The sequence below is a fragment of the Lampris incognitus genome, chromosome 18 (genome assembly GCF_029633865.1).
Source record: "Lampris incognitus isolate fLamInc1 chromosome 18, fLamInc1.hap2, whole genome shotgun sequence".
In the NCBI taxonomy this organism is placed as follows: Eukaryota; Metazoa; Chordata; class Actinopteri; order Lampriformes; family Lampridae; genus Lampris; species Lampris incognitus.
Genome location: NC_079228.1, coordinates 13,746,794 through 13,818,882, shown reverse-complemented (window position 1 = coordinate 13,818,882; position 72,089 = coordinate 13,746,794). Strand labels below are relative to the sequence as shown.

General features: G+C 46.3%; 1 protein-coding gene across 1 annotated transcript; it reads right to left on the bottom strand.

Moving 5' to 3' along the window:
- Positions 1 to 23,355: 23,355 nt before the first annotated feature.
- trim71 (tripartite motif containing 71, E3 ubiquitin protein ligase) lies at positions 23,356 to 68,254 on the bottom strand. The gene is made up of 7 exons (XM_056298328.1): positions 66,790 to 68,254; positions 46,471 to 46,638; positions 41,919 to 42,053; positions 33,972 to 34,214; positions 31,646 to 32,143; positions 30,428 to 30,568; positions 23,356 to 29,505 (listed from the first exon to the last, which is right to left on the bottom strand). Exons 1-7 carry the CDS (start codon positions 67,516 to 67,518, stop codon positions 28,933 to 28,935), a joined length of 2,487 nt encoding a protein of 828 aa, XP_056154303.1. The 5' UTR covers positions 67,519 to 68,254; the 3' UTR covers positions 23,356 to 28,932.
- Between the last annotated feature and the right edge of the window lie 3,835 nt (positions 68,255 to 72,089).

Genomic DNA, 72,089 nt, shown 5'->3' with positions numbered 1-72,089 from the left:
ATGTTTTGCATCAAGGTGACCAACAACCAACCGACAACACACTGATGTGCTCAACACAAAACACCACTATGAACATCTCATCAGTAGGTTTTTGTCTTTCGGTGTTACTCTGTAGCCGGCTGTAACAGACTGTTACAGTAATGTATATCCACTCAAATATATATATAAATAAACACACACAGATGCAATACAGTAACAATTTTTTTCCCAAAATGCAGTATTTGTGCAGTACTCTGTGTTTTGTGTGTAACACTTTACATACCCAACATGAGAAAACATTCAGTAAGATAAAGGGCTGTGGGTGGTCGATGAACCAATTGCCGCCCAGAGCAGCCTGGTGGAAAGTCAGGTTGTCCCTGATGACAACATACCTGGGCTGCTCTGGTCCACCCCTCTGCTCGGCTGGAAGGAGGATGTAGTGTGTCCAGGAATGTGATGAGAAGGGCGGTGTTGTAGGGACCAAGGCTGACATGGTGATGGATGGATGGCTGTGCAACTGGTGATAGTCCCTCCATGCTGTCCAGGGACATACACAATGGCACGGTGGCCAATAATGTGCCATCCCCGTCCCCTTCTTTTGGCTAGGTTAAAGCCAGCCTCTTCAATAAAAATATAAATGTGCTGAACTGCAGCAGCATCCAGCTCCAAGACTATAAAACAGAAGAGAAATAGACCCAGAGCAGTCATATGGTGAAGCACAATACACTGCATTACAGTACTGTAATGTCTCTATACAGTGCTGATGATAGTAAATTGCACATATTCATAGCGCTGTTCTTTAACCCTCTCTGAGATTCGCTCAAATGGCACCCTGTAGACCTGTTTCATCCGGACTCAGTCACGCTGTGATACGCAGTCCAACGTAGACAAGCTCACCTGGTGAACGTTACTGAATATTGTGTTGTCTGTAATTATGTGGTTCAGGATTACTGACGCTGTTTGCCACCACCGTGTTCATAACAGCGGCCTCCTGTTCTGGTGTCTTCCACCATGGCCTGGTCGTCTCTCAGTTCTGCAGAAAATCCAAAAATATGATATGATCGGTTACAGAAATGACATTAGTGTAACACTGGCCAACAGTCACTGAGTAACATGCTGATACTGCAGGATACTGCAGCATACTTACATAAAGAGCAGTAGCACAGTGTAGATAGTAGGTAACTTACCGGGCCTCATTTCTGTGTGTACGGATGATGGATGCAACCGTGTAGCGGCTCGGGTAGGGATGAACTCTCTGCACAGCCTCCCTCATAATCACTCTATGGTTGAGCACATGGTCAACCAATGTGGCCCTGAGCTCATCTGAGACAACTGTCCTTCCTCTTCCTCCTCTTCCTCTCACTCCTTTTACTCTTGCTCTTGCTTCACCATTGACCTCCATTGTACTCCAAAACACGAGCGCTCATCTGTGATCTTTTATAGTGCTAAAGCTCTGATTTCTTACTGCACACATTTTTTTTTTATTGCTCCCCCTTTTCTCCCCAACTGAATTTGGCCAACTACCCCACTCCTCCGAGTCATCCCGGTCGCCGCTCCACCCCCTCTGCTGATCCGGGACTACCACGTGCCTCCTCCGATACATGTGGAGTCGCCAGCTGCTTCTTTTCACTTGACAGTGAGGAGTTTCGCCAGGCGGACGTAGCACGTGGGGGGATCACGCTATTCCCCCCCCAGTTCCCCCTCCTCCACCGAACAGACGCCCCGTCCGACCAGAGGAGGCGCTAGTGCAGCGACCAGGACACATTCCCACATCCGGCTTCCCATCCGCAGACACGGCCAATTGCGTCTGTAGGGATGCCTGACCAAGCTGGAGGTAACACAGGGATTCGAACCATCGATCCCAGTGTTAATAGGCGACGGAATAGAGCACAACACTACCCGGACACCCCCTTAGTACACAATTTAAGCAACTAGTGTTTACAGCTGTGAGGAGTGGGTGTTGCCAGTTGGTAGATAAAGCTTGGCATAGTGATTGGCGTTGCTTTCCAAAGGAACACAAGAGACTGTCATATTGACGGTTGTGTCCAATATAGAGGACTGTGTGTAGTGTTTTGCAAAAAGTGTGGTTTAGAATTGAAAACCCGAGTATAAAGCAGAAACTGTGCACGCAGACTTGGTTTAGGGATTTGGCATGACTTTCAGGTGTCAGCAAATGTGAGTGCATGTCAAGGTCCAACTTCGGTGTGTAAACAACTGTGAAAAACTGTAAGTTGAGTATTTTTCGTGTCTAGTCGCACGTGTTTATAATACTGCCAAAAGAGCATTTCGGATGCCACACGAGCACCGTCGCCCTGCGTACAACACGTAAGGCTTGTTCCAACGCTACAGTCATTTTGGATGAGGGATAGACCTCTCTACAACGCAGGCCGCTGATCAATAGGCCGTTGACAGGCAGTTAGACAAGATGTGCGAAGAAACAATCTATACACACAACTGCTCCTTCAAACATGCCTTTTTTTCCAATTAGGGACCGTAAGAAAGGAATACATTCTTCCAATAAGCTATTCCCCACACATGACCAATGGCACCATAACAAATTACAGCAGCTCTGGTAAGGGTAGGCACCGCATGTGTGTGTGTGTGTGGGGGGGGGGCGGTGAATGAGTAACTGGGTGAAGGAGTGAGTAAAAGAAGAAGCGAGCGAGTACGCAACATGTGTGTTGTAACGACTCAGTCGTGTGTGAATATTTTTACCAGTTAGGCTGATCGGGTTTAATTATTCCTCGCTACATTTCTGAACTCGCCGCAATTAAAAATCGCTTGACGAAGCGGCAGCAGGGGCCACAGGGAACTGAAAGGCTTCTCAGAAGACAGAACAGCTGAGGATCGCCGTTTCAGGAGGTCTTGTGATGAAAATGATGGCGAAAGCTGAAGCCCCGTTACGACTGAAGAGCCACGGCCTTGTGCCTGGGCAGATATGGCTGTGTATCACAACACAACTCCAGAGCAGGTGTGTGTTTGTGTGTCTTCTCCTGGATCGCCACCTTGCCGTGGTGGAGAAGCTCACAAGTACCAATGATCCCAAGAGCTACGCCACCTGGAGCTTGGCTCCTGGGAGCCAAGACGGATTGGTCAAGGGGGAGGTTCCAGACGAAGCGCGACCGGACAAAGATCCAACAAAGACCTCAACGGTGGACCTGGTGGAAGATGTCTCCGGGTCACAACGACAGTGAAGGCGGATGAAGGCTGCAACAGAGGGTGGCCCCCAGCCGTCTTGGTTCTCCGTGCCATTGGACTCTGGCCACCCCCTGCCAAGGGCCGTGTGGTGGCTGCAGGCGCATCAGGCACCCCACGTAAAAAGCTGTCACGTGCAGGCGTCCTCCCATTATGCGGCTCCAGGATCAGCCTCTATGCCCACCGGAAGACCCAGGGGGGAGGACGGTCGGTCATACTCGTCCCCGAGTGACTGCCGCATGTGTGTGTGTCTACATAGTGTAGCACTTGTGAGCGGACATGAGAAAGGCTGGTCTAATGAGGTTAACCCCATCCATCTAGCAGGGCCCTCCAACGGATGGATGGACTGACGGATCCATTAACACCCGGTCCTCCTGACACGGTGGCGGGGCACGTAAGCCTGCGGCTGCAGGCATACGTGCAAGGCATGCCACGGTAGAGAGAGGCATGACAGCTGGTAAATGTCACCCCACCCCGGTGTTATCCGCTGGAAAGCAAGCCGCGTGTTTCTCCGTGGACGGCAGTGTTTTAGTGTTGAATTATATATGACACCACGGTGCGTTTCTGCTGGCAGAGGAGCACGGATACTCACCCTGAGCAAACACAAGCAACGCCTGGGGGAAAAGAGATGCCTTTCAGTTTCAGCTTAGAAACACATTCTCTTGCAGAGGTTGGGTAGTAGTCTGCATGTCTGTTGCCCGTAGTGTCCTCACCCTCACCGGGAAATTAAACGATAAGCTCCGCCCAGCCGGCCTGGCTGCTGTGTTTGAATATAGAAAGCTGGTGGCCGGGCCGGGGGTTGAAGAATCTTTCACCCGGTACAACTTAGCAATGCCTGATGATAGTTACACATCTTGTAATGCTTCAGGGAAACCGGACTCGCCACACACAGCACCTCTTAGTACTTGAATTTCCTTTTTAGGCACAAATGAAACCAACCTTATAAAACCTGGTGGAGGAAACTTTGCAAGGTTTCTTGGTTAGTACTCGAGTTAAATTTGCATTGCATTATAGGGGCCTCCGGGTGGGTTAGCGGTCCATTCCGTTGCCTACCAACACGGGGATCTCCGGTTCGAATCCCTGTGTTACCTCTGGCTTGGTCGGGCGTCCCTAGAGACACAATTGGCCGTGTCTGCGGGTGGGAAGCCGGATGTAGGTGTGTGTCCTGGTCGCTGCACTAGCGCCTCCTCTGGTCGGTCGGTCGGGGCGCCTGTTCGGGGGGGGGTACTGGGGGGATAGCATGATCCTCCCACGCGTCATGTCCCCCTGGTGAAACTCCTCACTGTCAGGTGAAAAGAAGCAGCTGGCGACTCCACATGTATCGGAGGAGGCATGTGGTAGTCTGCAGCCCTCCCCGGATCGGCGGGGGGGGGGTGGAGCAGCAACCGGGGAGGCTCGGAAAAGTGGGGTAATTGACTGGATACAGTTGGGGAGAAAAAAGAGGAGAGGAGAGGAGAGGAGAGGAGAGGAGAGGAGAGGAGAGGAGAGGGGAGGGGAGGGGAGGGGAGGAGAGGGGGGGGCTTGCAAAGACAAATTGGCAAATACATATTTTATAATGTGCAGGAGTTGTGACAAGAGTTTTACCACAGACAAACAAGTGATAAAAATGAATGAAAAGATGAAATAAATAAGTCATGAAGCCAAGAAGAAGAAGAAGAAGAAGAAGAAGAAGAAGAGCCGGAGCTATTTCACTGGTTCACAAAAAACAACGTTTCTGCCCAATTGCCAGAATCAATGGGTGATCGTCACCACGACTACACTACCAGCAGGGTTTCTGGTGCTTGGCGTGGCGGGAGTTTCTGCTTCCCTCCTTCCTCTGATCACGGGATGATTTGTTAAATCCCGCTGACACACGGGCCCGCGCCTCCATAACTCACGCCAGCACAGGTAAGCACGCATTCATCGAACAAAACAAATCATGAAATATTGATGCTCCCACATGAGCTCCTCGTACAGATGGATGGACCCGTCCTCGTGTGTGAACATAAACGTGCGCGAGCGCTGACGTACGCCTGCACCGTGCAAATGCGGACGCCCGCCTAACGGGGAGAAATTGGGGCCCATAACGGAAGATAAGCCGCTATCAATTTCTTCCATCATTAGAAAGCTTTACATGAGTGCGTATTTGGCTCACGGGGATCGCACTGATCCTTCCACATCAAACCTCCGTATACGCCCGATTATTGATCCCCGTGTAAGAAATAATTTTTCAATTCATTCCGAGGGGGTTGGGTCTGTTTATTCGCTAACCGACCGGTCGGCACCAGCCTTGGTGGAGGCCTGTGTGAAGGTTTTCATGTCGTCTGCAAGTGCTCCGCTATATGTGTCTTTGTCGGCATGTCAACTGTTAGTTTGCCAGCTTTCAGTGAGGGACAGATGCTCCTCTGCATATCCCAACATAGTTAAACCTACCTCACACCTGCTACTTCCCATCTTCAGTCAGCGCGAGTGTGTGTGTGTGTGTGTGTGTGTGTGTGTGTGTGTGTATGTGTGTGGGTCTTCTCCTGGATCACCACCCTCTCGTGGTGGAGAAGCTTGCGTGCACCAATGATCCCAAGAGCTGTGCCGTTCAGAGCTTGGCTCCTGGTAGGGTCACCTAAGGCAGACAGGTCAAGGGGAAGGTTCCAGACAAAGCCCGATCCAACCAAGACCTCAAAGGGGGAACTGGTGGAAGATGTCTCCGGGTCACAACGGCAGTGAAGGTGGATGAGGGCTGCAACAGAGGGTGGTCCCCAATCGTCTTGGTTCTCCATGCCACTGGACTCTGGCCACCCCCCTGCCAAGGACCGTGTGGTGGCTGCAGGAGCATCAGCTACTCCATGTAAAAAGCTGTCACACGCAGGCGTCCTCCCATTATGCGGCTCCAGGATCAGCCTCTACACCCACCTGAAGACCCAGAGGGAGGACAATCATACTGGACCCCGAGTGACTGCCGATGATGACGGTGCGTGTATGTGATCACGCCTCTCTCAACCATTCGTATTCTTTTCCACCTTCCCATCTCCATATCGCTCTGCCAGTCAGCATTTTTTAATCACTTGTTGAATGCTGAAGGCAGTATTGCATCTAAAGATGTGATAACTAACACACACACACAAATTCCCTCTTCTGTCTCCCTCTCCCTCTCTTCCTATAGGATGTATAATTCATTAGCTGTTACCGGTGCTTGGCAGCCAGTGGCCCCACAAGAGTTGAGAGCTGTAATGTGACAGGAAATTTGGCAATTATTAGGACAGTCGTTTCCAATCAGACTCCTTGGAGGGACAGTCACTGTCCAACACAACTCTGTTTGGGGGGGGGGGGGACTTAAGGGCTTGAGGCTTAGATCACCTTGTATACTGCGGATGCTGTTGGCTGTGGTTGAGGAACAGTGTGATGAGGAAAGGGAAAAGAACAAAAGTGACATTCATGGATAGAGCATTTCTAATCTCAGCTTGGGTCTTTATGGGAGTGAGACTCTAATATCTGTATTGATTTATGTTAAAGCAGGAGGCACAGATCCTGCAGACGTCACGCCATGTTGTTAAATGATCTCATTGTATTCAACATAAGTAGAAATTTAAAAAAAACATTACTGGAAATCCTCAAAATAGATCTCGGGGCGCCCAGGTGGCGTGGTGGTCTATTCCGTTGCCAGCTTTGGGATCGGCGGTTCGAATCCCTGTGTTACCTCCGGCTTGGTCGGGCGTCCCTACAGACACGATTGGCCGCGTCTGCGGGTGGGAAGCCGGATGTGGGTATGTGTCCTGGTCGCTGCACTAGCATCTCCTCTGGTCGGTCAGGGCACCTGTTTGGGGGGGAAGGGGGAAGTGGGAACTGGGGGGGGATAGTGTGATCCTCCCAGGCACTACGTCCCCCCTGGTGAAACTCCTCACTGTCAGGTGAAAAGAAGCGGCTGGCGACTCCACATGTATTGGAGGAGGCATGTGGTGGTTCTGCAGCCCTCCCCGCATAAAGGGGGTGGAGCAGCGACCGGGATGGCTCGGAAGAGTGGGGTAATTGGCCGCATACAACTGTGGAGAAAAGGGGGGGAACAAATGTACAAATAAATAAATAAATAATACAAAAAACTTCTCTCCCTAACACAAATGCTTGCATGTGCAGTTACCGGTCAGTTCAGTAAAGACAGCGAGACGAAAAAGGGATTATTTAACAACGGTCACATTCTGCACGCATTCATATATGGAGGTCCACATGCTTACTCACACACACACACACACACACACACACACACACACACACACACACACACACACACACACACTTTACATGCTGACAGGTATCTCCAACTACCAACGTATTACATATGGATGTTAAAAGCCTCTAGCGCCACTGAAAGATTGTATGCATGATTTTCATGTGTGCATAGGACATCTATCTGGGCTGTAACTGTTGAGAAAATGTTTGTTTTAAGCATGTGTGTGTGTGTGTGTCTGTGTGTGTGTGTGTGTGTGTGTGTGTGCGTGTGTTTTATCCTGCAAAGAACTATGAATCATAATGAATATTTCATATCTGGCATGCCTCATCTGCTTTAGCAGATGGTACTTCTTGTGCCTCTCTCTTGTGCACCTGTACCCCCGTTCTACAAATTAGCATTTAGGCATGTCTGCTCCTCTTAGCGTGTCTCTCATCCATCGCTCTACTTTGGGTATTTTTGGAAATGAAATGTTCTGTCTATGCTCTACGCCCCATTGAGGATGGATGCACCCAATAAGATGGAGGTCCACCACTGATTATCGTGGATTCTCCTCCAGCTTTATCCGGCGATACAAAATTGAAAGCTGCCATCCTGAAAATGGGAGCGTGCCTATGTTCCCTCAACCCTATTTCATTGAACTTATCTAAACTTAATTAGGGCTGCACGATATTTTTTTTAAAAAGACCCTCACATTGTGGTGTTTTATATATATATATATATATATATATATATATATATATATATATATATATATATATATATATATGCAATTTTCACCAGTTGATGTGAATAGCTCTATTTGGACAGAATTAATCAGTCTAGAATTATTGAGGTAAAATTGTAGGGGGGTGCATCTGCAAGGGAAATGAAAATTATAACAATAAAAAAAAGCTGAATTGTAGAGACTTTGGTTTTTGTTGAAGAGTAGTGTGTAAATATGTGCCAATCCTACCGTGAGAGCTGAAAACAGGCTCTTTCAGACACAACGCAACAACAGCGCCGCTGCGCTCTGACAGCCGTTATGTCCAATGGCTTCCGCCGCGCCACGGCTGTCATGTTCTTACTGCATAAGAAACGAGACTTTGTTCAGATTGTAACTCGCTAGCCGCGCTAGTTCTTTATTTCCGGTCATCTCAGCCCCCCCCCTTCTTCTCTCTCGATTACCCAGGCTCACGAACCACAGCGACACCTACAGGTCATTTATATATAGCCGAGCTATAGACATATCATTTCATCGCCTTTCGTAATGTGCACATCCTTGATAGGGTTGAACGCAGGTTTGAATGGGGAGTCAAAGAGGCCATCTAAGTGACGAGGGAACGACCGTCCCCGAGCTGGGGGGGGGGGGGCTAAGAGTACATCTGTCACCACCTTACAATGCTGTGATTGCAACTGTCCTAACAGTCCTCTGTGAATAGTACACATGGCTGTTGAAACTCTAGTTCATGGGCACGCCCATATTTACATATGAAACTGATCGTTGTTTTCGGTCGTTGTGCCACTGTATTGTTTATAGGGGTGGGGGATACCTGCAGTCAGCTGAGACTGAATATGTCATTTAGATGAGTGATGAAACGTTTCTGTCAATAAACGTTGTGTCCAGATGAACGGATTCAACTTTCTGTGATTTTCTTACCTAGATTATTGAGCATGCATCAAGATGATAACTAACAGGGTTGACCCCCCCCCCCCTGAAAATTGTAGTTTTTGTTTTACTGGCTGACTACTTCTTGTATTGGCACCGTGGTCACTGCATTTTGAGTTTGAGCACTCCAAATCCCGCTGATGCATTCAAAATGAAACACAGTGTTCGCTTTCATGCTACTCAGAGAACCGGGGTTACGTAAGTAACCTAAGGTTTTAGTACCGTAAGTGAAGCCACGCTTTAGCTTCTGATGTTGTAGCATCCGTTTGTAAAGTTTTCCTACACGCTTGTCGCGCCATGTCTGCTAGCTGACCACGACAATATTGCCTCCTCTTCAGATTCACCAGCCATCTTTCCCAGCATTGCGAATTGACCACTGAAACGAGCAACTGCGTTCATGATTTGAGTATTCATATTGTAGCAAACTCGGGGGACAGTCTGGGAGACCGTCGCCACAGCCGGGACGCGAACACGTGTCTCCCACACCGCAAGCGACGACGTTAACCAGTCGACTGAAGGGTCCGACTCGTTAGTCAAGGACCAACGCGTCTGCTTACCCATGCACGTTACAATATATTACATATATGTTGTTTTAAGCACGCCTGGGGCAGACTGAATATCAAAAATGTACATTTGTGTACTAACAATCTTCAGAATTGTAGCTTTGGTTTGATTTTGAAGCTCGGACAGCCTGACACTTTGCCCTTTTCCCAAATGCCCGTTATATCGCAATCATTGATACCCCACAAATGAGTCTTTCTTTTTCACTTCTCATCATTATTTGGCAAACTGGTCTTGTTTGTGGCTAGACAGTTACAAACGCCACATCCCAATTGTACGTCAATTTACGAGCTGTAATAAGATCAGCTTTGACAAACGCGTTAGAGAAATTACCTCAATAAGCTGAGTGACATGGTTATTATTCATCTCAGGAGAGACGTTGTTATTCTGCCTATAAAGCAGAGATGACAATCCTGATCCTCTTACCCCAGGTGTTAAACCAGCAAAAGCATATTCCCTTATTGTGTGGCAGGATGTGAAAGGTAAGCACTAAAACAAATGAGTTTTATTTCATTGCTCTTGAGCTTTGACAACCCGATTGCTCGTTGTCGTTTACTGGAGGGAGGGCTGTGAACCTTCCTGCTGAACCTTTATTTGCATCAGTACGTGCGGCGGAAGCAGAGCGACGAACTGGTTTTCTGCGAACTCACCACAACTCAGCCCATCCCTCAATTACACGAGCTTCTGATAGAACAAAGATGCAATGAAAACAATGCTGGAGTAACACAGTAAGAGTCTGAAAAGCAAATCTCAACCAACATAAATGCCCATTACCCAGATGGACTTCGCTTGGAGCGGTCAGGTTGAAATAATTGGGTTTTAGTTTTCCGTCGCAAACTTGTGGAATTACGGGAAATGCTTTTTTTTATTGCCCTGATTGTCAAAACCATAGAGTGTGCAGTCACACAGGAAGCAACAGCAAACTTCGGCACGTTACACGGCTTGCAACAAACATAACCCCCCCCTCCCCCTTTTCTCCCCAACTGTGCTGCTCCACCCCCTCTGCCGATCTGGGGGGCGGGGCGGGGCTGCAGACTACCACATGCCTCCTCCGATACATGTGGGGTCGCCACCCGCTCCTCAGTTTCACCAGGGGGGCGTAGCTCGTGAGAGGATCACGCTATTGTAGCGAATTCGGGGGGGGGGGGGCAGTCCGGGAGACCGTCACCACAGCCGGGACGCGAACCCGTGTCTCCCACATCGCAAGCGACAACGTTAACCAGTCGACTAAAGGGTCCAACCCGTTAATCAAGGACACGTGCAACGGTTCGTCGACAATAATCCCACTACCGTCTGTGAAGACCTACCACAAACTAGTCAGTTGTGATCGGTGGACGGCAATAACTTTGCGAATTCAAGCACCCAGGACAGTACTGTAGCGAATTCGGGGGGCAGTCTGGGAGACCGTCGCCATGGCCGGGACGCGAACCTGTGTCTCCCGCTCCGCACGTTACAGTATAATGCATAACATGCTTGACTTTTACTCTCATGATTTATAGTTGGAGGCTTTTTTTTTTTAAGGATCACAGAAACTTTCCTTCTCTGGAGCAAAAAAAAAAAACAAACGAACAAACAAAACGGCGCGTTGTCCCCAGATGCCCAGTCACAGATGGAGATATACAGCACAAGCCCGGTGGCTACCAGCATCTCTGCTGGGGGAACTTTGAAAAAACAACAACCAAAAAAAAAAAATAAACCCTCAGCCCAAATGCTTTTTCATTTGTTATCCTGGCAAGATGAATATCTTGGCATCCCCGTGTACAGGCAAACTCGGCGTGTGCCAGCCAGCTCTTGGCTTCACATGGGAGGAAACAAACATCTCAACTGCCCTCGTCTTGCGAGGCGGGGGGCAGCAAAGACCACTCAGACATGGCTATAAATAAGACGCCCTCGCCCTCCCAGATAATAACCCCGGTTCCATCGGTGGGGGGGGGGGGTTCTTTAAACATTTTCTAACGAGGAAATGCTTAAAGTGCCTCGTTGTTTGAGGAACCACGTCTCTATAGGCAGGTGGTCTGGCGTCCGGGGCGCGATGTCATCCGCTGGATTCCAGCAAACGGTAATTATGAGCTGCGAGGAGACGGGGAGATGTAAAGTGACGCAGGGATACTTGAGATCGGATTCAATCTTCAGTGAGGGCCGGTTCGAGGGCCACTAATTAGAAAGTGAGAATGATAGCATCTAGCTCCGGCTTTATCCCTTTGGCTCTCTCTCTCTCCCCCCTCCTCTCTCTCTCTCCCCCCCTCTCCTCTCTCTCTCCCCCCCTCTCCCCTCTCTCCCTCCCTCTCTCTCTCTCTCTCTCTCTCTCTCTCTCTCTCTCTCTCTCTCTCTCTCTCTCTCTCTCTCTCTCTCTCTCTCTCTCTCTCCCCCCTCTCTCTCTCTCTCCCCCTTTTGTTCTGGTTCTTTTTCCATGTCTGCCTAGTGGGTTTGTCAGAGAAACAGGCTCAGACAGAACAGCCGTGTGTGAAGCTCCAGTAAATAAAACGTGGCTCACGGTGAAAGGGAACAGTGTTTAACGCTTGGACGCAAAATTCTCCAGAAATGACTGCCATTGTACTCTGGTGGTAAACAAAATACTGACTCTTTAATTGCAGATAAAACACAATTTCTACCTTTTTTTCTTATTTCTGCACCGTTAACATTGTAGCAAATTCAGAGGGCAGTCCGGAAGACCGTCGCCACAGCCGGGACGCGAACCCGTGTTTCCCACTCCGCAAGCAACAACGTTGTAGTCGAACTGACTCATTAGTCAAGGACCAAAGTGTCTACTTATCCATGCACGTTACAATATGAATGTGTAGGTATTCATCAAAAGCATTGTTAAACTGACAATGAGAGAACTATAAAGAGATATGAAGCTCAGTGTTGGTAGCATACGTTGGTGAGTGGGGGAGCATGTAACCGTCAAGGATAGAGCCTTTAAGTCGACGAGCAGTAATTTCTGTGACTGTCTTCATGGCGGGTACCTACCCCGCCCGACATGATGGATAAGCTAAATCAAGTTTGTGGTGGACAGTCATGTTGCAACAACTCAGCGTGGGTCTTTATACTGCTCGTGCCCAGATAGCAGACACATTTGGGCCTAATCTGGGGGCACTTTTGGTATTTACGGCTCAGTTACGGCACTGGCAAGTGTTGTGTGGGCCAGACGTGGCCCAAATGTAATGAACCAGGCTTGACTTGTGTTATAGCACATACTATGTGGGCCAGATGTGGCCCAAGTGTGGCTGAGTTTAGGCAGCCACACTCACCTTGAGTCAACGCCGTCATTCAAGGCCAAATGTGGGCCGTAAGATAACTGTAGATGTGGGCCATATTTGGGCCAAAGATTCTTTGATATCTGGGTGGGTTGGTGGTGGTGAGGTAACCCTAACCCTGGGTGGTTTGGTAGGGTGGAGGGCGGGTATTCATCATAAATATTACAGATACGGGGCGCCTGGGTGGCATGGCGGTCTAGTCCGTTGCCTACCAACACGGGGATCGCGGTTCAAATCCCTGTGTTACCTCCGGCTTAGTCGGGTGTCCCTAAAGACACAACTGGTCATGTCTGCGGGTGGGAAGCCAGATGTGGGTATGTGTCCTAGTCGCTGCACTAGCGCCTCCTCTGGTTGGTCGGGCACCTATTCTGGGGGGAGGGGGGAATAGCGTGCTCCTCCCATGCGCTACGTCCCCCTGGCGAAACTCCTCACTGTCAGGTGAAAAGAAGCGGCTGGCGACTCCACATGTATCGGAGGAGACATGTGGTAGTCTGCAGCCCTCCCCGGATCGGTAGAGGGGGTGGAGCAGCAACCGGGACGGCTCGGAAGAGTGGGGTAATTGGCCAAATTCATCCATTATCCAAACCACTTACCCTGCTGGAGAAAAAAAGGGGGGGGGTATTACAGATATGTCCTTTTGGAGGTACTATTCAAGATTTTTGGAGGCTACGACATCATGGGGCCTTTTGCCCCGTTGTATTTCAAAATGAAAAGCACTCTTCGCCTTGACAGCTTTGAAGAGTTTATTTCAAGCCTACACAATTTACCCTGGATTAATTTATTCATATTTACAGACCTCCGTGATGACACTTAGAAAATGTCCCTCTGGTCTTCATTAGAGTGTTTTACTCACAACTACTGTACCACCAGAGAGGGAAGGGACGTGATAGAGGGGGGAAAGAGGAAGTCACACACACACACACACACACACACACACACACACACACACACACACACACACACACACACACACACACACATCTTTGGGGAAAAGGGGATGGGAAATGGATGTAAGGAAGAGAGAGGTGAGGATGAGAGAATCACTGGTGACGATGGGGGAGTCATGAGAAATGAGAACAGATTTGCACTTCAGATACTTCTCTCGATCCCCATCAGCCATGAAACACGTACAGTAGAGGGAGCAACTGGTCGTAATTGAGTCTGACTTTAAGTCGACTTGAGTGTTACGGTATACGCCTACAGGCAATAAACCTGAATGAGTGTATTCACAGCTAATCGCAGGTACTGATAACGACCATGGGACCGGCTCAGGCCGTTGAAGCAGACGGGGAAAAACAGAAGTTGCAGACTGTGTTGTGGTTGTAGAGAATGATGCATACAAGGAAGTGAGTGAAATCACCGCCATTACGGCAGAAGAATCTACAACCCTGTTCGGTTTACCTGCAGGCAGTGGCGCCCCAGTTCAGTTCCCGGAGACGCTGAAGTGTTAACAGGGCGAGTGAGAATAAACCCTGTTTGAAAGTCTCACTGTGAAATGACTGTTTCTGCAAGGGTCTTCTCATCTCATCTTTTGAAGATTATCACCACAAGAGGGCTGAGAGAGAGAGAGAGAGAGAGAGAGAGAGAGAGAGAGAGAACCCCAAGAAACACAAGATACACTTATACTCGTACATTTTTAATATCCATCACTTCAATATTTGATGGTGGGGAGCCAGTGGCTTCACACATATTGTGGTATCGACATGACAGATGTCTTAATTTGGAGAGAAAATCTCGTTACTTCAAACCTCACGTCTGAAGTGTCGACATTTTCTGAGCTGTGCATGTTTTTGTGTTCTTTCAGTCACTGATATTGCGTTTTATATTCTTGTAAGTTGACTGCTGAATGACATAGTTTCCTCTGATGAAGTACATTTAATAAATATTTGTCTGTGCAGAGATACAACTACACCGCACAAGTCTCACTGGCCAATAATGCTAGTCAGTTGGTTTTGAATGTCTCACTGGCCAAGAGCCATGTGTGTAGATTGATCAGGGATCTGTAATTTCAGTAGTACCGTTTGCTTTCCCCCTCTTGGTATTGATTAAATCATTATCACGGCTTATGTAATGACTCTAATTCAGTCCTCATCTCACTACCAAATGTCTTTTAAATGTTGTGCACACATTGTTCAGCTCATTGCGGCGTTCGTGTTAGTTCTGTGAGTAAAGGCCTTGGGGGTGGGTCAATGAAACCAACGAGGGATCAGGATCCAAGGCATTTGTATCCCCGGATGAGACAAACTTTGACGTATTTCAACATGGCATCTTCAGCTGAGATCTGTGCATTACAAAGAAAAGGGCCTTTCATGCAATTCAAACAGAAAACTCAAAAGAAGCGGGTGGAGGACAGAGTGTGATGTATGTCAGGGATGCTTAATCTCTGCTAACTCATGGATTTTTGATGTTGGAATACTTTTTTTCTGCTTGTCAGTGAGTGGATCTGCGTGTGTGTGTGTGTGTGCGCGCGTGTGTGCGAGTGTCTTACCAAATTCATATCTATACAATGAGCGGCAGATCGTCCCTGTTATTACAGCTTTTGAGAGTATCTCTCTTGATATTTTGACTAAGCTCATGTCAACTTCTAAACCAACTACTTGCCAACTTGACCCTTTACCAGCAAAACTTTTTAAAGTCCTCTGGCCCTTCTTGGGAACTTCAGTGCTAGACATTGTTTATTTATCACTTAGTACTGGTGCTGTTCCCAGCAGTTTTAAGACAGCTGTGGCTAAACCTCTACTTAAGAAACCGCACCTTGATCCAGGGTCTCTTAATAAATACCAACCAGTCTCTAATCTTCCATTGTTTTCTAAAGTACTAGAGTTGTGTATCAACAACTTTCGATCCATATAGAAGAAAACTGTCAGTTGGCTTTCAATGCCTGTTACTCCACTGAAACTGCTCTAACCAGAGTGGTGAACGATCTTCTATTTGCTATGGACTCTGATTCCATCTCTGTGCTTCTACTACTGGACCTCAGTGCAGCCTTTTACACCACTGATCACTGTATAATAGACAGGATAAATTGTAATTTTGGTGTCTCTGGCTTAACGCTCTCTTGGCTTAAGTCCTACTTATTCGGAAGAACACTGTGTCTGTTAAAATATTACAACGAAATCCTCTGATGTTAAATATGGCATATCTCAGGGCTCGGCTCTTGGCCCTCTACTTTTTTCTTTTTATATTTCACCTCTTGGCCAAATTATACGCAGTTATGGAATAAATTTCCATCGCTACGCTGATGATACTCAGCTGTATGTGCCTATACGGGCTGATGATCATACTCAAATGACTAATTTAGAGGTCTGCTTGGCTGCTTTGAAAAGTTTGATGTCACTAAATTTCCTGCTTTTAAATTTGGATAAAACTGAGATGCTGGTCATTGGCCCTGCTAAACACAGACACAAATTTGATCAAGTAACAATAACAATTGACAACGCTATGATTTCACAGTGTGGCAGCCAAAAATCTTGGCGTTATGTTTGATTCCAGCCTTTCCTTTGATAAGCACTTTAAAGAAATCACCAAGACTGCCTTTTTTCACTTACGTAACATAGCTAAAATTCACTTTCCTCTCCATGGCTGATTTAGAGACCCCAATACATGCATGTTTCATCCAGACTTGATTACAGTAATGTTGTTTTCAGGTCTTTTATATGCAAATACTAACAGTCTTTACATGGTTCAAAAAGCTGCAGCTAGAATCCTAAATAAAACAAAAAAATTTGACCATACACCAATTCTTGCCTCCCTTCATTGGCTTCCTATCCATGTCAGATCAGTCTTCAAGGTGCTTCTGCCGACTTATAAAATCCTAAATGGTCTTGCCCCATCTACCTGTATGATCTCCTTAAACTGTATATTCCATCTCGAGCTCTCTGCTCTCAAAATACAGGGCTCCTGTGTGCACCCAAAGTAAAAAAGCAGTCAGCTGGTGGCAGAGCCTTTTGCCATCGGGCCCCGTTCTTATGGAATAACCTGCCTGCTGCCTTCAGACAATCAAGAGTCAGTCAAGTCCTTTAACTCCAAACCTAAAACTCATCTTATTGCCTTAACCTATGATTAGTTACCTTTAAACTGAGTATTTCACCACCTGTACTGCATAGCGGGCCAGTTTCTGTCCTATGAATTTACCAAGCACTGTTCTGCTGATGAGATTATAGAGTATAGGATATTGCAATCTGTTCTCTTCTCTCACATGTATTTTTCTCTCTGAATGATTTGTCTCCCTGTCTTCTCTGGTATATGTGAATGGTGTGATGTGAGTCTCCCTGTTTGCATGTGCAGTCTGTCCTCCTCCCACATCTCCATGGTGACAGCAGTTGCCACCTGGACACTGCTTGGCATCCTCCCCATCACACTCTTTATATATCTTATAAGTCCATATAATTCTGTTATCCTGTTTCAATGTTATATCCTTTTCTCTCTCTCTCTCTGACGTGTGTAATGTCTTTTTTGTCTCTTTTCCCATGTATGTGAATGGTGTGACGTGAGTCTCCCCTGTGTGCATATGTAGTCTGTCCTCCTGTCAGGTCTACATGGTGATGGTAGTCACGTGGCTCGGGTCCTGGGCTGTTCCAGTGGCGTTTGGACACTGCTTGGCATCCTCCTCATCATACTCTTCATATATCTTATAAGTCCATTATAATTCTGTTGTCCTTTTTCAATGTTGTATTGTGTAAATTGTGTAAACACAACATCCATTGCACATCCATTGAGAGAGAGATCCCTCCTCCGTTGCTCTCTCTGAGGTTTCTTCCTATTTTTTTCTCCCTGTTAAAGGTTGTTTTTTTAGGGAGCTGCTCCTTATCTGATGTGAGGGTCCAGGACAAGATGTTGTGTTGCCATAAAGCCCACTGAGGCAAATTTGTAATTTGTGATAATGGGCTATACAAATAAAATTGACTTGACTTTTGTGTGTGTGTGTGTGTGTGTGTGTGTGTGTGTGTGTGTGTGTGTGTGTGTGTGTGTGTGTGTCCGTGTGTGTCCGTGTGTGTGTGTGAGACTCATTTTACACCACAGTGGTGTGGGAAATCTATTTCTGACATGTTGACATAAGACGGTCATCTCGAGCCCCCAAGTCGTTTGCCGCCGCCACGATCGCTATGCAGAAGGGACAGGAGGGATGAAAGAAAAGACAAAAAGTCAGACAGAGACACCGGGCGAAAAATATAATTACCGCAGAGACATTAGCATACCTGTTGCACCTGGCTTACTTAGAGAAGATTGACATGGCAAAGAAGGGATGTTTAGGAATGGCAATTTAGGTGGGTACACACACACACACACACACACACACACACACCAGGTAAAGTTGAGATGCACTCCAGAGGGACTGGAGGATTTATTTAAAGCAAGATGGACAACAAAAAAACCAATAAATCTGATAAATATTTATACTTAAAATTAACATACCTGGCAACATTCCGGCAGGGATTGTGTGCACACATTTCCTTGCCTTTGTCTCGCAACAGCTCAGCTTACAAAATCAAATATATAGATTGTCTGTCGTCCCCCTTGAGCTGACTTAATTTGATCCAAAACAAAAACAAAAAAAAGAAAGGTTCCCGAGAACAAATAGCAAAGCAATGAAAGATGCTGGAAAGATGTTTTTCCTCCTTGTGCTCTTTATTAGAATTCCAGTCCCCCTCTATATCTCGCTCTAACACACACACACACACACACACACACACACACACACACACACACACACACACACACACACACACACACACACACACACACACACATACGCACGGTTGAGAGAATTCCAATGCTGGAGCGGTATACATCACGTGTGAGGAGACGATGCAGGGATCCAGGGTCGGTCTCATCCTCCGTTGTTGGGAAGGACCGGTAGGACGGATGGCGAATACAACGCCCAGGACAGAGCAGGGGTCAACGAGCTCCACCACTGATCCATCGGTCCATGCGTCTGTCCGCGTGGTTTCCAGGCCCGTCGGCTGTCACGATGGGTTAGCTGGGGTGCTGCGCATGTGTGTCTGTGTACGGGTGCGCGTGCGTCTAATGAACGTCTCTGATGCGTGACGACCGGGATGTATTCCCTGATCGGCGGGACAAGAGGGCTGAGGCCCCGAGGCCACGCGGGGGGTCTATATTTTGATCCATCGCTTAAATTCTCCCTGTGTAATTCACATCCGCAATGATGCTGAAATAGTGCAGGTTGCCATGACTCCCTGGAGGGTGGATGTCAGGGGGATCCAATATGTCTCTGGAGAAAATGAATCAGACAACATCAGACTATTATGCCGGCTGCGGTATAACCAGATGTCCCATACTGGGTAAACAGTATCATTCAAACTTGTCCCCTGCTCTTTTCCCCAGTTTCAGCCAATACTGAGTCAGATGTCTCTATTTTTTTGGGGTGGGGGGGTGTTAGTTGTGAAAAATCATATTTAATCCCTGAATCAAATGAAACATTTATGTTTACAGCACTTCCTTGGCCGGTGAAGGTATTCCCGAAGGCCACGTGGAGAGACCCCCGCTCCAGTTGCTGCCCCCGTTCTATAAAAGGAGTAACGGCTGGCTGTCCAAAAAAGTCACCGGAAGCTGCTTGACGGCATCAAATGGTTTGCATTGGGGAGGCATTGATGATACTGGTATCAGATACTGGTCCGATGCCAAGCCGAAATGGAGCATCGGTATCAGCGATTCTACCCAAGACTGCAACCCGACACGAGAAGCCACTTATAACAGTAGATAAAAGCAAAACGACTTGATTCACTGCATTACTGGCACACGAAGAAGACATGTGTTTCTTTAATAGTGGGGAAAAGCCCATTCTATCTCAGCTATTTTGCCCACTGACTCCGAACTAAGACTGCCCTGTTCTGCAATAGCAACGGGTCGGATCGGTACTCAGTTTGGCCAATACATATCAGATTGGCACTCGGAATTGGTATCAGCAGTGAAAAAGCGATATCGGTACATCCCTAATTTGCATATTAATTAGCTATATTGTCATTGGGCTGCCCATTGGTGATGATGCTCTGGGGCGACACTTCACATCCTTCTGCATACAGTTCTGTCCCAAAGCGTGCCTTTCATTTTTGCTTTGTTTCATGAAGGGTTTTGCCTCGAAATCTGTGTGGCCATTGTCCACCGTAACGTCCACGTCTGTCCACGATGGAAGAGGGATCCTTCCTCTGATGCACTTCCTGATATTTCTACCTTCTTTTTTTTTTATTGAAAACGCTTTGTTTTTCCTTCAGAGTTTTCTTCTCACCCTCATCTAAATTGGGGCTCTGTAGAGGAGCTCAATCAGGAGTCGTGACAACTTTCTCTTCCGTCTACACAACGCGCACCATTTATTCCTTCACCATAACAACGACAACAAAAAAAACCCCGCGCAGCGGAAGTGTGTCACTGTAAACACGAACCGAGAAAACAGCAGCTGTAAACAAACGTTCCTACTAGCTCAATAAGGGGAATTATGTATCCCCATAACCGCTACAGCTCTGAGGATAATGGGTGTCCTCTACTGTCATTTACTGTATCTCTCCATTCTCACTGTGTGAATGTAAAGCCCTCTGAGGCTGGGACTGTGATTTAGGCCATTACAAATAAACCTGACTCGACGTGACACGTAGGCACATGTGAGCGCTCAGGGGCCTAAAGGTCGGGACATGCTCCTGTGGCGGCCCGCAACGTCCCTGCACAGCGGTTTCTGGATGACTGTGGCTCACAAAGGCTCGCCGTGACGCAGACGTAGTGCCAGCCCAATTCTCAACAGCGCTTCGCCCGCGTCCCCTGGCCCTCACACATAACCACCGCTGACTGGTCGACCAGCGCATGCGATCCGTTAGCATGACGTCACACGGAATGAAACATTGGCGGGGGACACGATATGCTGCACACACACACCTACAACACAGAACGAAACAAAGTTCACGCCCTGTTTTGTTATTTTAGCGTCGTTGTGATCCAGAAGGAGTTGAATCGAGTGCAACTGGACTTGGTATATATCCGTGAAGACGTTTCGCCTCTCATCCAAGAGGCTTCCTCAGTTCGTGCCTTTCTGACTAGACCAAGCTAGTGTAGGGTTATTTTCTTGCCCGGTGCGGGCTTCGATACGGGGTGTACTGCACCACAAGGCGACATCGCTAACCGCTCGGCTTAAGGGTCAGACCCGTTAGCTAGGGGCTAACGCGTCTTATTAGTAGTTTACACTAGTCTGACTGGCTGGTGGTGAGACTCAGTTATCCTCTAGGAGTCGTTGTCGGAGCTACTGATATGCGTGGCTCTCCTGTGCTCCGATAGAGAGAGAGAGAGCCACGCATATCATTAGCTCCCAGAACGACGGGCGCGGCCAAACATCGGCACACTGAAGAGCCAAGCATAACTATTCCGGGCGGCTGAGTGTACCGTCACCTCCAGGTTACACAACATCATTAAACAGCAACAATAAAACGGAAGTAGAAAGTTAATTATCAGACGTTCGCACGCCATACCCGTGTTGACGAGCATACAGATCTCAAAGGGTTTACCACCTTACACGCCACTGTCGTTTTCCTCTCGCCAGTCAACGAATCAAGACAGGCTGAAAGTTTGGAGAGTGTGAAAAGTGAGACAAAACTCGACGTTTCCCTCTTTATCGGTGTGATTTTGTCGTCTTTAGGGTTTTTCTTTTTCGCCAACACTTTATCAACTCTGGGAGTCGAGCCTCCTCGGGACCTCAGCTTGACTGGACGTGAAGGTACCTGGACAATCACATCCTGCGGAGTCCCGACCAGGCCACGTCATGCTGTGACGTCAGCTGCCTCTGTATGGAGGGGTCAGCGTGACGACGCCACGTCTTCACGCTTCACGTCATGTCTGAATATATTATGCGTTAAGATGGGGTTTTTCTCTTGGTCTTCCGCAGCTCCAACACATCAGTAACTGGGACGGAAAGTGTAACTGAATAAGCAATTGGAAGATCCACTTCAGTAAAGGTGGCTGATCCTGATGAGAAACTTCAAACGGCGGAGTGCTGGTGTTTCCGCTGTCGTCAAAGTGGAACAAGCTGGAACTCTGCGCACCGTGGCCCCCGCTCAGTCTGATGCAGTTAATTGGCTCCTCTGAGAGCCAACACAGCCTCGCACTGGCACACAGATGCACGTCACACACGTCCGTATATATGCACACACACACACACACACACACACACACACACACACACACACACACACACACACACACACACACACACACACACACACACACACACACACACACACTCAGGCAGAGGAACCTCCTCGCCATCTGCCGGGACTCACTCGTACAGGTGCTCCTGTGGTCCTGTGCTGCACCTGCGTGCCGTGAGAGGGTTTAGGTTCCACCAGCCTGCTGTTATTTGATCAGCAACACATTGTTGTACTTGTCCCTGTGGCAATTTTCCAAAAACATTAACTTCATTTTCCAACCCACTCCATCACACACACACACACGCGGACGCACATACGCACGCACGCACGCACAGAACCTCATTCACAATGTGGTGTTTGAAACCCAGTAAGTGCCTGTCTGCTGTGCATTTCACTGCCCGTGTTCTCGCTTGTGAACACAGAATTTGTGGTACTCGTATTGGTTTGATGAATAACAGGAACAAACAAACCCAGCGTCGGCCAAAAGGACTGGTCCGACTAATGGCTCCCTGGATAACTGTCGGCATGGTCTGATTGTGATTGGACGTTGCTGACATCTAGTGGCGAGCATCTAGAACTACAGCCGAGGCCGTGATAGATGGACGCCATTAGAGCCTCGCAACATAAAATCGCTACGCTGAATAAAAACAAACATGCAGACATCGCATAGAAGACAATTACAGTAATGCCTGTTCGGCTTTGCTAACGAATGAACTGGAGTTACCAAAAACGATGTAATCTTATAAGGGAGCCTAACACTGCACTGTTATTTAATTAATAGACCACTTGGGGGGGGGGCGTTATTTTAGCTTATGCATAGCTAAGTAAAATAAAATTACAAGAGTAATAGATTTAAACGAATATGTTACCGTTGTTTTCATACACAGACAAGATGCAACTAACATTTTATCGTCTATTTTCCCCATCTCTTCCACCAGGGGGCGGAAAAGAGCAATTGACCCACAAATGTGGCACGTACCTGAAAATGAAGGGTGATTTGACCGACTAATGCGATCGTATGTTCGAGAATGCATTATTTATTTTGTCTGCAGAATTTATACAGATTTTTTTCTTTAGAGAAATAACAGAAAAAAATTGTGTTACATGGACACAAGTGCGGATGAGGCTGCAGAGTAGTGCATGAATCATACAACAGTGAGGATTATTCAGAGTAGAAGCGATTTGGACGAAAATAGACCACAATCTCATGGCTCCACTCACCACAACGTTTTCACAGAGGACTGCTATTCATGACTTGATCCTTACCTTTTGAACTTATGCACATCAGGGAAACAGTCACCTTATTATGAGCAGAATTTTATTTTAGCACATGAAGAGGGAGACAAGAAATCACACAATCTGAAGTCAAAGAAATACAAGTTTATTTAAGTGTAAACAAAAAAAAAACTGCATAGGAAATGTTTAAAGTCCAAAGAAGACAGGGGGAGCAGCAGATGGCCAATATATAATAGTCTCCTTTGCCTTATTTAGACTGAAGACCTGACATCTGCGCTTCCACTGAGCACGATGTGCGTGTCCACGTGTGTGTACAGAGGCAATGGAAGATGCGGTGGGGAAAATACACACTTTGTTACAGCCCACGCACACACGTGCACACACACATGCACGCACACACCATGGAACAGACCAGTGAAAGCGCCAGCAGCATCCGTCTAAACTCGGCTGGCCGAACTGGCTCGCCCTGCGTCTTGGACTGTGAGGATACATTCAGTGGATTTCTGCTCAACGACATCACAGATGCAGCGCACAAACACAGGCACACTCAACACAACCTACTGCTGGAAGAACAGAGGGCAGAACAGAACAAGGTATCAGATGGGATGAATGAGGCCGTTCATCCCCGGCCCACGACATCCTTTACAATGACTAAGCTGCGACATGAAGAAGGTGCTAAATGTCCCAGAACCATCTGTTTCAACCCAACGGGCTTAGTACGACTGGTGTCAAATGTGTAGCACTGGCGACAATGAGACAAATTGCATTTCTGATGAGTGGTCTCTGTTCTGCCTCCCATTGATATGGGCAGTCGGTTGTAGTGAGCGAAAATTAACAAGACTCCAATCAACCCTTTTCTTCAAAAAAAATACATTCTAAAAGGGCCAACGGGCATCAAGTCTCATGGAGTATTTGTACTATTGTGTTTGGAAAAACAAATAGTAAGCAAAAAAAAGTAATCTGGGGAAATTAATCAAAAGCATAATTTTTTTTTAGATTGGGAAATTGTTTTATAATATATAAATGGACACAGAAAAGAATCATACTAGTACTGAGAGGTCATAACAGGAAAAAAAAATTACTACAATATCACTACGGGACACATTTCACTGAGACACCTGCAGGGCAGGGCCACTGAGAACTACCTGAGTTTATTTTCCTTTCTAAATTTTCCAACTGTTTTCTTTAAAGAGAAGACAATCATTAAAAGAGGTCTACGACCTTGTACACGTCACCAGGTGCAGTTTTGCTTTTTTTCCTCTTTAAGCCATGAGAGGCCAGAAATAAAATGGTGGACAAAACCACAGAGGCCCCAATAAACCCCTCCCCCCAACACACACACAACACAAACATACACACACACACACAACACAGACATACACACAACAGGGGTGCAGCCAACCAACCCCAATGCTTAGCAGCCATCACTACACTTCCTGTATGCTTATGAGACGGGGGAGACTGGGGGAGGGCAGGCTGAGTTACTGAGTCGTTGCAGGGGCAACCTAGCGTCTTCTCGCATGACAGTGAGAGAGGTTCCCATAACTAGGTCAAACACAAAATGGCCGCCTTACGGACACTGGGATCATTTCCTCGTTGGAGAGGAACTCTATGCTGAGTGATTGAGAACAGGAAGCGGCGCTCTTTCAGCTTCCTTCAGAGAGGCGAGGTCTTGTTGTACGGTGGGACAGTAAATGTTAATACGTCCATCCACAGTACGCATATTAGAGGAGGGTAAAAGAAATTAAGCACTAATGGGCGGGGGGGGGCATAACCAGCGTTTTGGGTGTGGAAACTCGGCCTACATCCCAATTCAGGAATTCTAAGGCATCGCTGGCTTCAACAGGGTTTGTGCCGTGCAGAGTCTCTACAAAAAACACAAACTGTAATCGCAGAGGTAAAAAAAAAAAAAGAAGAAAAAAAAAGTTATTTCCACCCAATGTAATCCTAACACACATACACATCTTTGGGTATATATTTCGACGAAACCATCCCAAGATTCAGCTACCCGCCCCGTCGAGTTTTCAACACCTATCTGAGAGACGTTATTATACAAGGACTTTTTAAAGCATGCAACAAATGAAAAAAAAAATTAAAATACAGTTTTTCCTCTTTAAGAGTGAAGACCTAGGGATCTTAAAGATAGAATTCTGCAATCTTAATTTCAAAAAAAGACCGATGCAGACCTGACTGAACATTTCTTAAGAGTAATACTGAGGAAAAAAACAATCCCGTTGGTGAAGCTAGATGTTGGGCTCAAAGCAGCAGCGTCTGTGGACTCAAACTGCCTTCAATGTGCTAACCGTCTCCGCTTAACACACATCAACACAAAGACAGGCTTATCTTCATGCTCGTGATGTTAAGAGCTCGACATGTTTGCACAAACCACGCCTTGCACTGTCACGGGAAAAAAAACAAAAAAACAAAACGCGCCTGCAACCGTGCATCTCCAAAATACACGCGTCCTGCGGTGAAGTAACGGTACATTGTGCTGCAACGTGGGGAACTTTTCGAAAAACTTGTGCGAATGAAAGCAGCCGGGTGAAGTTTTTAAACTCTTAACAAAACAAAAAAAAGAGGCCGCGCTTCCTCTCCTTCCCCACACCCCCTCCAAACACAGTAACAAAAGTACAAGTGGAATCTTCTTTTCGTTGCCATGAGGTAAAGAACAACGGGGCTCAGCCCTTCTTAGATGCAACCAATCAAGAGACAAAAGGATTTATCCCCAGACGCTGATTTCTTCAACACATATCTATGATATAATGGTCCAATGACACTTGTCGTCTAGTACAGCATGGTCCATGTGCCAACCCTGTTTGGCAAAGAACCAGAGATTTCTCTTTCTTTTTGGCACAATGCGTACACCTGCAACATTTGGTTTCTAAAATGATTTAGAAAAAAAAAAAAGGCAAAGTTTACGAGGCAATTTATACAGATGACTGACCACAATATAACCCGGTCAGGGATGCAGGGTGGAGAGAGGACCATGACGCGTCTGCTGTTATTTCAACTAGACACAGAACCAAGGTGATTGAGCTCTTTGGTCCGACAGATATGGGACACCAACTGCCCGACGCAGGAAGATTCAAAGAATGAGGTATATTCTGTAACTTATAAATATCTGGCGAGGTATGCTTAAATAAGAGAAAAGGGATACAGAAAAATTGAGATACACAGAACAAGGTATATGAACATTACAAGTTGAGGTATTTGAAGTTTCAAACGCACAGTAGGTGTATATACATACATACATACATATACATACACATATATATGTATGGATGACATACTTGAGGTATTTGAGAGTTGAGGTATTAGAGAAATGAGATAACATGACCATCGAGGCAAAGAATATTCGACATATGAGGAAGTAAATCCTGATAATGTGCAGACTAGCCCTCCCCTCTTAGGTGAGAGTTAGTCAGTGGGTCATATAATAGGTCCCATGGTTCTGTGCTATACTAAGGAAGTGGCTAGCAGAACCTTAATTGTCTAGTGCTTCCAGTGGGACACTTCTCTAACAAGGGGTGAAGGGATTCACAACCCCCACAATGCGTGCACCATAAAAGGTATAAGGATAGGGTTAGTATCTATCAGCTTTCCATGGCAATTCAATTTTGGGTGACGATGCCAATTTCGAGATGGTATTTCGGTCCTATGGGCCGTAGAGTATCGATAAGCATAGGGGGATTGGACGAGGGGAGCATGTGAAGGGTTGAGGTGAATAATGGCCGGGGGTGGGGGCTTCTCTTTGGTGCTTTGAGATTGTGTCTCTTCTCTTCACAAAAAAAAAAAAAAAAAAATCTCTGCAGATGCAAGACAAAGGGGTCTTTCTTAAAAGCCACATAAAACTAAACCAGCCACCCATGGCTAGGAAACCTTGTCCTTAAGAGATGTGAAGGGATACGGGCACATCCATAATGCAGGCTTCATCTTTCTTCTCCTAGTTTTAAGCCCAGCAGTGACAGTGCTGTGAACTCCATGAGTTTTGGTGAGCTTTACATTTCCCAACATCTATGATTATTCAACAAAATGTATTTAATAAGGGGATTTAAATTATTTTTTTTAAATGCCAAAACATAACACGTTGGCCATTGTGCAGAAATTCTACCTTTGGTGGACTCCACTAGCTGGTCTTTAGACTTCCATCTTTAGAGGATTGGCCTACTAGCACTCCATTCGGAGATCTTTCCTGAACTCTATGCATCAATAAATAGGACAGGGCTTTGTGGTGATGCCCCTCACAAAGGATCTGATTAAATCTTGGGCCCCAAGAGCCAAGTGGAGTGGCTTTCAACCACATTCTGAATCCAAAACACAGTTCAAGCTGGCCTTTATTGATGTCAATCATGTCCTCTGAACAGTCAATTAGATGTCTACTACTGAGGCTTTTGTTACGTAGTACGCCTCATCAACAAAGATGTCATTCACACGTGATTAAATCTCCAATTCAGGTTCACTAATGAGAACCACATCTTGGAAAAGTTATCTCAAAAATCCTTTGGTGGGTCCTCCATTTTGGAGGGGACAAAGCTGTCCTTGCATATTGATCCTTGTGTCTTTGCTGTTAACATAGCAGACTGGACAGTAATGGCCCAGCTGGTTTTACTTTTTTAAAGATCAATAAAATTTGTAGGAATTCAAGCTGCCTCAGCACGGCAGGAATGAGGATTGGGGGTGGGGTGGGGGGGGGGTGGATCAATAATTGGATACTTTGGGAACAATGGGGATTTCAGGGATCATTTTGGGGATTACCTCACTTATCTTGTAAATTTCTATTGTTAAGGGACTGGCCAAGTCAGCATCCGCTGTGACCATTTCGCCAGTAAAACTAGAGTTAAGATTGTGAAAACTAACAATCATTTTAATCTAGGACTCTCCTACCGTTGACCTGAGCTAATTCCGATTCTATCAAGTTTGGCATCACTTTCAAGCACTCTTCTTGGGCTACCATGACACTACACACCTCCTCCAAAGAGCCGCAAGGAGACGGGGGTCCATGCGTGAGCAAGAAGAGATCATCTAAAAAATATGTGAAAGGACACCACTGAACACCAGCTTCCTCTCCAGTTTAGCCTTCTAATCAGAGTGAATCATGCAGCCTCTACAGCGGTCTGAGTATTGTCTCAGCAACAACATTCAGGAGGTTCATTTAACTCATATTCCAACTGCACAGCAAGAATTCATTAATCCTGTGCAAATATCAACTGAAGAGTCTATTCTTTTTTTTTTCTGTCTCTCTTAAATAAAGTATTGAGGTAGACGTTTTCCTTTCTTCTTTGTAAAACTTCACGGACTAATCCTCTGCTCAGTGACTATGAGTACATTCATAAAGAGCTAAATGAGGTAGGTGGGGAGCAGAGGGTACAAGATTTCAAGAAAAGTAAGAAATTCCCTGAGATGGCCACTCGAGGAGAGCTTATAGAGAGAGTTAAGAGCAGTTTAGACTGGGGGAAGCGAAATGTCTCTGTCAACCGATTATCGATTTATAGAGATTTATATACCACAGATATCTGATTAACAGAATATTGACATGAAAGAGAAAAATAATGCACAGTTTCATCCCTACTGTCATTTCAGTCTGCTCTGAATCCTCCCTTTAAGCTCTCCTCTCGTCGTGTCTGCTGATTCATTCCCTCTCCTCCATTTCCTTCACTAAGACGAGGATGGGTAAATGGAGCATGAGAATGTCACAGCAGAGAGAAAGACAACTCTTTAGAACTTGAGGATGCGGTTATTTCCAAAGTCGACAACCACAATGACCCCGTCGGGTGTCACGGCCACGCCGGAGGGGCGGTCCATCTGTCCAAAGCCGCTCCCCTGTGTGCCAAACTTGCATAAGAAATTCCCGTTGGGCTCAAACACTTGGACTCGGTGGTTGCGGGAGTCTGCCACGATGATGCGGTTCTCCTGGTCCACAGCCACCCCCTGGGGCCGGAGGAACTGGCCATTTCCGGTGCCCTCAGAGCCCAGGAAGCGAGCTGACTGGCAGTCGGGTCGGATGACCAGAAGCCGGTGGTTGTTGAAGTCGGTCACCACCAGGTGGTCCTCATGGTTGAAGGCCACTCCCCGAGGGGAATCAAAGTGTTTCCACAGAGCCCCCTCGAAGCCATACTTGTTGAGAAAAGAGCCGTCGGGTGCGAAGAGCTGCACGCGGTGGTTCCTGGTGTCCGAGACCAGGATCTTACCCTCAGAGTTGACGGCCACATCCCAGGGATAGTTAAACTGCCCATTCTTGGTGCCCTTCTCTCCAAACTTAAGCAGGAACTGGCCCTCAAACGTAAACACCTGTCAGAAAAGAAAAACACTCACACTAGAGTCCGATATCTCTACGACGGCACGGGATGAAGTAGTTCTTCAACCCAGCCGATGAAGCCTTCTTACCTAGAAATCTGCTTGAACAATAAGTTTTCGTGCACAAAGAACCTTATTTAAATGAAAGATAATCTGTGTGCAGTGACAATATGAATACACCTCTTCTCTAAAATCACCATGGAATTGGAAGTTGTGGAGACTCAAACGTTCAGACTTTCACCTGGACTGGATTGTACAAGGATCCGAAGATAAAATCTCATTCAAAATCTAAAACATCCATGCTCACAGTCCCTGTAGAGTTTAGCATGCATCTTAAGAAATTTCCAATGCATGTTTTAAGACAATGTAACAGCAAAACAATATCAGCTCATGCTTTGTCCACACTAACACGGATATTTTGCAAAACGAACATTTTACTTTACGTTTCGGACTCTCATCCACACGCAAACGGAGTTTCAGGTCACTAAAATGGGGGATTTTTTTAAAACGCCTTTTTAATTTAACTTATACGTAGCACCCTGGGCCATGTGCCAGAAAGGTGATAGCATAAATAAAGGTGAATAAACTGATATAAAATAACTATAAATAAAAAAAGAATTAGTCACTATTGTTTTTGTTTTTAAGTCATTACTGCCAAAGGAAAATAAGCTCACTACGCATGCTCACAATGTTCTTCTCTGGTATTTAATGTATTGTTGATGTTGACTTTATCGCCATTTACTGGCCTGGCATGACTGAGTGTTTGTAGTTGTTTTTGCGTTGTCTTGTGAACAAAGATATGTTGTAAAAGGAAGGTCATGTGAACAGATTTTCTTTTTTTTTTTTAAACGGAGGGGGAAAATATCCATTTATATGTGGTCAAGGTCTCAGCTGCATTTCCTTTGGGCTTGCATACCTGCACTCGGTGATTGTCCTTGTCAGCCACGATGATGCGTCTCTGACTGTCACATGCGACCCCAGCTGGACGATCAAACTGACCAGGCCGAGAACCCAGAGAGCCGAATTTATGGTGGAAGGCACCACAGGGCTTGAAGATCTGAGGAATGTTGGAGGAAAACATTTGGAGACACAAAGTTAACGATCGGACATTGGACAGTAGTGTGTTCCAATAGCAACCATGTTGAAATATAATGGTTTATGGGTTTTGGGGGAAAAGAAAGAGACAGGATGCATGTTCAAGCTCTAAAAATTTATCAGCCCATTCCTCTGCTGAGATGATGATGATGATGTAGAGAAGGATGAAAGAAGGCACCTTCCTAAAATATTTGACGAAGTCTTCAGTAGAGGATATACAGGTATTATTCTCTCATGAAAGTATGGTCACTGTCTTGCATTGACATTGCGATCATGCCTGCAATTTAACACTATCAGAGGAGATATGCTGGAGCTGCCAGGGAAGAGGAAAAGAAGATGGCCAAAGAGGAGGTTTACGAATGTGGTGAGGGAGGACATGCAGGTGGCTGGTGTGACAGGGGCAGATGCAGAGCACAGGAAGAGATGGAAACGGATGATCCACTGTGGCGACCCCTAACGGGAGCAGCCGAAAGGAGAAGAAAAACTCAAAACCTTGTGAGCTTTGCGTGTGTGTGTGAGTGTGTGTATGTGTGTGTATTAAGGCTGAATAATATTGGGGGAAAAGTAACGTTGAAATACTTGTTTGCTTGTACTATGTATTGCATGATGTATTGCAATATTAAAGAAGTTCACCAGATATATGTGTCTTTCAACTTTGAACTCTAGCAATGATCAGGGTGATTTTAGAGGGGAAGTAAGGCAGTTGTCCAAAAAGTCCCTTAATCAAACTAAATTATATTATTTGTAAGATGCGCTACAATATTTGCCTTCAACAACTGTCATAAAAAAAGCCGACCATGCTAGATTTAGTTTTCTATCAAGCAATAGGTTTTAGATAAACATGGCTGATCGGCTCAATTCACCTTACACTGCATCCTTTGCAACGTGACTATTTCTAGCGTGAAAGTGCAAAGTGACAAAAAAGCTTGTGTTGAAAAAGCTTGCTGAGAGGGAACAGCTAGCAAAGGAGGGACATATGGAGTTATGTGAATTAAAAAGCAAGATGAAGTCAGAGATGAGTAATAAAACAGTGCTCTACCTGTATACGGTTGTTGCTGCGATCAGCCACCACCACGTATCCCTCCTTGTCCACGCTGATGCCCCACGGGCGACACAGCTGTCCATCTCCCTCGCCCTCGCAGCCAAAGGCCGACACCTGTGACCCAAGCCCTCCATAGCTCCGTCCCGACTTCACCATCACCTTAAATGGGCTGCCCTGGATGTGCTGGTTACACACCAGGACCGACACCAGATGCTCCCCTTCGCTCTTGGGCAGGTAGCTGACAGTGTACGAGCCATTCTGATGGTCCGTCACCTCGGCCACAGACAGGTTACCGTCGGAACCAGACATGAAGATGGCCGACACCGCGTCTCCACCAGAAAGGCGTGGCTCTCCGTCGTGGTCATACCCAATCACAGTGAAGGAGGCAGGTTTGCCCCGGAGTGCGGTTTTCAGACCTTCGCCATGAGCTTTGGTGACAGGGGCAAAGGCTCCGCTGCTGATCAGACCCATGGACTGAATGGCTATGTACAGGGCCTGTGGGAAACAGGAGGGAGTTAGTTCATTGGATAACGATTTCAATACAGTTGAAACCGCTTATAGTGATCATATCTGTCCAGGCCGATATGATCACTATAAGCAGCCGATCAATGTTTTTTCCTTTTTTGGATGATCACCTTATTGATGAGTATACACATTAAAGCAGCAGTAGACAACTTTTTGCTTTAACTTATCATTATGAAGTAAATGTTGATTGCACAATGTAATGGCTATAGAATAATGACAACAATGTTTAGATTGGTTCCCTATGAGCCTCGCGTTCACTATGCAATTCTGTCTGCCACTGGGTACGATCTCGCGGGAAAATGACGGCTTGCTTTACGGCACAAAGAAAGTGCATCAACCATTGCGCAACCAAAACAAGAAGAGGGTAGCGCTTTTGTTTTCCCTGGTAGCTATCTCCAGTAGCGGAAATGGCCGACGATGGAACAACTGAAGTGACAGTGGAAACTCTACCCAGCAAGAGAAAAAGAATCCCGTTGACGGAGGAGGCGAAGAAGGCGAGAAGGGAGAGTGATAGAAACAGAGAGGGCTGCAGACTACCACATGCCTCCTCCAATACATGTGGAGCCGCTTCTTTTCACCTGACAGTGAGCAGTTTTGCCAGGGGGACGTAGCGTGTGGGAGGATCACACTATTCCCCCCAGTCCCCCTTCCCCCTGAACAGGCGCCCTGACCGACCAGAGGAGGCGCTAGTGCAGCGACCAGGACACATACCCACATCCAGCTTCCCACCCGCAGACACGGCCAGTCTGTAGGGACGCCTGACCAAGCCGGAGTTAACATGGGGATTCGAACTGGTGATCCCCATGTTGGTAGGTAATGGAATAGACCGCCACGCCACCCGGACGCCTTCAAATTGGGATTCTTACGGTTGAGTCTTGCTGATAACCGTAAAGCGATCCACTTGTCTTTACGACAGCGGCGCAAATAAAAACACTTGGAAACGCTATGGGGGGGGGGGGGGTGCTGAAAAGATGTCCAAAGCCGCTTTAATGAAACAGACAACTTCTCCATTTCACTGGATTTAATTGACTGAAAGACAGTTTTCTACCATCAGCTATTTTATTGTGGCAAAATTACAGCTTCAAATGCTTTAAACAGGACTTTAGGAATAGACTATGGGTTACAGTAACATCACTTATCGTTGCCTGAGTATATTTTTAACAACAGTAGGCCGAGGCCTAATAACGAAACTAAGTCTCTTCCACTTTAGGCAGAGACTTACTATCAGATGATTTGAGAGGTGGAATGCAGGATTTGTGGAGCGAAGGTGGTGCCATTCAGTATCACAGGAATAAGCAGAAAAATAAAAATTTTAACATTAGATTTACTGAATTACCTTGGTTTAAAATGGTATTCTTTTATTGCTCAAGTATGAAAAACCCAAAATGATCACTTCAGGTAGACTGTTTGATCACAATATCCGGATTTTTTACACAGAGTTACTATAGGAACGATTCTGTATGGTGACTTTTGATCAGCGTAAGCCGTTGATCACTATAACTGTAATCACTATGAGCGACTTCCAGTGTATTACACATTTAACTAATCAATATGGTCTTTCTCATCAGAAAAGTAAGAGAGTGCTGCACCTCTTAGAAAAGCTCTAGATCAATTTACTGTATTAGCAGTTCTACTGCAGTCCTTTTTTTGGCCCAATATATAACCTCAGTGGTGCTCTGCGACACTGGCACAGGTTTATGTTTACAGACCAAACAGCAGTCCATGACCCTGTTTTAGATCCCAACCCCCTTGTTGAAGGACACCCCCGAACCTCCCCCTGCATATCTCTGATGAATACCTGGTCTGGGGGCGTAAACATGAAGCGGTCGTCCTCCTGCGGCTGAAGGAGGCCCCGGAGGGACTTGAGCTCGTGGATTTGGGTGAGCATGCGCTCACGGGCCAGCAGCACGTCAAGATGACGGCCTTCGTCAAGCACCTGGCTGACGGTGGCAATGGTGCTGTCCAGCTTGGTGAGGCTCTGGTGGAGCTTCTCCACCTGCAGGTACAGAGACTTGGCCTTCACCTGACGGATCTTCTCCACCTAGATGGGGACACGCAGAGGAGGTGGGATGGACAGCACAACAGGTTAGAGAAAGAAAGAAGGGAAGCAGATGTTTAAATTTCCTCCACAGGGAGCAGATTTGTTAAAAGATCAGGTCAAGCAAAATACAGAACTACAAAATTCAACATACACATTCATAGTCGCATATTATAATATACAGTGCGCATTAGCCAGTGCCAGCTAGACTAAGAAACTGCAATAGTGGGGGTGTCCGGGTGGCGTGGCAGCCTATTCCATTCCCTACCAACACGGGGATCTCCGCTTCGAATCCTCGTGTTACCTTCGGCTTCGTCAGGCGCCCCTACAGACACAATTGGGTGTGTCTGTGGGTGGGAAGCCAGATGTGGGTATAGGTCCTGGTTACTGCACTAGCGCCTCCTCTGGTTGGTCGGGGCACCTGTTCAGGGGGGAGGGGGAACTGGGGGGAATAGCGTGATCGTCCCATGCGCTACATCCCCCTGGTGAAACTCCTCACTGTAAGGTGAAAAGATGCAGCTGGCGACTCCACATGTATCAGAGGAGGCATGTGGTAGTCTTCAGCCCTCCCCTGATTGGCAGAGGGGGTGGAGCAGCGATCAGGACGGCTCAGAAGAGTTGGGTAATTGGCCGGATACAATTGGGGGGGAAAAAAAGGGGGGGACAAAAAAGAAACTGCAATAGTAAAGCAACGGGGGGAATAACGTTCCCCCATCATGGCACCTACAGCTGGAACAAATGTATAAACACCAGTGGCGGCTGGCCAGTACAGGGTGCCGGGGCACTGCCCCCTTCAATCAAGAGATGAAAATCTACTTAAACAGTGTTTTTCAGTCTGTGAGCGCCTGTCAGCAGCATTAAATATTGGTTCCAAATAGTATTTGGTTGATTTCTGTCTGAATACATTTACTTCCTGGGTGAGGGGTGTCGGCCAAACCATACCTTATGTAAGCCCTCAAACTTGTGGTGAGCAGGTGACCTAAGGCTGCTGTCTGATTGGTTTCTTCAGATTTCCCATGGGGCGCAGTTCTGTGCGCCCCAGACACTCCCACTTTTATTGGCAGTGAATTGGTATTGTTTTAATGTTTTTTGATCTAATGTGATTGGGCAATTCTCATGGCTGTCAATCATGTTCACACCCCCCACCACACCTCGTCTCGACTATCAATCATCCACCGTCTATGAACCATGATAAAATCTATAGGCTACACTGTCCTTCTTAACATCTCTGTGATTGTGTGGACATTAAAGCAGCAGTCAGGTGTGCTGCCCCCCCACCCCAAAATTTTTAGCGGCAGCCGCCACTGATAAAAGCACTAACATAAGGCATCCTACAACCCTTCAAGACATCGACAAGCCACCAAAGTATACAGCTCAACAAGACACCAGAGGGGTGCAGACAGGACACAGGGTGGTGAACCGAAACAAGCAAATGGAAACCATTAAGCCAGTGACATCCAGATGACTGAATTAACGCTAATCTCCAAACCATTTTGCACGTTTTAACTGGAGTGAAAAAACAAGATTAAATCACCACACAGGGGTGCAGGAGCTGAGTAGTGGCTTTACTTACCGTCACCTAACAAAAAGAATAGAGCACAATAGTTTGACTATTTCTATGCTATGGGGAACGTTTGATGGCGCGTAGGGGAGTCTTCAATGACAAAAAGGGTGTCTCAGAGAGGGAGGGGGGGGGGAGGATGGTCTTTTGTTGAGCCTTGTTACAAGCAGGACTGTAATTTGCATCTGTGGGGACTTGGGTTACACTTTATGGTTACTGAGCACAAAGAGCCAAATGACTCTTGGGACCGGCGGCAAGTTTCAGTTCGTTAAAACACACACACACACACACACACACACACACACACACACACACACACACACACACACAAAGAATCAATTACTTCAAAAGAAAAGTAAAAGCAACCTGGGGGATAAAGATTGAGAGAAGGGAAAACAAGACAGAAAATGAGGCAGAGAGACACAGAGAAAGAAAGCGAGAGAGACACACAGAGGGAGAAAGAAAGCGAGAGACACACAGAGAGAGAAAGAAAGTGAGAGAGAGACACAGAGAGAGAGAGAGAGAGAGAGAGAGAGAGAGGGAGGGAGAGACAGAGCGCGAGAGACAGAAGAGAAAGCGAGAGAAAGCGAGAGAAAGCGAGAGACAGAGCAATAGGTGACAGCACCTATTGCTATTGTTGTTGTTTGATATCATAATCATTGTTGTTGCCGTTATTATAATCATAGTTGTGTTGTGTTGTTGCTTTACATGCTTTGGCAATATGTACACAAACATATGTCATGCCAATAAAGCACATATTGAATTGAATAGAATTGAACCGAGAGAGAGACAGAGCGAGAGACAGAGAGAGAGAGCGAGAGAGACAGAGACAGACAGAGAGATGCCTGTAATGACAATCAGAGAACCAAGTCAGGCTGAGGATCAAGTATGTTCTTTTGCCCTATACGGGGCATTAAAGAGGGAACACAGGTAAGTGAAAACCTCTTGTGTGACACTTTGACCTCGCCTCTTATACCATTAATTCGTGCATGTGCACATGCGCAACACACACACACACACACACACACACACACACACACACACCGAGACACACACACACACAGGAGTTGTCAGACCTGGGGGAGGCAGATAGGGCAGTTTTTACGACGTTACAGGCCCACTCTGAGCAGAAGGGTTGGCCTACAGGCTTTTTTTCCAACGGTAGACCGGTGGATATTGTGTAAAATTAACAGATTAGCAACACACCCACACACAGGCACATGACTATCAGATTGTGCATGTGCCACACCTTTGTCAACCATTTAACACTCGGAACGAGCGGGATTTCACTCCTACCTGAAACGGCCCAGGGCGGTCAAAATGACTGCCGGTTTTAAACTCTACATTCTGTCAGACTACCACACGCCTCCTCCTATACAATAGAGTCGCCAGCCGCTTCTTTTCACCTGACAGTGAGGAGTTTCACCAGGGGGACGTAGCATGTGGGAGGATCACGCTTTTCTCCCCAGTTCCCCCTCTGCCCTGAACAGGTGCCCCAACTGACCAGAAGAGGCACTAGTGCAGCGATCAGGACACATACCCAAATCCGGCTTCCCACCCGCAGACACAACCAATCGTCTCTGTAGGGACGGACGCCTGACCAAGCTGGAGATAACACGGGGGATTCAAACTGGCAATCCCCATGATGGTAGGCAACGGAATAAACCGCTACGCTACCCGGACACCCCCAAAATTAACATTTTAACAACTTTAATACTATTTTTCAAACAATTTCACATCGCCACTGTCCAACACCTGTAAATACTGCAACGCGTTGGTGGTAGTCATGGTGCGTCGGAAACGGCGTCTGTAACCAGACATGTTGGCAATAATCAAGTTTAGACTGTAGCTCTGCACTGGAGAACGCTAGTGTGTTTCTAGGACGGAGCAATCAACGTCACGAAGGAAATGATGCGACCAACACACGTCATAAATAGTGACATAACGCGCAAATTACGAGCAGTCATTTTGACCGCTCATGGCCATTTTAGGTAGATCATAATTTTATTTTGTTTTTTGTGCAATTGATCTAAAACTAATTTTAAAGCAAATATAGACAATTTTAGGAGCATTCAGGGAGCGGCAGGTCTGTAACTTTTTTTTTTCCACAATATTATTAAACTTTGAAAACCCGAAACGGTCAAAATGACCGACTTGGTCGTTCTTGTGTTGAAGAGTAGTCAGTTCTTAAACCCCAACGGGGGGAGCACTGGTTTCAGAGGTGAAACACATCCTCTCTTCTTCAGAGTAATGTGAAACATAGAGGTTTGTCTGATAAAGCCGACTTTATTTTTACTGCACTGCAGTTATCAGCTAGCTGCAGTTTCTGTATGTTGTGCAGCAGGCATGGTCGACTTTGTCTGAATTCTTTAACTGCGTCTAAATTCTCACTTTCCTGCGCATGTGATCTGGATACGGCTTCACTCAGCCAATATGTTGTAAGACTCACAAGTGTCTCACATGCACCACCATCCACAAATAAAGCAAAAAATAATGGCCACACACACACACACACAAAACAGTTACTTGTGAAACAAACTTGCCCCTATTTTCAGGGTGTGTCAATAGATAATGATCCTGCTCCCTACTGGTGTGGCCTTGGGATAGATGGTCATATGAGCACACACACACACACACACACACACACACACACACACACACAATAACACCACCACGCCTCATAGCCACCATACCACTGTTACATGAATGTGTCTAACATTACGACCGTGGGGCGGTAGGCATGTGTGAAAATATGTCCACAGACGTCCTCTTGCCCGGCAAGCCGACCATAAAACACCTTCACTGGACAGAACAGTACCCGCGGAACCAGGCATTGTGTCTGTTAAACCTAAAAGTCCCTGTAAAAACGCAGATGGAGTGAGCGGCAACTGAAAGGATGGTGAAAAGGGTTGCAAGATGGTCGGAAAAGAAGCAGAGGAAAACATTACAGTGCGTTTACATGCAAACCAACGCCACTATTACCGGTAGCAACCAGTTTAAGGCCACATTTTCAAGTCAAGCATTTATGTGGTTGAAATAATTTCTCCAATATGTGAGCATTCCTATTTGCCAACGTGACCGAGAGTTAGCCGTCTGTCAGCTTAATGACTCGTGGTTGTATTGTTCCAACATCGTGATCATTGGGTCAGGTGACCTTTTGCAGGCGCAAAATTAAATATTAAAGATAAACCCAATTGAGGGTTATACATGAGCTAATAACTTGAAAGACTGATCATAAATGTACATGTCTTAATTGTGTTATGATTAGGGCTGTGCGATATGACCAAAATCTCATATCATGATATAGGTGATTCACATCACAATAACGATACATATCATGCTATAGATCATTTATGTCATGATAACAATACCTATCACGACATAGGTCATTCACATCACGATAACGATACATATCACCATATAGGTCATTCACATCGCGATAACGAGACATATCATGATATAGGTCATTCATATCACGATAACGATACATATCATGATATAGGTCATTCACATCACGACAACAATACATATGATATGGGTCGTTCATATCACAATAACGATACATATGATATAAGTCATTCATATCACAATAACGATACATATCTTGATATAGGTCATTCATATCACGATAACGACACATATCATGATATAGGTCATTCATATCACGATAACGATACATATGATATAGGTCATTCATATCACGATAACGATACATATGATATATGTCATTCATATCACGATAACGATACATATCATGATATAGGTCATTCACATTACGACAATGATATATATCATGATATAGGTCATTCATATCACGATAACGATACATATCATGATATAAGTCGTTCATGTCACGATAACGATACATATGAGGTAGGTCATTCATGTAACGATACATATGATATAAGTCATTCATGTCATGATAATGATACATATGATATAGGTTATTCACGTCACAATAACGATACATATCATGATATAGGTCATTCACGTCACAATAACGATACATATGATATAGGTCATTCACATCACAATAACGATAAATATCATGATATAGGTCATTCACATCACGATAACGATACACAATGATATAGGTCATTCATATCACGATAACGATACGCATCATGATATAGGACATTCATGTCACGATAACGATACATATCACGATATAGGTCATGCACATCACGATAACGATAAAAAACATGATATTGGTCATACATATCACGATAACGACACATATCACGATATAGGTCATTCATATCGCGATTTAGATCATTTATGTCATGATAATGATACATATAATATAGGTCATTCATGTCACGATACCGATACATATCACGATATAAGTCTTTCACGTCATGATAACAATACATATGATATAGGTCATTCATGTCACGATAACGATACATATCATGATATAGGTCATTCACGTCATGATAACGATACATATGATATAGGTCATTCATGTCCCCATAACAATACATATCATGATATGGGTAATTCATGTCATGATAATGATACATATCATGACATAGCTCATTTACGTCACGACAACGATACATATCACGATATAGGTCATTCATATCACGATATAGGTCATTCAGATCACGATAACGATACATATCACCATATAGGTCATTCACATCTCGATAACGATACATATCATGATATAGGTCATTCAGGTCATGATAATGATACATATCATGATATAGCTCATTTACGTAACGATAAAGGATACATATGATATAGGTCATTCATGTCACGATACCGATACATATCACAGTATAGGTCTTTCATGTCATGATAACAATACATATGATATAGGTCATTCACGTCATGATAACGATACATATGATATAGGTAATTCACGTCCTGATAACGATACATATCATGATATAGGCCATTCATGTCCCGATAACGATACATATGATATAGGCCATTCATCGTGATAATGATACATATCATGATATAGGTCATTCACATCACGATAACGATACATAACACAATATAGGTAATTTATGTCACAATAACGATACATATCACGATATAGGTCGTTCATATCACACTAACGATACATATCACGATATAGGTCATTTATGCCACGATAACGATACATATGATATAGGTCATTCACGTCATGATACGATACATATCACGATATAGGTCACTCATATCCCGATAACGATAGATATCACCATACAGGTCATTCATATCACAATACCGATACATATCACGATATAGGTCATTCATATCACGATAACGATACAGCTCACCATATAGGTCATTCATATCACGATAAGGATATATATCACGATATAGCACATTTTCTGTAAATTCAATGAATAGTTTATATAAAATGACCACATGGAAAGGCCCATTTGTTATTACATTTTGAATAACACACTGGACAAATAAAAGGTAGTTACTCATATTAATTATTTTTCTCCTTTTATTTAGAACCTTGGCAGAAATTGACAGGATTCTTGCGTAGGTGGTAAAAGAAGCTTGTGGTGTTTGAGTCTGTCATTGTGGGGACCGGCATGCGGCATATTTTGCAAAGCACAGTTTTCTGGTCCGCATCAGACTTTTCATACCCAAACCACATCAATATTATAGAAGTTGCCCCTCTTTAGGTACAAGCTCCTCGTTTTGTCCTGGCTGGTCGGAGTCCTTCTGTTCGGAATTAACCCCGTTCTGTGTTACATTCACTGTCCTCCATGTTTGTTTGTATTGCCTTCATACAAATTTCCTGCCTGCATCCGTGCAGTGCAAAGAGCGGAAAGGGTCGTCCAAATGACGAAAAACATTGCCGTAAAGAGTGTGATTTGCGACACAATTAAATAAACGATAGAGTTTAATATGAAATGACAGACATTTTCTATCTATCATCACATGCTATATGTCGTCATATCGCACAGCCCTAGTTACGGTTACTCCAACTTTGACCTTCACCAAGTTATACAAAGATCAGTGTAAATATGACCCCTTCTGAAGTTGGAGTAATAAATGTAAAGGTTTACGGTGGGGTTATTGGTCTGCATGTATATTTACCTATCGGCACAGTGTAAAACCGTGGTGGTGGGGGGTTGTAACAGTGTAGTGTAGTATGCGACCGCGAGCGAGAGGGACTTCAGAAAGTAGCTCACCTTCCACAGTAGCTCACACTCCCTCTCCTCCAGGGCCTTTTTGTGTCTGAGGACAATGGCTTTCACTTCGGTCTGCACCACCTTCGCTTTGATCTCCACCTGCTCCGCCATAGCCTGGGCCTTCTCCATGCTCAGCTGGGGACACAAGGCAACACGGGTGTCACAATTCTGCACCACACCTCCCTCATCATCCTATTTGCTATTCAAATGGAGCAGTTAAAAGCCGGAAATGGAGCGAGGGGGAAAAAAAAACTGTCAAAACACGATGTGGGATGTCTAGCATGACTGTGATGGCGCCGATTCAAATACTGAAACAAACAAAGAAGGACAATGAATCAGTAGCTCAATCACACATAGGAAGACAGGGATGTTAAATGTACTATTGTGCCGTTTCTGGACTTCATTACTCATTATTCATTTCATTACTCAGCTTAAATATGGAGTGGGGGTGGGGGGGCAGGAAACAGGATACAGAACAGCAGGAAACATTAAAGTAAGGATTCTTTTTGTTCAGCATCTCCCCGGTGAATGGACGTGCAGACACCTGCTCACTTATTATGAGCTATTCGTTTCTCACGTTCAGCTGTGGCTTTATGGGGGAAATGGGAAGTGCAAGGGTTGGGGACTAGTAATGTTAACAGTCATAAGCTATTTCACGCTACACAATATGACGCGACTTCATTCCGAGGCCGAATCACGCCATGTTCACCGCGTGTCCAAATGTTGTGTTGACCTTGTTGATCGTACGTATCATAAGCAGTGCAGATGACAAAACGTGATGACGGGATTTTCCAGAGACGACTGGCTGGAGAATGGAGAACTCAGTAATAGAAATACTACTGAAATACGACGAATCCATGGATCAGACGTGGACAAGGTGTTCACCGCCTACTTCACGACACAGCATGGACGTGATGAGAAGATACTTGAAACAGAGTGTTATGAAAGGCGGCAATAAAGACAACCATCACATAGACCAGGGACTTGATAGGTGCTTAGCGTCGGTAAACCAGCAAAATGAACATTTTTCTCCTTTGTTTCTTTGCCCCCCCCCCTCCCCTCCCTCTGTTTTATCTGGCTTTTCCTCTGGCGTTTTTTGGAAGGTCACAGGGTGAGCTGGACCTCACAGAGACGCAGGGGAGTGGGATAAGGCTTCCTTTGTGACATCAGCCACAAGGATCAAAGGTCACCTAAACCCCGAGAGGTTGTGATCTGCAACCCCCGTCTTAAGGCACACCCCCCAATCCCCACCCCTTGGGATAACAAAGCCTGGCAGCAGGGTTCTTTTCTCCTTTCGCTGGGCCATTTCAGGCAGGCAGCTAAAGGGTCGGCTATATCAGGTCCCAACGAGGGGAACCGGGGGGGTTGTTCAAGAGGAAGGGGGGGAGGTTAATCAATACACAGCCAGTGAGGAGGGACAGAGTGTCTTGGTCTAACAACTTTTAAAGTGTTGTGAGTTTTTTTTTTCTCTATTCCCTGGACTTTTAGATCAGCTCCCTTGGTCTCATGTTTTGTCATTCATTCTTCTCTTGAACCAGGTAGATTTAAAAAAAAAAATTTTTTTTTTACCCTTAATCATTTTGTTTCTCAGTCAGGTTCATTTTCTCAGCCCCTCTGTCTCAACACTCTGATGAGAGCAGCAGCTTGGGACACAAAGAAGGTCAAACTGACCAATCAGCCTGCAGAGGGAGGTGGCTCTGACCAACCAGCAGGTCACAAGTTCAGGGTCAGAGGTCAGAGGAGATAATGGGTGTGGAGTGGGTGGAAATTTCCTACCCCAGGGGACAGGAGAGGGTATGTCTGTGCATGAGTGTTTACATATTCTCCGGCATCAGGAGTTACTCCTGGGGTGACCTGGGACAGGACGGACAAACACAGGCATCAAACGGAGGCACAAGAGCAACATATCGCATTAGCAGATGGTAGGTGGTGGCTCCTATGACTCAGCCATTCCACACTGACTTTTTTTTCCCCCTCATAATCAAAGTGAAGTATGTGCCACACAACCTGGTTGTGGGGTAACATTTCTGTGTGAAACACACACACACCCTTTCACAAGTCTACTTCCCTCTGGTTTCCGGGTAGGGGGAACAGTGAGGTGAGACATGCCGTGATCTCAGATGACCTCAGCATAGTGGCTAGCGTTACGAGTCTCCAGCAAGGCTTAAAGACCCCATCCGATTTCCTCTTGTCCCACCCCTTTTTCTTGGTGACGTTTGCATCTTGGAAACCATGTGACCGGCAAGGACTGCCTATTCACATTCCCAGCGAGCGGCGCATTAGCAGTTAATAAAATGCAACAATTTTAAAATGTCATGCAATGCATATGCAAGTTTAGGATTAGGTAGTTAGGTAGTGATTAATGTGAAGGTTGAGTAATGTTTAAATCTGAGGTTAGGGGTTTGGTTAGCTTGATTTAATTAAAAGGTTTCTAACAGGATGACTACGGAGACTACAATAACACATTTCACAAGAAATTTCAACTTTTAGTGCACACACACACACACATATATATATATATATATATATATATATATATATTATATATTCCCCCCTGGCCAATCACCCCGCTCTCCGAGCCATCCCGGTCGCTGCTCCACCCCCTCTGCCGATCCGGGGAGGGCTGCAGACTACCACACGCTTCCTCCGATACATGTGGAGTCGCCAGCCGCTTCTTTTCACCTGACAGTGAGGCGTTCCACCAGGGGGACGTAGCGTGTGGGAGGATCACGCTATTCCCCCTAGTCCCCGCCCCCCCCCCCCAAACAGGCGCCCTGACCGGCCAGAGGAGGCACTAGTGCACTGACCAGGACACACACCCACAACCGGCTTCCCACCCGCAGACATGGCCGATTGTGTCTGTAGGGATGCCCGACCAAACCGGCGGTAACACGGGGATTCGAACCCGAGATCCCTGTGTTGATAGGCACTTTTGGAACTTTATTACTCAATGACCCTGTTTACACTTGGTTTTAAAATGCGCTTTGGGCGATCAGATCACAAGTGGACAACGAGACACATCGTCGTTTACACCTGTGTCTATCATGCATCTCCAAATGCGTCCTGCTGACCACTTGTGATCAGATTTCGTTACTCTGAAGAAGATTTCCTGTTACGTCCTTGTCGGGGATTCATCAGGAGGCATTAGCGTTTACACTACAAAAGATATGTGGTCAAATGTGTCCCAGGCCATCTTGGCAAGTGGTTTGAGTAACCGGTTCCCAAAACGTTTTGGTGGTCGTTTACACTTGTATCCACTTGTGATCCGATCGCAAAAAAACCACATTTTAAAACCAAGTGTAAACAGGGTCAATGTTAACTGGTCATGGTTGAAACTTTTGTTGGAGTTTAAGAATAGCTACAGCAAGAAAAGTACAGGGTTAAATGCAGCAGAGAGACCCATTTTATTTGGAAATTACATGCAAAAATGTAAAAACCATGTATTAATCTCCCTATATAGACTGAGTTTGATTTCTGCTGCAGCTCATTCTTCAGTACAAACAGTCATCAGGATGTAGGTCTTTGATACTCACTTATTTCCCTTTCGCCATTTAAAAAGACAGTGGAATCACACATGCAATGGCTTATTTTGTTTCTTTTTCCACTTTTCACTGGTCTACATAAAAATACTAAAAGATAAAGGGACTCCCATATCTCCTTTAAAACAAAGGGGGGAAAAAAGACTACTGGCGAGTTGCATAAAGGGCAGCAGAGGCACGAGCCATTGTGAGATAACAGATAAACACCCCGAGGTAACAGATAAGACTGTATGCAACTGGCATGGAGACCATTCCCTCTCCTCACATTCTTTCTCTTCTCACTCCTCCTTTTCACATGCATACGCTCCTCTGAAGTATACAGCTGGAGCCAACAGGGGGTCTTGGAAGCTCCCCCACAATCTACAATTACGCAAATGAGGAGAGGCTCCAGCGCGTTTGTCTTGGTGTGTGTGTGTGTAAATGTGTGCACACGTATGTGTGTGTAAATGTGTGCACACGTATACACGGATGAATGTGTGTGTGTGAGTGAGAGCGAGTGTGAGTGGTATTTAGTGAATGTGGGCAAGCCAAATGCTCTAGTCCTTTCTCTGAAATCCTTTAAATACCTCAACTCACCCCCCCACACCTCCTCCTCTCTCCTCCTCCTACCCTTTGACCTTCAGCCCTGCCCCCTCCTGTCCTAACCCCATGTGCCCCACCCCATTCCTAGGCCAGCTGGCCACCTCTAACCCCAGGCTTCTCAGAGCCCTACGCCTGCTCTCTCTCAAACAGAGCCGAGCTGATCAGCTCTAATAGCCGCTTCCATTGTATTGACACAAAATGGAAGGACACATCTGCTCACTTCACCCTCCGGCTGGGCCGCGGTGAGAGTTTGGCTTTGTGCGAGTTTGTTTTTTTGTTTGTTTTTTGCTCAGCTTTTCAGAACTGCTGTAATGACCCGATAGGGAATCAAGCCAATCTCCACTTATCCGTCCCGGTGCATCGTTTGCTTGTGTTTGCAGGGACACGGATGTACACAAATACACACACACACAGTCTGGCTCATGTCTTACTTGCACGGCCTGTCGTCCCTGCTGTGCGTCGGCCAGCAGCTGGATTGTGACGGCTCTGGAGTCCTGGACAGCATCCTGCAGGTAGACAAAGCTGTGGCCCATGTGACGGCCCACGCTGCACTCCCTGCAGATGGGCACCGAGCAGGTCTCACAGAAGAACAGGAACACCTGAGAGAACGGGGGAGAGAACAGCTTTTTTAAATTCTATTTATCTATTTCAAGCATAAAGATCATGATAAAGATAAAGACCATGAACTAGGTTCCTTGTTTTAGCGCTCTCCTGGACATCATTTGAGCACAAGCGTCATCTCGGATCATTCAAGACCTGAACAGAAAGGCATCCGTCCCGTTTCATAGCAGGTCACCCAATTGGATGAAAACATGTGTTTGACTGTAGTTAGTTAGAGCTCATATCATCTATACATGAAGAGACGAACCATATCGTCCGTCATAAAGCCGTCAGTCTCGCTTGGTCTTGCGCGCGCGCACACACACACACACACACACACACACGAATGACAAAAAGTTCATCCATATGCATGCATGGGAGATGGAGGGGGATGCAAACCTCGACACACCCAAAAGAGCTGCTGCCTCCCAAAGTAACCGAGGGCTGAGGGAAGGACGGAGGGTCCTGGTTAAGCAATGATTTAGGACAATTTTTTTGCACATCTGGGGAGCAGGATTTCGAAAAAGACTTTAGATTTGTCTAAACCTTTTCTTCCAACTTGATGGAATTCTGACCAGGAAGTTGGCGACAGTATGCAACTATAATGCGATGAGAATTCCCATTCGGCTTTTGACTTAAAATATTTCTTTAAGCGTCCGGGGTGGCGCAGCGGGCTATTTCGTTGCCTGCCAACATGGGGATCGCCGGTTCGAATCCCCGTGTTACCCCCGGCTTGGTTGGGCGTCCCTGCAGACACAATTGGCCGTGTCTGCGGGTGGGAAGCCGGACCCCCGGATGTGGGCATGAGTCCTGGTTGCTGCACTAGCGCCTCCTCTGGTCGGTCAGGCCGCCTGTTTTTTGGGGGTGGGGGAGGGGATAGCGTGATCCTCCCACACGCTACGTCCCCCTGGTGAAACTCCTCACCGTCAGGTGAAAAGAAGCGGCTGGCGAGTCCACGTGTATCGGAGGAAGCATGTGGTAGTCTGCAGCCCTCCCCGGATAAGCAGACGGGGTGAAGCAGCGACCGGGACGACTCAGGCAAAAAAAAAAAAAACCTCCTTTAATGCTTGCACTTAAACAAGCCGATAATGGGAAAACCGGCAATAAATGGAGTGAAGAAAAAATAGATATTTGCCAAAATATCAGTGATGGTACTGGTTAAGTTTTGTATTGCTGCCAGCTACAATTTGAAGCGCCAGTCAGGCCTGCTTCCTATCACGCGTTGCGGCTTACTTAAAATAGATTTTTTTGTGTCAACCTCAAAAGCCGTTTTTCCCCTGGCGAAAAGAACAGATGGCTGAAACAGTTTGGGAAACACCGGTCACTGCTGACCACCCCCCGAAAAAAAAAAGAAGGAAATGTCACAGTTAACCTTACTTCTCAAAGCTGCACTTTTCTTTAAACCCCATGTCACAATGCTGATTGGTTGCAACCGGCGGCTAATTAAATATGCGCTGACTGTCATATCCCAGGGAGACGCAGGATCAATGGCCTCCAATAGCAGAGGAGCTGAGTGAAGGGGGCGGGGCCTGCAATCAATCCATCAATAATGGCTGTTCCCCCAGGGAGCAGCATAATCTAATGAGAGACACACATGCTAACACACACACACACACACACACACACACACACACCACCCCCGCCATCTGACTTCCACACCCCCCTTCCTCCTTAAGCTTTTCTTGAATCCCTTTCTTCTCATCCTTTCTTACCATCCTTCCCCTCCTCTATTGAACCCTCTCTGCCATTTCTGTCTCTGCACCTCTCTGTCACTCTGTCACCCCCCCGCCACACACACACACACACACACACACACATACATGCCCCACCCCCCTACAGCAAGGCCAACAAAATTCCAAGGGGAAGGGACGAACAAAAGGATGGAATGCAGCTGGACTGGAGTGGAGGAGGACGAGGACAAGGAGGGGGAGGGTGGAGATGGATGGATGATGGACAGAGGGCCTAGGCAAGGGGAGAAGGTGATGGCAGGGGTGTGAGAGCGTGTATGTGTGTGTGTGTGTGGGGGGGGGGCTTTGAGGATTGATGCTGCGGGGACGCAGTGGATTCCGGTAGCCAACCCGTTCCGCACCGCGTCTCTGAGAGGCGCCAGCGGCTATCCATCTTGGCGAAGGCACCTCAGCTTTAATCAGCTGACGTCAGTATCAACTCAGATCTCACGAGTCGCCGGCGGTGGACGCAAGTGGAGACACGGCGAGATGAAAAACAACAGGTGAGCCGAGGGCTTGCTAAAAAACACCGGGGGTAGCGTTTCACGGGCACTGGATGCTACAACAGACGGCAGTGAGACACTTGCGGCAGACTTACTACTATCTGCAACTCGTGCGTCATTAGCAACTCGTGAGTCCTTCGGGCGTCACGTGCACGCACATACAAACACACAAACATTTGTGGATTACATAAGACACTGGCCCCTTTCAGCGCTGGTCAATATTATTGACTCACACAGGATACTGGTTTCTTCTCAGAGACCCCTACTCAAGAATATAGTCTTCTCTTGCTCGTGTGTGTTCTCGTTCATATTTTTCATGTTCCGGTAACACACGTCGCTCACAGAACATTTTAATTCAAAATGCTTTACGCACACGCGCGCACAAAATTAATCTTAATCCAACAAGTTGGCTGTTCCATTATACGTGCCTCCTGGAATAGAGCAGGCATTTCGTGAGCATGCCTTGAGCTGGACATGTTAAAAACACATGTGCAAGGGCGTGCACACACACACACACACACACACACACACACACACACACACACACACACACACACACACACACACACACACACACACACACACACACACACAGTCTTTCAGCAAGCCCATGACACATAAATGTGAAAAACAGAAAAGTTCAGGAGGCAAAATAGGTGTGTCGTCACAGTAACAGGAGCTGTAAATTCCTGAGAACATTCTGGAGAAGGAAGTCTTTGGGGTAAGGTATTTCACTTCCACAATTAATTTACATGACAACCACCCGTGCACAAAGACACACACACACACACACACACACCACACCACACACCACCACACCCACACCTATATACATGCTAAACAAACAGGCATTTACACACAAAACACATGCACACAAACAGACCAGGGCTGCCTCCTCGTTTTCCGGGCTGTTTGGAGAGGGGAAGGGCCGCACCAGGATGAGGAAGTGAGTCATTGCATTTCATTACTCCGCTGGTCGTGCCTCCTCTCACTCCCCATTAGACTCATCTCCATTACATTACACTTAAATACACACGCACACATAAACAAATGCAAACGCGCAGGCTCCCAAGTTGGCCAGGACTGGGCGCCAGACATACAAGATGATGAACAAACAAGGTTATTCATTTGCCATCGCTTCCCCCTCAGGATCCCACTATAACTGACTAGGGACAAACTCACTCCAGCCTGGGTTTGAAGGAAACAGTCTTATTACTAGGGCTGTGTATTGGCAAGAATCTGGCAATAAGACACATATCACAATATATATTGCAATACTAGCAGAGGTACCCAGCGCTGCCTGGGGAAAATGTTCTCACCAAAACAACCAACACGATCTGATCTTTACGATATAATCGATGAAATATAGGATAATTTATATGATACATGTGATAAAAGAATGTCGAATAAACAAATGTTATTAACGAAAATTATCAAATGTCATAATTTCAATCCATTCATCAAGCTTCTTCGCCAATGTGTGTATTAATCGCCACAAATCTGCCGCCGCCGCAAATCGCCACAAAATAAACTCATTTTTGCAGCTAAATCAAATTTTTTACTGGGCTTTTGAAATATTTTTTGAACTGTGCAATCCTTGGAAAGTGCTGATTCTAAAGATAGCTTTCTTTTTGTTCTTCAGTGAGTATTTCTGGAGTTTTAAGTGAACATACAAACATACACTCTTGCTTTATATATATATATATATATATATATATATATATATATATATATATATATATAGATACTGCGATACTGTAAGGAAGGTGATATGTTGCAATTTCACAGGCCTGTGTTCTTTGTGTTTACGCAAGTTCCTGTCTCAGTTTATGTTGGGAGTGGAAAAGTCAAATGGCTGAAGACAGACTACAACACTGCTATCTAACAATCGGGGTTTTACACATAACACAAAATGAACCACTATCTGCCACGAATCTTTGCATGTAAACTATCAATTAAAAATCGATTGTGGTTTTTGAGAATCAATACAGTATCACAAAACATAATATCGCGAAACTCATGTGTATTGATATTTTCTTACACCCCCTATTAATTACTGTCCTGATGTCCTTGCTGTAAATTCATATATGTAACAGTAATTTCATACCCAACCATGTACCACGGAGGGCCATGTGCATGCAGGTTTTCATTCTAACCCAACACTACATTAGCTGATCTCACCAATGAGCACAGCTTCAGCCAAAGAGGAGGACCACACAGGGAAATCAGCTGGCGTGGAGTCCGGCTGCAATGAAAACCTGAATACTTTCGGCCCACCGAGGCACATGATTGATTGCCGCCGTTTCATAGATTTAATCTTAATAGTTCCAAAGATCGCCACAGTGAACTTATGAGGTTAGCAGGGATGTTACAGCAAAATGCAGGATGACCATGGGGGGGGGGGGCCTAGCCTAATGCTTCCAAGGTCTAGCCAGTGAGCACAGCCAGCAGGCTGAAGTTAAATCCTCCCCCTCTCTACCACCATCACCACCACCACCACCACTACTACAACGCCCGCCCACCACCACATCGGTACTGGGAACTGGGGGAGAGGGCACGAGGCCGACCAGCCAGTCATATCACTCGCTCTAGCACTCGCTGCCTGCATGCACACTGGCTGGGGGAGGGGACGGGGGCCGGTAACATCACACCACCGTGCCAGAAACTATACGACTGCTCTGGGAACGGGGGAAGCATGCTCTCTGAAAGAACCTTTAATTGTGGTTCTGTGAAGAAACAGATTTCAGAAATTGCCCCCGTGATTCTGTGCAATAAGGCCACATCCCTACGGCACGAACACTTAGCTGGGAGTTTCCTTGTTAAAGCGTCTGAGCCGATTTGACACATTTTCTCCAAGGAGTAGCGCATCTGTTGAACGTTGCCTAAACCGTTCTCTTACACACTGGGGCTATCTAAATCTCTAGTTTTTGGGTAGCTTGTCTAGTTTTTACACTTTCAAACTGCGGAATGCTTTTCCTATACACAACTTGGAGGCAAGGTCTCTTTGCATTTTTAAAAAGCTCTTGAAAAGCTTTTCACTTTTGCTTTTTTTCCCTCTTCCATTTTACTTAATTATGTACGTTTGCCATCTTCCATACTAGCTTATCTGTCTCTGTTTTGTGATTGTAAATCACTCCGAGTTGCACGTCTCTGTATGAAAAATGCTATGCAAATAAAGATTTTTATAATTATTATTGTTAGCTAGAGTCTGCTGTAAATTATACATCGTTCCATCAACGCTTCATACAAACTAGTGAGTAACTCCATTAAGGGCGAGCATAATGGAAGTATGACTTGGGCTCTTTTCCTCGGTGTATAGCGTCCCCGCCCGAGGCGCAGGAGTGTGTTGGCTCTTTGTTTGTCAGTCCTTCAGTAAGACAGGAAGAAGAAAGGCCGTAGATGGAGAGCTATACATCTCACACGGTGGCGGAGCTTCTCGGCGCATAATTGCAGCATGTTTGGCTGCTCGAGTCGAAGACAGTGTGTGAAATTGCGGTTCCTGTTGTGTTAAGCTGAGAGGACTCCTGCTTGGCAGACAAAAGACAGTGGAGCAATTCTTCTAAGACTCACCGTTGAGACAAATAAAAGGGCGACAACTGGACTGGCTCCCAAAGACACACAAGAGAGCAACAGATCTGAAGAGACCAAGATATTTGAAATCGTTTTACCCCGACAGAAACAACCTGAACAACGTAACACATTTTAATGTTTATAGGCCAGATTCTGTAAATACTGAAAAAATAAGGAGAAGAAGAAATTTAAACCCACAAATTAAACAGCTATCGTTGGATCTTAACATTGAGCCGGTTTCCGAGTGTTGGATTCCAACATGTCTAAATACTCATCTTCACGCCAAAGAATCAGAGAACTGTGTCGCTACGCTGGCCAGCGTCGGGTGATAAATAAACCATTTTAACATAAAACCCTGAAATTAAACTTCCTGTGCAATTTTACAAGTCCTGCACAATTTATCACAGCAAGGTCCCAACACTGAGTATTGCAGTAAATTGTAAGACCATTATATATTTTATTGAGGAAAATGAGTTTCAGACAACTTTATGAGAAAAAAAAAAGAAGGATATTCTGATTGATCCCTGATCTTGAAACCAAGTTGTAAGTTTAAGTTTGAGTCCTAATCATTCCCCATCATCCATCTACACACATCAACACACTGGGTGCATTTTTTCTGTAACATGAAGCACTAGTTGTCATAGCAATTTGCACTTTAAAATCAAATCAAACTTAGTTTATAAAGCACAATTTGCACATTAAAATGCAATGTAATTGAGTCCAGGTAGCACAGCGGTCTATTCTGTTGCCTATCAACACGGGAATCGTCGGATCGAATCCTTGTGTTACCTCCGACTTGGTCGGGCGTCCCTACAGACACAAATGGCCGTGTCTGCGGGTGGGAAAGCCGGATGAGGGTATGTGTCCTGGTCGCAGCACTAGCGCCTCCTCAGGTTGGTCGGGGGCACCTGTTCGGGGGGGAGGGGGGACTTGTGGGGGGGGGTAGTGGGAACCTACCACGTGCTACGTCCCCCTGGCGAAACTCCTCACTGTCAGGTGAAAAGAAGCAACTGACGGGCTCCACATGTATCGGAGGAGGCGAGTGGTAGTCTGCAGCCCTCCCCGGATGGGTGGAGCAGTGACCGGGATGGCTTGGAAGAGTGGGGTAATTGGATGGATACGATTGAGGAGGGGATAAAAAGGCCGGGGTTTTTTTTTTTTTTTTTAAACGATAAAATAAAAGTCAAAATAATAGACAAGGGACTGTGGGGCATCTTTCAGCTTGTCAGAGCATGCACGTGTGCGTGCACGCACACACACACACACGCACACACAGACACAGACACAGACACACAGGTCAACAGAGTAAAGTGTCGGCCGTCATACACAGATAGCATCTCTATGATTCAAATAGAAATCATTACTTTATGGAATGTTCTGGAAGTAATCCTTAACAACAGCCGATATCTTTATATAGTGAGCACACTATGGCCCTGACAGAGAGAGACGACGGCAACTGGAGGCTTGTCATGATCCCACAGGCCGGTGGTGGTGGTGGGGGGTAATGGATGGTACCATTAAGAAACTATAGCTTTTCTACTTGACTTGGAAATGCACACTTCCACTCCGTCTATACAGAGCAGGAAGAGTAATACGGTGGTGGGGACCGCTCGGTGGTATTCCCTTTCCCGAATGCCAAATATACTGCATCATAAGGCCCAGTCTGGGAATGGGAAGGGTGGAAAAGTCGGTGAAATACCCTATCCTACATTCCCGCTAATGACAGAATGCCACCCGCCGGAGAGAGCGGCTTTAATCAAAATTCCAACTAGTGGCCCCTCTTCTACTATGTTTGAAACACCGTCTCCGTATCCCGTTTCACTTCTCCTCTATCCCCCCGCTCCCCGTATATCTCCTCTTGCAAAGCCCTTTCTTCTTCCTGCCATCTCTCTTTTCTCCTCCCATCCCTCCTTTGCCGTGCTTAGCCGCCCGTCTCCTCTTTCCCCGCAGTGAGAAAAACCCGCTGGCTTTTTGCCACGGACATGCAAACACAGACACGCCTGCTGATGTTTTGAAACGCTGCCAGATACTACACATGGGGGTGGTGGTGGGGGGTGGTGGCCGAAAGCCAGCGAGCTGATTGGTTGACCCCGCAGCGGAGAACAAAAACAAACCACAGTCAGCTGGCCTCCTTAGCCAGTGAGCATGTGACAGGGCGCCCTGTGCACGGATAGTAAGGCTGTAAAAAAAAAAAAAGAAGAGAGAGAAAAAAGGAGAAGCAAAAGGGTAGGAGGAGAGCGACGAGTGGAGAGAAAGGGATGGGAACAAGACGCCAGTGGAAAAAGCATCAGAAGGAGAAAAAAAAAGATCCGAGCAATATCGACCGAGGGGGAAAACATGAAGAGGGAGAAACAGATTGAGGGAAGGGGGGGAAAAAAAAAGAAATTCATCCGGCGAAACCGCGCGTGTGAGTGAAATGTGATGCAGCTCTGTGACACATTCTGGTTTACATTCACGATACGCGTGTGTGACTGTGTGATTGCAAGGATAAGGAACACCACGCTGTAAAAAATAACCTGCTGGTTTAACTTTTAAAAAAAAGAGTAAGGTAACCTATTACAACCCCCTTTCTGGGTAATCTCAGCCAGAGGATGCAAAACTCAAACGATCACTTCTCCATAACATGGGGGCAACCTAAGAGCCACGGTAAAGACAGACAAATCCCATGAATGTGCAGACACACACACATTCATCGGATTTGTCCGTCCTTACTGCGGCTCTTAGGTGGCCCCCATGTTATGGAGAAGGGATCGTTTGAGTTTGGCACACTCTGGTTGAGATTACTCAGAAAGGGGCTTGTAATAGGTTGCCTTACTTTCTTTCTTTTTTTTTTTTAGGTTAAATCAGCAGATCATTTTTTACAGTGTACCAACAACCCACATACTAAATGACCCTTATTCTAATACAACAGGAAACATGGGTAACGTGCACCGCCCTCCTCAACTTCCACCAAAGGGTTCACTCAGGTAATACAAATCATCTGGGGATCTCACCATGTGTGTGTGTATATATATATATATATATATATATATATATATATATATATATATATATATATATATATATATATATATACACACACACACACACACACACATTTTTCCGCGTGCAGGTTTTTATTTTAGCATTTCATCAAATAGTAATAATTGAATAGTTCTTTAAATCTGATGTGTACAATCTGACTAAACTTTTGTTATATTTCAGTGTACCGCTCTCTCTCTGTTCTCTCTCTAAATGTCTAAACAAGGGTAAACTACACAATCGTGTCGACACACCTTGGCGAAGTCATCTGGGCTTGGGAGTTGATGTCAGACCTGCTTGGAGGGGTTTATACAAACCACCATTAACAAAGAAGGTTGCTGACTTACAGTGGAGAATTGTACATGGGATAGTAGCAGTTAATGCTTTTCTTTCTGTTATTGGTCAAGGTGTGAGTGATAAATGTCTTTTTTACTCTTACAAAGAAACTGTTTTCCACTGTTAGCTGGAGTTTGTGAGTGGAGAAGAAGCATACTGGTACCGATTTTCAAGAACAAGGGTGATGTGCAGAACTGTAGTAACTGCAGAGGTATAAAGTTGATCAGCCACAGCATGAAGATTCGGGAAACAGTAATAGAAGCTAGGTTAAGAAGCGAGGTGATGATCAGCGAGCAGCAGTATGGTTTCATGCCATGAAAGAGCACCACAGATGCGACGTTTGCTTTGAGAATGTTGATTGAGAAGTATAGAGAAGGCCAGAAAGAGTTGCATTGTGTCTTTGTAGATTTAGAGAAAGCATATGACAGGGTGCCGAGAGAGGAGGTTTGGTATTGTATGAGGGAAGTGTGACAGTGGTGCGGTGTGCGGTTGGAATGACAAATGGGTTCAAGGTGGAGGTGGGATTACATCAAGGATCGGCTCTGAGCCCTTTCTTGTTTGCAATGGTGATGGACAGGTTGACGGACAAGATCAGGCAGGAGTCTCCATGGACGATGATGTTCGCGGATGACATTGTGATCTGCAGCTAGAGTAGGGTGCAGGTTGAGGAGAGCCTGGAGAGGTGGAGGTATGCACTGGACAGAAGAGGAATGAAAGTCAGTAGGAGCAAGACGGAATACCTATGCGTGAATGAGAGAGAGGACAGTGGAATGGTCAGGATGCAAGGAGTGGAGGTGACGAAGGCGTATGAGTTTAAATACTTGGGGTCGACTGTCCAAAGTAACGGAGGGTGCAGAAGAGAGGTGAAGAAAAGAGTGCAGGCAAGGTTGAGTGGGTGGAGAAGAGTGTCAGGAGGGATTTGCGACAGAAGGGTACCAGCAAGAGTTAAAGGGAAGGTTTACAAGATGGTTGTGAGACCAGCTATGTTGTATGGTTTGGAGACAGTGGCACTGACGAAGACAGGAGGCGGAGCTGGAGGTGGCAGAGCTGAAGATGCTAAGATTTTTCACTGGGAGTAACGAAGAAGGACAGGATTAGGAACGACTATATTAGAGGGAGAGCTCAGGTTGGACGGTTTGGAGACAAAGCAAGAGAGGCAAGATTGAGATGGCTTGGACATGTGTGGAGGAGAGATGCTGGGTATATTGGGAGAAGGATGCTGAATATGGAGCTGCCAGGAAAGAGGAAAAGAGGAAGGCCTAAGAGGAGGTTTATGGATGTGATGAGGGAAGACATGCAGGTGGCTGGTGTGACAGAGGAAGACGCAGAAGACAGGAAGAGATGGAAACAGATGATCTGCTGTGGCGCCCCCTACCGGGAGCAGCCGAAAGTAGTAGGAGTAGTAGTAGCTGGAGTGTGTGCGCCTGGCACCACAGTTCATGTTGTTGGAGAGTTTATTCAGCAAGGTAGGGCAGGTTTTCTCCAAGCACATGTTCCTTCTGGGGTTTAAGTATGAACAAACTGTGAAAAAAAATGTCAACTAATGAATTTTATCCTGGGACAAGCAAAAATGGCTACATATGTAAGCAGAAAGAGGAAGATGGACAACTCAGTAGACACCGATGTAAAGCTGCTGTTTACTAGGATGGTAAAGGCCAGGATGATGATCGACTTCAACTATTACAGGGAAATGAAAGATACCCAGCAGCTCAGTGTTATCTGGGCTCATGGGGATGTGTTGTGCTCAGTAAAACACAACCAACTTGTTTTTTTCTGGAGAATTGATGCGATTTACTTTTATTTTTAAATATCTATTTATTTGCTTGTGGTTTGAATATGGTTGTATTTAAAAAAAAGCTACTTTTTAAAAAATTAAAAAAAAATCTCTCTCTCTCTCGGATGACTCAGATGAGTTTATTGCACGGTGGTGTTTCACTACAGCCATTTGCTCCACCAACGAGGGGCAACTGGTGTTTAATTATGTTGTTGTGTGAAATGTTTTGAACCCTTTGGTGGGAGTCTGTGACTTGAACCGCTTTTTAAAGTTTTAAGCATCTTTTGTTATTACTCATTTTATTCGAGTATTATTCGTTTTCTAGGATTTACTTTTTCTGTGCATCCCCCCTGTTTTTTTTTTGTTGTCTTTTTTTGGCTTGGAAAAATCTGTCCGTCTGCCTGTCCATCTTTATTTCTCTTTGAATCAATCTGGGGTTCTGTGACGGAAGATGACCTCTTTTTTGGGGGGGGGGTGTTAATGTAAAGGAGTTACTCATGCTGATGTTGTGAAATGCATATGTCATTGTTGAAGTTTAAACAAAAAAAAATGTCCCCGTCTCTCTCTCTCTCTGGACACAGCCATGACGTCCACTGCACCCTTGCACAAATGAATGACAGCCATACCAGCGTGGCAGCCTAAATAGCCCGACCTTTACAACTGAATGGCCTGCGTACACAAGCACGCACATACTTCCACACCAGCAAATGCTTCAGATGCGGGTGTCCGGCTCGAGCGGCACATTACAACAGCGTTCGCACACAAGCCAAAGTGACCGTCGAGTGTTTCTGCAGCACAACCAGGCGATTACACAGAGGCCACCTCAACACGCCTGCACGCACAACAAGATGGAGGTAAAAAAAAAAGAAAAGAAAAAAAAAAGCAATGGTTTCCCATTTTTGAGGAGCCAGTATGCCTGGACAGAATACGATAACCCCCCCCCCCCCCCGTTCGCTATCCGTGGACTTATACAGCCCCTCAGATGGACATCAAAGCTGACACACTCACACACACACACACACACACACACACACACACACTTCCCTTTCCTCCACCTTCCTCTACATGAGACACATTCGCAGCACACAGGAAACACAGGGGCTGCTCTCTAATTATTGGGGCACATGTTGTGCATTTAAACCCTGGAAGTCCAACTCCACATAATCAAACTCTGCTGCTGCCGCCGCTGCGTAGAGAACCTGCACAGGCACACACCTACTCCCAGCTAACCACACACAGATGGGAGATGCTCTCAAGTGAGAAACGCTTCTGTCACACACACACACACACACACACACAACAAACACACCACAGAGAGACACCTCTGCGAGTAATGAAACGCAAATTGCCCCCCGCCCCCCCAACAGCAACAGCCACTAAAAATCCGGCGGAGGACGTTATTTTTTTTTTCCTTCTTTCTATCCCCGAAAGCAACGATTTCTGATACGGAGCGAACGGACAGCGCTGATGAGAAAGGCAGCAGCGAGATGAGGAAATGAGGTGGCGAGAGAGAGAGAGAGAGAGAAAACGAGAGAGCAAGAGAGACAGAGGGGGAGAGAGAGAGAGAGAGAGAGAGAGAGAGAGAGAGAGAGAGAGAGAATGAGTAAGAAGCCAGGAGGTATAAAACTAGAGTTACAGGAATTCCTCTGGCTTTGTACCAGCTTGAGCTCCGGGTTCGGTTTCCTCACAAAACAGTTTGGGTGGGGTGCGCACGCAAACACCCGAGTGTAAACTGGGTGATCATGAAACCCGAGCGCGCGCACGTCTGAGCCCTTACATAGAAATAAATAAATAAATAAAATCACACACAGTAGGCATTAGAGGAGAATCCCGACGGACTGTGACCGCAGGTGTATCTTAAATACCACTGTGGCAGCAGAAATAACACAAACGAGATGCAACAGTTTGCTGTGGGAGACTTGTTATAACGTGGGCTACATCACCTAGCCCCCCCCCCAAAAAGACAAATTAACACATCATTCTTTACCTTAGTTAAAAATACGCCTACCACCCGTGACCCCTGCAAAAAAAAAAAAGCTCAATGATGGGATGTGTTTGTGTGCACAAGAAGCCGCGCACGTCCAGCCAGGCGCACGGCGGCGGCTGGGGCGGGGGTGGCGCAGGGGTTGAGGATGAGGATGTCTCCGTTCCCACCCAGCAGCAGCAGCAGCAGCAGCAGTCGTCATGGTGACAAGTTTAATCTGCGCCGCGGAGTAACTTGTGGGATTATCATATCATTAGCCGGGGCCGCCCTGCCTCGGACGGAGCCGCGGCCGCTTGTTATGCATGTGCATGTCGGAGCGGTGACATCACAGCACGTACAGGGCGTCCCTCCATGTAATCCAATTTTCCATGTCCACCACACACCCAGCGTGAGGCCCGGTGTGACCGCCAGCCCTTCGCATGAGGGGCAACTGACATTTACGCCACGACAATGGGCGCAGAGTCATCCATGTGTGTATACAAACACACACACAGACACACACACCCACACACACACACACACACACACCCCTTTATCTGTGGAGGCTGCCTCCCTTTTCACAGCAGAAAGCATTATCTTCAAACCGAAAAGCGTATTTTCGGCAGCAATCTGGCCAGCCCGGCCAAAAGAAATGGGGTTTTTCCTGCTCTGTCCTTTGAAATCAACGCCAGTTTTACCAAGTACGGAGAGCGACTCCTCGCTCTCGGATAGCAGCTGGAATGTGTAGCTTAATGGTAAATTAACTGTGCATTATTGGATTATGCACACGGAATTTGGGAGGAAGCTGAAACCAAAGCAATTTCAGAGCGATATTCATTCCAGACAAGCGTCATAAGGGAAAACATAACCCGCCGTCTCTGTTACAGTAAATGAAACCAAATCTACAACTGGGGACTCTTGCCTGATCCCCTCCTCCTCCTCCTCCTCCTCCCCCAGAGCAGCGCTAGGCTCTTTTCCACAATACCTTTCTAATTTCAACACCATTTTCCTCTTCATACACACCTCGCCCTCTGTTAGAAAGGGATTGACACTTCTCAGAGAGGTATTTATGTGTGTGTGTGTGTGTGTGTGTGTGTGTGTGTGTGTGTGTGTGTGTGTGTGTGTGTGTGTGTGTGTGTGTGTGCTTCCTGGCTCTAGTGGGAATGGCTTCTGCGAGGGAAGGTTTCCAGCAGCAAGGGCAGCATTCCTCTCTGACCTCCATGCAGTCCGCATTTCCTCTTGCAGCACCCCTGCCCCCATCGTCACCATCACCATACACCCACCCACTCACCCACCCACCCACGTTTATGGCAGACTTGCAGGTTCCAAGTCCAGCCAGAGCCTCTGCAGCGAAAACAGTCAACAGCCTGCGCCTGCAGTTCAGCCATACATTTTTATTCAACCATTAGGGTTGTGCGCATTATTGCTTCGACAAACGGGATAAAGCGGTCCATAAAGCGGTCGGGTATCCTGCCCGAACAGAACCAGCACAGATCAACACCACTACCAGCTGCAGCACCGGTAAGGAAATATCCACCAAATCAGCTAAACAACAGTACTACACAGAGACACCCAACTCCAGGAAAATTCAGCTCTGCTAAAACCAGATGCACAGAACGCCTCTTGCTGAGATGGTACCAGACATCATTCTGCCCCGCCTGGGAAAAGATACCACAGCAGTGGTCCTCATCTGAACATTAGACATGAACTTTGTCTCACTGCCGTTTCTGCCAGTGGAGATCTGAGCATTTATTTACTTCACTGGATGCATCGCAAGGACAAGGCCTTAGTTTGCCTTGTCATTAGTGTTATCGCCCCCAGTGTCATCCAAGTTTGTGGTTCTCTAAACACTTCCACACCCTAAAACAACGCTTTGTTTTGTGTTTGCAGAGCTGTAACCGGAGAGATGGCCAAACTAGCAGTATTACAGGGGTTTTGGTCGAAGAGGGTCGAGACATTTTGACTCGTATGGTAGCCAACGTCTTGTCTCGCATTCGAGAACCTTTTGGATCCTAACCACCGGGAGCCGACCCGGTTTTTACACGTGACCGCACATTTCTGATCATCCTGCCAGACACGTCGCAAGGGTCGTTGCCAACGATGACAAAAATAAGGGAAACGGAGAGCAACCCGCCTCAAACTAGGCAAAGACGAAACATCCTTTGGTGGTAGCAGGAAAGCGGAGCACAGTTATTCCACATCTGAACCAGATTAATAGAGCGCTGAAGAAGCCACGTCATTCTGATGACATCCTTTAACCACATGCAGTGCTGTGTACAGAAAGCTATTTGCAAAGCAAACCCCCCCCCCCATGACTCACAGAACTACAAATGACAAGATGAGCCAGTTACGGCGTTGCTGACCACCTCATGCTTGTTACGGTAAAGATAGTATGACACCATTCCAACTTTTTACTAATTTCAAGTCACATTTGACTTCACTTTTTGTTTCTCCCAAGGTTAAGCAATTCCTTTTTTGGGGGGGGGGGGGGGTTCCCTCTTTTTCTCCCCAGTTGTATTTTTTTGGCCAATTACCCCACTCTTCTGAGCTGTCCCGGTCGCTGCCCCACCCCCTCTGCCGATCCGGGGGAGGGCTGCAGACTACCACATGCCTCCTCCGATACATGTGGAGTCGCCAGCCGCTTCTTTTCACCTGACAGTGAGGAGTTTCACCAGGGGGATGTAGCATGTGGGAGTATCACGCTACCCCCCCCAGTTCCCCCTCCCGACCAGAGGAGGCGCCAGTGCAGCAACCAGGACACATACCCACATCCGGCTTCCCACCCGCAGACACGGCCAACTGTGTCTGTAGGGACGCCCGACCAAGCCGGCACTACTGAGATGCCCGACTTCATTTTTGTTCTTATTGCGCGCTCAAGAGCGATTGCATCCCATCCTCCCGTCAAAAGTATGAACTCCACTGTGCACTTCCGTGAGAATTAACAGCAATAGTGGTGTAACGGAAGGTAGTCGATCCGGGATCAGTATGGGTCGCCCCCACAGTTCAGCACGCATGTGAACCGCTGTCACATTTTAAAGTAACAATTCCCTAAATCTTGACGCAGTGTTGCAGTGAAGAGACAGATAAGACAAATGCGTGCTGTGTTTTACTCTGAAACACAATGACTGATTATGCAAAAAAAACAGCCGTTGTGCGTTCATGTGAAGACGGCATGCTGAATCCCAGCGAATCAATCAGGCATGCTCGCATTGGGCAAAGGTTGGGCTAACTGAAGATGATGACTAAACATGGTTGACTATTCATGACGAGAATGAGCTGCAGCACGGAGAAAGGTAAGAACAGGCGGACGAGGCCAGCACATGCATGTAACAGGTGGCGATGAAAAAAGTAACCTGAAACACGTGTGTAAATAAACTCCTTTTCTGATCAGCCACTGAAATCAAACCCGTTATTTGTTACACCGCTACTATTACTAGAAAAAATACCACGACTGTGACATGTCGCTACCCAACAGTGTTGCTGGCAAATCGCTTTTATTAGACAAGGTCGTTTTTAAACCCTGACTCTGTGGGCACTGGTGGGTTAAATGACGATGAAAAAAAAAATATATATATATATATAAAAATTAAACTAGAAACCACACGGGCTTGAGGAAAGTTGTTCAGGTGACATTCTGAGAGCGCCTCAAAGAAAAACATGATCTGGGATTTAAAGCTCTCCTTCGTAAATGTGTATGGGGTGTGCCTAATTGGAGCTACGTTCGAGTGCAGTCTTTTGGTTTTTGTAACCCTTCAACCAACTCCAGCGAGCGGTGGAAGAGAAGGAGAGCAGGGCGGCGGTGAATGGTCAGTTCTATATCAACGAGAGGTCACTCACAGATGCTTAGCGGCAAATCAAAACACTATTCGTAATAGTGTTGGGCGATATGGGAAGTCTTTATCATCACAACCACAGGGAATTTTACATAACGTTAATATCATGATGTCTGCACAAATAACACGTTTAAGAATTCAACTGAGGTTCACCACATTAAACTGTTTGGTAAAGTATATTATCAAATCAAAGCTAGTTTTCTAATAATACTCCCTGAAATATTCCAGGTGACATTTCGTGAGAAATTTTAAGTGGTAGATTCTCACTTTCATTAAGATTGACAAAATTGGGTATCGCAAGATGACAACAACAAAATTCCATCCGGATACAATTAGGGGTCGACCAATATGAATTTTTCAGGGCCGATACCGATTAATGGCAATCGATGAGACCGATAATCAATATTTTGAACCAATATATATTTGCAATAAAAATGAAAATATTGGTGTCAAAATTTAGAACACAAAACTTCATTGAAATGACTTTACGCATGTTTAATTAAAAGAACGTTAACATTATCGAAATGAACTTGTTGACGTTCGCAATCATATTCAAGTTAGCGCTACAAGGCTCAACATTAGCTTGTGTTATTATGACCGCTGCCTCCCTATAACATGTAAAAACACCAACTCGTACGGGCGAGTAATGTTACGTTCGCAATATGGTTGCTAAACTAATTTCCAATTACACATGCACCAGTGTTACTCAAAGATATGGCTATCGGCACAAAAATAAAACTTTCACTATCTCATTATATTTAACTGTATATCACTGCAACAAGGTGCGGTATTTGGGCATTTTCAGTGGTGTAACTGGGAAACTGGGCATGCTTGCCATCACAGCAATAGATCATAAAATTGTGGTGTTTTTGCAACTTCAGCAAAGAGGATTATGATGTTTATTGCAACTTCGCCACTATCTGCTGCTTTGCCTTTGAGAAACAACTCCGCTCGCTCTCCACCGCTGCGCCGGTCCGCAAATGCATTCCTGAGCCCAGCTACGGCACAGTAGCCTTCAGTGTTGATAGGCTATTACTCGGGACGAGTAACCATTCAGAGAGCGCTGTGGGCGGGACGCTGCTCGAGACCACAGAGTGGTGACCACAGACAGCGAGGTGGCTACATCAGAGGCAACGTAGCTCACTTTTAAATTAATTTATTTTATCAGCAATAATAAAAAAATAATTCCGATAATGGTACAAATGCTGAATATCAGATCCGATAATCAACCAGGCCGATAAAAATCGGTCGACCCCTAGATACGATACCACTGAACGATGACCCGAATTACTGCCCATCCCAAATTCATAGGCTATATAGTATTAACTACAGCTACTGCCATTTGGCTAAGCTTTCTTGGGTACAAGGAATTTCAGTCACGCAAAACTGCCAGATACAACTCGCTTCCATGGATTCTATAAATTGATAACGTGTAAAAGGTTATTTCACAAACTACGGGTTGGTAAGCTGAGTACAGGTGGATTTAAGGCATTTTTCATTACTACATACACAAACCTTTACTTAAAATAAAAACCTTATAAGGAGAGCGGATGGGCATACACCCGTCTACCCATCGGGGTAACTGGGCGTATAAGGAACCGCGGTCTGATCCGGCCGTCCACGCTCCTACTTCCTCTGAGCCAGTTTTGTGGAGGCCATTCCCCGCACCTGACAATGACTCAGCCGTCTGGGCGCTCACAGGTAAAGGAAAGCTAGCCGCCTTCTCCTGTGTCATTCCTCCCCCGAGGCTGGATGGAGGTGTGTGTGTGTGGGGGGGGGGGGGGGTGAGGCATTACTGGGAAACAGAGCCTTTACTGGAAAAATAAACCCTCCTCTTTACTGGCAAAGGACAGGAGGAAGATGGAGACCTGCCCCCACCCCTCCCCCCCAATGACCTCCACAAAAACCTGATTGGAATCTGAAGCGGGACCTTTGTTATGAGGGCTGAATTAATACAGCACCAGGTAACCGTTTTGCTTTCACACATCATTTAATTCATTTTGGCGGCGTGGCATGGTGCCTATGGGGGAACGAACACAATCGGCATTCAGACCAGCTCGGTAGAAGGCTTTGCTTCCGCCGCGCACCTCGACTGCCATCGAGCACAATATTCTCCGGGAAATAAAAGAGAATGCTTCACGGCACGCAGGTATGCCCGTTTTACTTTACCTCGCATGTGTGTGTGTGTGTGTGTGTGTATAACTCCTTTCAAATAGTGTTTTGATCTACAGCTTGTATGAATCCTGCTGCTACAACATGAACGAAAAGCACCATGTTATCTTTACGACAGTTGATAACAAAAATAAGTTATCTGGCTTTAATGTGTTAAAAACCAACTTGACCATTTCTTATTGTCACAGTGACACCGGTGATCGTTTTGGTCCTGCAGGTCATTTACTGACATGAGGTGGCACGACTGCAGACGGCAGGGTTTCCCCCGGCCGAGTCTTTCAGGGGACTTAGGTGATGGAAGTTATTACTTCTCCACCTCGGTTTGAAAGGTGAAATGCGGAACCCCTTTGATGGCACAGGCACTTCCTGGGATATCGGAATAGAAACCAGGACTCCAGCTTGGATGACATTCAAAGAACTCCTGCTGAAGCCATTTGTTATTTTTCCCAGACCATACCACTTTAACCAAGACAACAACAAAAAAAAAGAGAAGTAAAAACTTGCTCGAGAAAAGGTTTTGACAGCACTCTGGCCCCAAAACACAGCCCAAATAAACAAGCAGTTAAATAAAAGAATGAACAGATAAACGAATAAAACTTTGGGCCCCAGTTCCAACTTGTCTCTGCCATTATCAACGAAACACCGGCCATCCATAATATCTTCATGGATGGGACTTCTAAAACTCAAGAGAAACATGTGTGCAGTTAGTAAAGGGGCCTCTCTCTGCCCTGGATAGATGGTGTGGTACAGATTAAGCCGACTCTGTGTGTGTGTGTGTGTGTGTGTGTGTGTGTGTGTGTGTGTGTGTGTGTGTGTGTGTGTGTGTGTGTGTGTAAATCCAGCTTGGCACACGTGCCTGGTTGTCTCCAGGGAAGTAGGTGAAGAGCCACTCATCTCCCTTTGAACTTTAGGCCATATGGCCCCCAGTATGGTCCTATACTACACACATAATGCCATTAGACTATAGCACCGTGTGTGTGTTCTGTGTTCGTTACACAACACACATAATACGGTTACGCCACCCATTCTATAAGACTAGTAGGACAAGGCTGGATGCCAGCACTAAAATAGTAGTGACTATAATGAAGACTATAGGCCTACAGATCGTCTACAGTGTTTGCTTATGGCATGCTGACAATGGACATGTCCCATTCATGTAGCCCTATACGGTTAATCCTGCTCTATGACTCACACATCACTTCTCTGAAGGTGTGTGTTCGCACACCCCCAAACTTTGCATCATGAACTCACCTCGTTGTCGTGATGCTGGCAGAAGCTCATGCGGTCCTGGAAGAGGGAGAGCAAGGCAAAATTGTTCTGGAGCGACTGGGCCAGGGAAACAGCAACCCCCGGCTGGCTGGTGCTGCTGTTGGCGTTGGACCGGCCCCCCAGGTGAAGGCTCTCCCCCAAACGTTCTATGAAGTGGTCCTTGGTCAGCCGCACCCGCTGATGGGCCCGCACACAGTTATCGCACAGGTACTCCTGGCAGTCCAGGCAGTGGGAGCTGGCTGGGTTCTCCTCATCGCAGGAGCTGCACTGAGGCTCTCCGAGGTGATGTGGCCGCAGGAGGCCCCCGTGGGGGTGGTGGAAGCCAGAGCCGCCGCCCACACGGTGGTGGTGGCCATTTTTGCTCTGGATCTGCTCTTCCGAGCTCACCACAACGTCCAGCAGGTTGCTGAAGAGAAAGTTGGACGAGGGCAGAGACTCCACCCCAGCCTCAGTGATGGACACCTTTTGGTCGCAGGTGGGGCAGCGCAGTTTGAGCGGCTCTCCGGGGCTGCGCTGGCTTTCTAGGCACTGCCTGCAGAAGGCGTGAAGGCAGGGTAGAACGTGAAGCCTCCTGGAGGTCTGACTGGAGGAGGACGAGGTGTGAGAGGAAGATGACGAGGTAGAGGAGTTGGAGGAAATGGGAGCGGAGGAGCCGCAGAGCTCTTTGCAGAGCGGGCACGTCTGCAGGTCCGAGTCTGGAAACGAAGCCATCTGCAGAGCTCTACCGAAAACCGGGCTCAATTCACAGACGGGGTGAGGTATTCATTTGGGACACGTCGGTTTGTTGTGTTCTGGAGAAAATCTTGCGTTTGAGGTAGATGCATGGGACATAAAGTCAGTTCAATCATGAAAACAGTGCTCATGGAGGCGTTTCCTCTCCCCCCCCCCCAAAAAAAATATAACACTGAACCGATCCAGGAACGAGGTAGTCTATCAAAGCGACGTGTCGACGGTCGGGCTGTTTCAGAGGTAAAACGTGTATCAAGCATCACATCAATTCTGCCGCGTAAGGCGCGTTTGTAGGGGGCGTCTTGGTCATTCCGTCTAATAGAAAAAACAAACTTAACCGCGGCGGTCGAGGGGGGAAGCGGGGTATTTTCGTGGGAATGACAACAGCCTCGTTGCGAATAATCCCGAAAACGTGGTGACACGAGATCGGGCGTCTAAGCACTGTGAGCTCCGTCTCTCCTCCCCCGCCGACTCAACATGACTTTGTAGGCTCCGCGTACGAAACAGCCCCGGCGAGTACCGAGGTAGGGGGGGGGACACCAACCCCCGTCCGGTTTGCCCGCTCGGGTCCAGAGTCAGCGTGTGTCGCGGTTCGGCGGTCCGCCGGACGAGCCCGTCCAGCGGCGTCGGGCGCAGCGAACGGCCGCTGATGGCAGCGTGAGCCTCGGACCAGCAGCCCTTAAATGATTCATCAAAGCGTTTCGCCCACAAGCCTCGAACCCGTTGGCGTTTGTTTACCAAAAAAAACGAAACAAAAAAATAAAACTCCGAAAACTGCGGGAGGTCTTCGGTTTCGACCCAAAAAAACTGTAACGCGGGGCAGGCTAAAAAAGAAGAAGAAGAAAGAGAAACTCTACATTTATGTGCATGCAATGTGCAAGTTTACCATTCCTCCGGCTGGAAAGAAGCCACTTCCCTCCTCCTCCTCCTCCCCCCTCCTATCAATGTGCGCGGAGGAATGCACAGGGCTTTTCCACGCAGCCCTCCGGAGGCTCCGAGGTACGAGCCTCCGACTCCTCCAATAGAAGGAGAACCGCGTCGAGTGTCCTCCAGACGGAAACGCCGGTCTACAGCGACCACATCTGTCCGTCTACAAGACCCCGATTCCGTTTTTCTTCTTCTTCTTCCCCTCAGCGGTATCGACATAAACACAGGGTGTTGCGCTACGCGCGCTGGTCCCAGATCGTGGGCGCGAGGCTGCTCCTCCAGCCGCTCTTATCCAACTGAGGGAAAAAATGGACACATTTCCGCCGTGGGGAGGATGAATGGGAGGAGGAGGAGGAGGAGGAGGTCGGTTGCGCGCAACGCTCGTTCCCGACAGTTGGGAGGGGGAAAAGCTGCTCGGGTGGATGTGTGTCGATTGGGTGCGCGTGTGTGTGCGCGCGCGTGTGCGCGCGCGTGTCGAAAGCCTACGTGACTACGTCAAAACGGTGGGATAATAATGGTGTCCGCCTGCGCACGTCGCTGCCCTTCCACTCTGGCGCGACCGAACTGTTAACGGGAGACAACTGGAAGGGGAAAACTGCTAGGGTTTGTGTTTTGAGGCAAATCCCCGACACACGATTTCCCCACGTTTTAAGAGTTGGACTGGGAGGTTTCTGTCGTAAATATACTGGATACTTTCGGTGATTTTGCCCCAATTTACGGTTTCCAGCTCGCCATGTCACGTCTGAAAGGGCCACGTCTAAAGGCCCCATAATGCGGCGTTCCTTTCCAAGTCCGAGGTGGGAATTTGCCAGGTGACATTTCCCATTTCCGACCTCCAAGCGTTCCCGGTGCACGACGCCATACGTAAAATAAATAAAATAAATGGCTGACCGTGATAAACGTGTTTTTGTTGGCAAGTATATAAACAATTGAATTGTCAGCAGTGCAGCCTCCGTGATTTGACACGGGGATAACTTTTGTGCAGATAACTTTCAAAGATTTACTATAACCAGCAACTTAACACTGTCTACATATGCTGACATCAATTCACATCCAGAACAGGTTTTACTATATGATAGTATGCATTACCGTAATTAAATATAGGCAAATATACGTTACGTTGCCTTAATTGATGGTTTACCATTAACACTTCGCCTCCATGGGCGCTGCTGTTGTGTGACGTCAGACAACTGCTTCTCCGTGAAGTCGGGGTAGATGGGTGGGTGACCAGGGGCCTCTTTGTATCAATCGCTACTATGGGCAAATTTGTGCTTCCGCTCACCCATGGAATTTTTTAAGCCCTCAAGATGGTCTGATAGCAGTAGCAAAGCATGACGGTTATTTGTAATTCCTTCTTCCTAAAATCTACTGTCTACCTGCAACGAGCCATCGCCCAGGCCTGCAAAGACATCAGCATTAGCCAACCGGTGTCTAAATTCAGGGGTTACCCAGGCTCTACACTGGTCTCCGAGACAAACTTCAGGGCTAGAAATTCCCATAGGTGTGTAAGAACAAATTTGCCCGATTGATACTTGAGGCCCCAGGTGTCCCGATTCATGCGGGACTGCACAGCATTTTGATCCCTCGTCCCGCATATTGGGACGATGTGTCCCGTATTTTGACTGGCTCTAGTTTTCAAAAGTCAATCTGGCTGTTATCCAGTGACTGTGACGAAAGCAGGGAAGGCTGTCATCACAGGGCTGTGTTTTATGTTAATTCATCAAACTGGGCACACGTGGGTCAAGTAACCTGTCACCGTCTTTGGTGCCACAGTTTACGCCCAACGAGGAAACTTGCCGAGTCACCGCAAAATCTCTGCAGATTTAGGGGGAATATGATGGACAGTAAACACCAGGAAAAGGAAGCGCAGCTACAGCAAACAACGTATGACTGGCTGAAGCCAGTGCAAGGCGAGTCCCAGAGAGGTTTTCTTTCTCTTTTTTTTTGTGAAATTTTCCAAGAGTTATTTTTCAGTTTCACACGGAGGGGAATACGACGTGAAGCAACACGGGACATGTGACTCTCACGGGAAACGTGTGGTTCAAAAGGAGATGTGCTGATCTATGGACTCGCTGCTACTGACACCCAAAGATGATGGCCAGACAGATAAGGTAGCAGCAGCTGAAATAACTAGCGTTTACCACGCTGTATAGACGGCACTCCCACTCATGCAGGTCAGCAGACTGCGGTAGTAAACCAGCACCGGGTCATTTTTCCAGACTCGGACGTTGCACAAAATTTTTTTTTAATGTGGTCGTACAAAAGCAAGTTCCTTGATCTAAATGTATTACTTTTTTATATACTACCCAGGGCTCACCCTTCATTTTACACGCCATATGCCCTTTTTAAAGCACCAGTAGTACTGTACCTGAAAGAACGCAAAACATGACTTGAGTCACATGTCAGCAATTCAGTTTTACTGTACACAGCTTAGTCAGATTCAGTGTTGATGAGAAGAAGCCATGTGCTTTTAACAGTTATTGGGACAGAAAAGGGGAATACATGAGCGCAAGCAGACTATCGCATAAGACCATAAGAAGTCTGTGAATGTTCTCATTCATCCAGGTCATGGTTATCCAAAGGAGTTGAATCAAGAGCAACTGGACTAACCCTAACCCTATATATATATATACCAAGTCCAGTTGCACTTGATTCAACTCCTTTGGAAAGACCATAAGAACTGTGAGACTTCAGCTTCCTTTTATGCTTACTGCATTTACTCAGCGTGGGAGTTGGAAAAGTTGCATAAGAAAATATATATATATATAATATATATATATAATATATATATAATATATATAATATATATATATAATATATATATATATATATATATATATATATATATATATATATACTTAAGTCCTTCACATGCTAAAGGCCTAACTTGTAACCTGCATAGTCTGTTCGCAGGGGTGAGCAATCTTATCCAGAAAGGGACAGTGTGGGTGCAGGTTTTTGTTCCAACCAAGCAGTTACACACCTGATCCCACTAATCAACCAGTAGAGTCTTTGCTGAGGAACTTGATGAGGACTCACAGGTGTGTAACTGCTTGGTTGGAGCAAAAGCTTTCACCCACACCAGCCCTTTCCGGATAAGATTGCCCACCCCTGAACTGTGCTACTGAATCAACCAGAGGGCAAAGCATAGTAGAGATGCTTTACGAACTAAGGGGCAGAATATAAATGTTTATTTTTTTTAATTCAGATAGACATTATATCAAGATTTGAGACTACCTCTCAGCATTGGTGACATGTCCCACACAAGCATACTCTTTGTCCCACATTTGGTGTGTTGGGATCTGCTCACCCTGATATGCCCCGAGTTTACAAGTAGGAACTCCGACTGTGAGTGGCGTTCCATTGTATTTTTCCTAGGAGGCCGGAAAATCTCGATTTCCGAGTTGTCTGGAACGCCAGCATTAGTTTCATGTGGACATTTGTGACATGTTCATTTAACCTACTTCCGGTAAAGCATACATGTGCACTTAGCAAGAACAAGACTTGGCACTCTTATATATATTTTTTTAGTGGTTGGAGAGTAGGCAACACGTATGTCACAGGGGACAGGATGATGCATTGTCATTATTTTGGGGTTTTGGAGTGAGTCCTGATCTAGGACTATT

Excerpts from the sequence above, each read along its gene's own strand:
- trim71 (XM_056298328.1), bottom strand. The coding sequence starts at position 67,518 with ATGGCTTCGTTTCCAGACTCGGACCTGCAGACGTGCCCGCTCTGCAAA. Across the intron at positions 30,569-31,645 it reads GCAGCAACAACCGTATACAG|ATCTTCAAGCCCTGTGGTGC; the intron begins GTAGAGCACTGT and ends AACATTCCTCAG. Across the intron at positions 29,506-30,427 it reads AGGACAATCACCGAGTGCAG|GTGTTTACGTTTGAGGGCCA; the intron begins GTATGCAAGCCC and ends CTTTTCTGACAG.